This window comes from Brachycentrus maculatus, unplaced genomic scaffold (genome assembly GCF_059751285.1).
Source record: "Brachycentrus maculatus isolate JH-2025_06_01 unplaced genomic scaffold, ASM5975128v1 h1tg000026l, whole genome shotgun sequence".
NCBI lineage: Eukaryota > Metazoa > Arthropoda > Insecta > Trichoptera > Brachycentridae > Brachycentrus > Brachycentrus maculatus.
The window spans coordinates 1,000,567-1,072,655 of NW_028280780.1; the positions used below are offsets into that span (position 1 = coordinate 1,000,567).

At 30.3% G+C, this 72,089-nt stretch overlaps 1 protein-coding gene and 1 non-coding gene across 2 annotated transcripts; both read left to right on the top strand.

Moving 5' to 3' along the window:
* The first annotated feature begins 16,543 nt into the window (after nucleotides 1–16,543).
* Nucleotides 16,544–45,917, top strand: LOC148313004 (uncharacterized). The gene is made up of 7 exons (XM_088270273.1): nucleotides 16,544–16,901; nucleotides 37,591–37,892; nucleotides 39,514–39,680; nucleotides 41,391–41,583; nucleotides 42,323–42,456; nucleotides 44,499–44,733; nucleotides 45,592–45,917. The coding sequence occupies exons 2-7, from the start codon at nucleotides 37,844–37,846 to the stop codon at nucleotides 45,663–45,665; spliced, it is 852 nt and encodes a 283-aa protein (XP_088126399.1). The 5' UTR covers nucleotides 16,544–16,901; nucleotides 37,591–37,843; the 3' UTR covers nucleotides 45,666–45,917.
* A 765-nt stretch (nucleotides 45,918–46,682) lies between these two features.
* Nucleotides 46,683–46,764, top strand: TRNAL-AAG (transfer RNA leucine (anticodon AAG)). Its single transcript has one exon. It is a non-coding gene; the product is annotated as a tRNA-Leu (tRNA).
* The last annotated feature ends 25,325 nt before the right edge of the window (nucleotides 46,765–72,089 follow it).

Genomic DNA, 72,089 nt, shown 5'->3' on the forward strand with positions numbered 1-72,089 from the left:
CTGTAATATTTATTTAATATTACCCTGGACTGGTACCTGAAGCGGAGGGCTGATCACCTTTCCTTCATGTGTATACGATCATGATAACACTGCGTTTATATGAAGCAGTGCCCTATGCACCATTTGGTGCGGATAAGGGTTTTTATTTTATTTATTAAAATAAATTTACTTTATTTTTTTTTTATAAATTTATTGCATATTTTTTAATTGTATTTAAATTGTGTTGTGAAATGCAAAAGAAATAAAAATAAAGAAAAATAGTAAAAATACTTAAAAAAAATAATATGATCATTGTATTTAAATATAAATAAACAATACAAAACTCAAACGAAATTCTGATTGTTGTCTTCGGGTACTCGTTGTGAAGTAACGTTGTTTGATATTGACGCGCTTGCTTTCGGTAAACCTGTTTTTTTTTGCACTTTTGAAGTTTGCTCTTTTTTATTTTATTTAAAAGCCACTCTCTAAATAAAAAATATTTGTTATTTTATTATTTACAAAAATACTTCAACTTCATACTATTTCCGTAAGCTTTAGCAGCTTATTATTAGAAATAGGTATCAAATTGTGGTAGAGTGGGTTCGAACCGAGAAACTCAGGCTGAAGAGTCCGCGACACTACAAACCGCCACCAGAAATGTGTGCTTTCTCATTTATTTCTTCTCCATTTAAATAAGTTTTGCCTCAGTAGCAAGTTTCTGAGTACAGCTAGTATATAATAAAATGTTAATAAGATGGGTCTGGAATGTAGAGAAGAAAGATTAAGAGATATTACGATAAAGTGAAAGATGAAAAGAAAATTAAGCTAATAAAAATATCCCCTCTAAATATTGTTTTACATAGTACCGTATGTGCACGTGAATTCAAAATTGAAATTCGAGATCAAAGGAAAAGAATCCCCTGTAATATTGCATCGAGCGAAAAAATTTCCGCAAAATATTGATGAAGTAATTTGGAAAGGACAATGATAAAGAAAAAAGTGGAAAATTGTACGTTTTCCCATTTAGGTTTTTTTCTGCTCACTTCAATCGTGTATGGTAACATCGTGTAAAGTAACAAGGACTTATAGATAGTTTTAACCAGGATATGACCAACAATAATAAAACTTATTACCAAAATAAAAGTTTCATTCATAAAGACGTATAACTTAAATAGGGTGTAAAGTAAGGTACTACGAGTATGTGCCCTATGTGCTATATCATGAGTGTGTCATCATCAAATAACAAATCTAATTAAACAAACTATTACTTATTAAACGATAATAAGCACCTTGTAAAATAATGCGGAATTCATCAAAACACGTATCACAATAAATAAAAAAAAGCGTATTTACCAAATAAAATTAATATAGGTTTTTATTTTATTTTACTTAATTAAATGAGTTATAAATTTATTCGAAATCCTTAATGGTAAATGCATTTTGTACACACATTTCTGAAAATAAATAAAGCCAACATAATACATGAAAGTGAAGTATAAGGTTGGTAAAATATGGATAAAAGTAGACTGAATGCAGTCGAAATGCGTACTCTAAGACGAATGTGCAGCAAAATGTCGTATGATATGTTCAAATACTCACATAATTAAAAAAAAATGCAATGCTGAGATGAGCATTATCCATAAAATTAAGACAGCTGTGTTGAGATAGTTTGGTAATTTAAGTAAAGAAAGAATAGTAAAACAAATTTATGAGGGGAATGGTGATAAAATCAGAAAAAGACCGAGAAAAACTTGGCATCATGGAGTATTTTACATACTTGGGTATGGTTAGGACATTAGTCGGAATAATTGGAATAATCGGAATGAATGCGGAAGATGCAAACAATGGTTGCAAAGACAGATTTGTGTAGCGTTGTATTTTCTCTGCCTACCCGCACTGGAAGCGGCGTGACGTTTAGTTAGTTAGTTGAATATAACAAAATAAAAAAGTTGTAATTATTCAACTAAAAGCTCGTTAATGGTATGATAAACGCAATATTTAGCAAATTATAGCTGGGGGGTAATTAAGTCCCCAGGAATCCCGCAATGAATCAAGGATTTATGAATCCTCTTTAAGGTTAGCCGCAGTTCGCTTGGCCTGTTGTTTCGTGTAGGTGCGGCCCATATTGCCGATTATGGCCGTTAGTTCGGCTTTTTGTGCGGAAGCTCTCAAACAAGCCGGACAGGAATGGGCGTCGGTCGTTGTAGCTACATGAATATTTACACCCCCTTTTAGTAATTAATGGCTTGACTTTGTTGGCTGCGATGATTTTATACAAATTGAGATGCGGGTGAAATACGTTAAAGGATTTCCGTATAAATTATTTTTCCCGCTTTTAAAGGCTTTCCATTCGTATGTATTTTAATTTCTCTTTTACAAAATATTATTAAATTTGATTACCGTACAGTTACTTTTACGAGGGAATAACTTTTATGATGGAATAACTCGTGAAGCTTCTATTAGTGGCTTGTCCGCAGGTAGCATAGTAAGGATAGAGAAGGTTAATATAAAACACCCAGACCAATTGTAAATAAACCTGTAATACGGTATAAATAGTACTAATAATAATAATAAAATAACAAATTCCTTACCGCACCTAATGGTGCATAGGGCACTGCTTCATATAAACGCAGTGTTATCTCGATCGATTACACATGAAGGAAAGGTGATCAGCCCTCCACTTCAGGTACCAGTCCAGTGTAATATTGAATAAATATTAGAGTGAAAAAAATTACTTATATTTATTAAACCCCCTGGGAATCGAACCCGGGACCTCCAGAACGGTAGCCGAGCATGCTGACCATTGCACTACGGAGGCGGACACTAGTACTAATATTTTATATATTTTTAATGAAGAATGCTAGTTATGTTAAGCGTTATAATAACAATATAAACATTAATTACTTTTATATCACCACATTGGAGTTCATTAATATGAACACCAGATTCAAGGATACGTAAAGGATTGAGCGATATGTAGTTTTTTGAACTACATATTTTACATCTACATCTACATTTGAAGTCTGATATATAATAATAAAATATAAAATGTGTCCATTTATAATTTCAATTACCATTGCCAATTACCACTTTCTCATAAAATCTATAATAACACTTGTTTAAAGCTCAGACAACTTTAAAATCTAGATTGGTTTCGCAAATGGTTTTTGAAAAAATCATGCAAAAAGCATCGAAATAAAACTGAATTTATTTTGAACCCCCTGATTATTGAACTCAAGATCTATTATAGCATGGTATCCACTACACTATATAGTCGTACAAAAAACATTGATTACTTCTTATAAACATGTCTTTAAAATTTTGTATTCTAAAATGTTAAATAATGTGTAATATATTTTTTTAAAAGTCAAAGGGTTTACTGTCAATCTAAAATATTTTGTCTAAAAAGGTCTTTTTTGTGCTGAAAATATTATGAATTTCGAAAAAAAGAGGGCTCATTTTCAATTAAATTGTAAAAAATAACATATTAAAAATCGTATTAAACATTTAGCCTTAAGCCATTAAAAAGGATCAAAAAGCAAGAGGCAAAATTTATGAGTAAAAGGACTATTATCTAATTTAAAATTAAATTTCAACATCCTTGCGCGGTAATGAAAAAAAATCGCGGTAGTAAATTTGCTAGGATCAGGAGTACAATCCGATTTCTGATTGATTAGGCATTTTAATTGAAATTCTTTTTAGTTTCATCCTTAGAATTTAGAATTTCGGCGAAAATGCGGACTTTTGTTTCGGATAAACCAATTTCACTACTAATCCAACTTTCTAGAACTTCGGCCCTCATTTTGAAGGAAATGTTTGTTTAGCTTCTCCACTCTTCAAAAAGAATTCTCGCTCTCTCTCTGAAGAACCCTATGGTAATAAAGTAAAGTTTTGAAATGAAAATTAAAGGGTTAAGAACTTTTTTAAGACAGTGGATTATTATCGAATTAAAGAAAAAAATAAAAACTAACTAACTAATCATCCCGCCGCTTCCCCGCTGGGGTAGGCAGAGAGAATAGAACGCCACACCACTCAATCCTTACAAACATTCCTCGCCTCTTCCACGTTCATGCATCTCCTCATACACACCCGCCGATTGTTTCGACTCCTGACCTGACTGCTTTCAGATATTTGGCATACTTGATCGTGCTTAGTTTTTCTCAGTCTTCCTCTGCTCCTTTTTCCAATTACATTCGCCACATAAATTTGTTTTACCGTTCTTTTCTCACTCATTCGTTCTAAATGTCCGAACCGTCTCAACACACCAAATTATTTATTTTAACTAACAAAAAAACCATCATGCTACTTCCCCGCAGGGGTAGGCAAAGAAAATAGTGCACTACATCAATAATATTCGCCTATTTCACATTCATGCATCTCTTCATACATACCCACCGATTATTTAGACTTTTTACCTGCCACTTTCAAGAATATAAAGCGTTTGATATCCCAACATGATCATTCTAAGTTTTCTTCGGTCTTTATCTGGATCTAACCAACCATATTTGCCTAATAAATTTGTTCCATATTTTTTTCTTCTTTCTCATTCGATTCACATGACCAAACCATCTCAACACACCATCTTCTTATTTTTCATTTTATCGATATCGCTTCTCTCATTTGTTTACTGCTTTCTAAAGAAAGAGCACTAATAATAAAATTACTTTGTATAAAAGTCGTTTGTAGAAAAAATCACCATTCACCATTCTATCCATGATTAACAGCCACTATATTAAATTTTAGAAACTTGTTAATATCTTTACTGGGATCAATTATACCAGGAGATGACAGGTCATAGGTCCTGTATAAACCCAGACTTCTATTTTATTATTCAATTATGTTAAAATGTTAATATAAATAACTCCTATGCGGACAAACCCAGATTTGGACATAGTAGAAATATCGAGAATATATATTTATGTTTTTTTTTTGCATATTGACTAAAAGTAAAATCAAAGTTACCTGCTGTGCATAGTTGCAATGTTGACTTTTGCATGGAATCGATGCTCTGGTCGGTGGGGTTCTTTGAGAATCCGAGAAACGGTGATAATATGAATTAATAAACTTTCCCATTAAAGCTTATCCCAGATTATATTTTCTGACTTGAGCACTTAAAGAAGATATTCGTTCTAAAAGCTCGGCAAAGTTATTGCAAATGAGATGTAATTCGTCTCCCAATGTACTAAGTAACAAGTTGCTCCTCATTTCTGAAAACAGTAAACAGTTCTGATAATACACAAAGTTCGGAATACACTTTCCAGACAATACATTGTAGCTCGGATCTTGAAATGCCCCATCAAAACTTTCGAGCTGGAAAATGGCGGGAAAAGGCAGAAAAGGCTGGAAAATCAGAATATAAAGTACGGGTATTCGAGCAGAATAAATTGACGATTGAACCAGAAATATATAGTTTTGTTTTTGAAACGGTTTTGTGATATTATTATATGGATAGGGTAGAAGATAAAAATTTACCACATTTCAGATGGTTGTTCACGGTAAGGGTGCATTGGAGGCAGGGTAAGAAATTCTCATCATATTCCACGCAGTTTTTACAAGTCAACACAACTTTGTCAGATAATAGCTTTCAAAAAAAAATTCTCGAGTTTTGTGTAAACTTGAAAAGTTTAAGGCCCAATATACGATAAATTGCAACTTAATTTTCTTTAAACCTAGGTAACATTTAACGTAAATTATTTTTTTGCATTAAACACGTTTTTGTATTGAAAAAAAAATGCTGAAAAATGCGTGGACATGACACGTCTGATCACGAATTGGATGTTTACAAGTATTTTTTTAATGTGGCAAACAGCAGTTTTTATGTATATATCAATTTTTTCCTTTTTTTATTTGCAAAAACTAGAGAAATCTTTAAAAAATGTATTGCACCCTAAATTACAAAATTACAAATAAGAATTATTTTATGTTAGTCCCTTCGTAATGTTAATTTACTTGGAGGAACATATCAACTTACTGCTTGAACGTATGCAACCCCTACATATATGTATATATATGTATATATATATATATATATATATATATATATATATATATATATATATATATATATATATATATATATATATATATATATATATATATATATATATATATATATATATATATATATATATATATATATATATATATATATATATATATATATATATATATATATATATATATATATATATATATATATATATATATATATATATATATATATATATATATATATATATATATATATATATATATATATAAATATATATATATATATATATATATATATATATATATATATATATATATATATATATATATATATATATATATACATATATATATATATATAAATATATAAATATAAATATATAACTATATATATATATATATATATATATATATATATATGTATACATACATATATGTGTGGGTGTATTATATGTGTTTGTAATTATATAAACACATTTTCTATATGAAATATGCATTTAACATTAAAAGTGAGCTAAGGATACTGAAAAGGAAATGTTTTTATCGTATTTGGAGCGTAGTATTTCCTTCCATAGAAACAGAATGAAGCTACACATTTCTTTTCACTCTTCATTGCTTTGAATTTTCATAACAACATTTTGGCAACGGTTGGGACCGCAAAAAAGACACTTGTGTATTTTATTTTAAAAAAACTGACCATAAATTCAAGACAATCGGTTCGTGATGCCATAATTTGGCGCTTGGCCATATTTCAGGCGGGAGATTATTCATATAATTTATGATTCTAGAGTTGATATCCTATTCCGAGAATCATGGTCAGTGGAAAACATTCGGATTTCGGTAGGGTTTGTCATAAATTTCTCATTGCAAGGTAAAGGTTTCAGTTGGAGAGGTGGGATTATCCTTCAGTGCGATCTATACTTGATTTAAAACGTTTACGTATTACGTTTCTTCGTATTTTCTCGTTGCAATTTCAATCCGCGCTAATGTTCTTTTTAGGCCTTCTCGGGTCAAAAACCCATCACGCTGTGTGAGAAATTTCTAAGTAACGTTTTACGTTCAGCCGGATAAAATTTTAATTTTTAACGTCAGATTCATCCCGCGAAGTTTATGCGAAAGCTTAATTTTAGCGTGTATACTAAGGTAAGACGAATCGCTCACTCCTTTCAACAACGTCATATTTTAAGAAACCGGATTTTTTTATTTTAATTTTGGCGTGAATACCATTATATAAGGTAGACGTATGATAAAAGGTTGATTTTAAGGCGTCAAGCTGTATATTGTTTTTATTTTATATATTCCCTCTTCTTCAAACCCTTATTCGTACGCCAATGGTGCATAGGGCACTGCATCATATAAACGCAGTGTATTCTTAATCGTTAAAACATAAATGAATGGTGATCAGCCTCTTGCTTCAGGTACCAGTCCAGGGTGATATTGAATACATATTAGAAGGAAAAAATGACTTGATACACCTCTGGGAATCAAATCTGGGACCTCTCGAATGGTAGTATTACACTACGGAGGTGGACAAATAAGAAAATATTTATTCCGTTTCTAAGGGTATGAAATTAAATGTTTCAACCTAAAAAGAAGAACCATTTATTGAGTATAGTATACATTGTCCCTTAAAACATAATTCACTTAAATTATGTTAAAACCATAAAATATTTTTTTGTTCTAACTCTTATCCGTACCTGATGTGCGTTGGGCAATGCATCCTATTAACGTAGTGTTATCTTGATCGTTACTTTTATGAAGGCAAGGTGATCACTCCTGCGCTTCAAGGAATGTTAAATAAATATGAGAGTGTAAAATCGCAAGTATTTATTTTCACCCCCATGGGAATCGAACCTAGGACCTCTAGCGCGATAGCTAAACACACTTACCATTACACCACGGAGGTGGACCATATTACAACGGACTTTTTTAAACCAGTGTTCACATTTTGGACATCTCAGCATAGATAATTAAAAAATATGGAGGTCAGGCTATTTACACAACTTAAGACCAGTCACTGGCTGTTTTAAGTGATCGCTTTATAGAAGTGGAACATACACTTTTCTACCGTTGATTGACAACTAGTAATTTAGTCGACAAAAAAGTATTTTCAGAATAATTTTGCTTTTTTTTTGAGGATTCCTTAAGTACTGTACTATTTTTATAATAAAAAATCTAGGACATTTAGCAAGGATTGTAATAAACACTGAAGGAGAGAATTGTAAATAAAAACATCTCGCCATCTGATAAAAAAAGAGTATCAAAATAAAGGCACAGGAGAAGAGGGATAAAAGCCTGAAATAAAGTGATTTTGTTAAATTGCAAACCTAAACCGCCATTTAGACTGCAAAATATTTTTTTGACTAATATTTGTCTTAAAGCTCAAGGACCCTTCGCAGTGGTATTAAATTATTCATTAAAAATGCCAACTAACCATCATGCCACTTCCCCGACAGGTTAGTCAGAGTCCAAAATTTACACAAATTTGTCTTTGCAAATAATCATCCCCTGTTCATGTATCTCTTCACACATACCACTTTCAAGTATTTCAAATAGTTGATCATGCCAACTTTTTTCGGTATTCTTGTGCTTCTATGTCTAACTGATTCGACCAAAATATTTATTATACTGTTTTTTCTTCACTCATTCGATTCGCACCATCTCAAGACACCTTTCATATTTTTTATCAATAACGTTCTTCCTAATATCACCATTTTAACATCAATTAATTAACGTTTCAATGCTTATTATCCGGAGAAGTTACATATCGAGTGCATTCAATCTACTTTATCCTTCTTTTTTCAACTCCATACTTCACTTCCATACACTTTGTGTTGGAACTAGGACTCTATTTTGCACTGCCAGTTTAGCTTTTGTTGATAGGTTTTTATTTGTTTTAACTTAAATCGGTGCATGACTCAATCGATTCCTTGTATTTACTACTCTCTTTTCCTTCTCTTAATCAATATTTCCATCCCTTAAAAAATAATTACGAAATATACACAATCATAAATTATACGTAAATAATAAATAAAAATATTTATGGACTTTTATCGTTTTTTCCCTGTAGTTTTGATATATTTATCTTACGGTCCCAATACAGCCTTTTGATTTCGCTTAAATTTTCCACCCTCTTTTTTAGGGTATAACAATATCGGTAACACATTTTTTTATTGATCTCGTGCCATATTCTATCTTTTTATTTTTCACCCTATTGTCTCGAGCTAAGATATATTTAATATATTTTTTCTCCCTCAAAGCCATCTTTGTTAAGCAAGAAATAATTCGAAACGATAAATATATTTTTATTGCTATTGGAATAAGAGAAAACGACGCTTTTTCCGAGAGAGATTGAGAGCTGACTATTTAAGCTGACATTACGTTAAACTGTCGATGCTTTTTGGCATTAAAAAGCAGTTTCTTCTCATCGCAAAGGTTACTGTATAAAAAATAATTTTTAAAAAACATTTTGAAGTGCAATATCCGAAAATGTAATAATTAAAAAAAAATCATAAGTATATTTTCCTTTTAAATGAATAAATTTCTAATTTTTATATTGTAGACAAAAACCCATTTTTTATGGGTAGAATTGTAAATGTTACACGTAAAAATTGATCACCTAAACTAGCCTTTGATAGTTCATCCTGTGAATACTTGGACTTCCATACTCTTATTTACCTTGAGTATTGAGTTGAGGTATAAATTCAAAAATAACTCTTATATTGAAAAAACCCAAATTTGTAAACAAAGATTAGGACACCCCCAAAATATTATCAATAAAATTATTTAAAAAAATCTATCCGTTTTTTAAGAAAATTATTTCGGATTTAAAACAGGTCATTAAATTGAATGAAGGAATATTGAAGAAATTAAGTTACTAAATATTCCACGATTAAAATCCAATATTTTTTTAAAAACTATAATTACAATGAAAAAGCAGCTCACAGCTTGGGATTGGAAAGTATGCAGGGAAAATTTAAAACACATTTTTTTAATCACCAGAATCCTCTAAAACATTTTTCAGTGAAACTTGTATAAAGGAATATTGCACTCTGCTCGGAATATCCTGCGGAAAATTTTCGAATCCAATTAAAAGGTTTTTTTGCAGAAATTCCATAAAAATTCTAAAAGTATTTGGCGGAAAGGAAATGGCCGTTTTTATCTCTCACACCGTTTATTCAACGCTAAATAATTGCTAGGTCTATATTCAATACCATGGTATGGGAATTTAGAATATTATTTTTCTCTTTTTAAAATTATTTTGCATTTCGTAATGTATTATAATTACAAGTACAAATATATGCAAAAAGGATCCCACATAGGCATGTCCCATGTATGTATACATTTTATCTGAGGTTATATAAAGGGCACTGGCAAGAATACAACAGATATCAGAAATAAAATTAGATTAAAAGTGCTAATATAAACTACAAATATTTGATTTTAACAAAAAAACAGTAAATCAAAACGATCAAAATGAAAAAGGTTGGCAAATATATACTTTATGAGTTATATGTACGTTTAAAAGAAGTAGGTACTTGGATAATTTTTTAAAAATATAATATATAAATTAGATTAAATTTAAATGTATGATTCCAGACACTGGAGTGCGGATAGTTGCATATTACATGTATGCGTAGAAAAGTCTTCTTCTTCTTCCTTCTAATATATCCTCGAATCTCTCTGTTCCGCTATCCATCTCTTGTAAAATGGACTGCCAACTGTCACGCCATCGCTTTGTAGGTCTTCCAGGTGGTCTTCTTCCATCTAGGTTCTCTTGAAGAGCTATTCGGGCCAGTCTATTTTCTTGCATTCTATTGATCTTCGATTGTCTTACCCATCTCATTATACACGTTTACAAATTTTCGTGTTTATTATTCGGTCTTTTAAGACATCCTTCGTACTACACATTTACAAATTTTCGTGTTTATTATTCGGTCTTTTAAGACATCCTTCGTAGTACACATTTACAAATTTTCGTGTTTATTATTCGGTCTTTTAAGACATCCTTCGTACTACACGTTTACAAATTTTCGTGTTTATAATTCGGTCTTTTAAGACATCTTTCGTACTACACGTTTACAAATTTTCGTGTTTATTATTCGGTCTTTTAAGACATCCTTCGTACTACACGTTTACGAATTTTCGTGTTTATTATTCGGTCTTTTAAGACATTTCCGGTTATGCACCTCGGTTATTCACCTTAATTTGTTTAACCGTTCCTTAATCATCTTAATGCACCAATCATATCTTAATTTTATGGATTCATTCGTTTGTTGCTTATTACAGTTTTCTTCGATTTTATGGAGTCATTCAGTCTTTGCTTATTTCATCATTCGAACATCAATCATACACAGTTTTGCCGCACATTCATCTGAGAGGTCATATTTTGACTAAACGTAGTTGGAAATGGAAGCACAAGAAGACTGAAGACACTTGGCAGTATTAAGTATGTTAAAAACTTGAAAGCGGTCAGGCCAGGAGTCGAAATAATCGGCGGGCAAATATGTGAAGAGATGTATGAATGTTGAAGAGGCAATGAATTTCGCAAAGACAGAGTGGTGTGCCGTTCTATTATATCTGCCTACCCCTGTAGGGAGTGGCGTAATGGTTAGCTAGTTTCTAATTAAAAGAAAAAACATACAAAAAATTCTATACCAACTGTTTTGCTGTTTGATGAAGTAATAAAAAATGAGTTCAAGGAAACGTATTTTTTGTTTATTAATGATATTTTTTATACGTAGGTATGTACTATTAAATGGTTGAGTTTCATTGTATAACAGAGCGCAGAGTTGAGAATTTTTTATTGTAAAAAGCAACACAAAACGGATAAAATGAGTTTCCTCTGTAATTTCAAATTCTGATTAATGATTCCATATTCGCCGAAAAACCTTATGTTTGTTGTTTTTAAGCAATGTTCCCTGTTAAATTATTGTACAGGCACAAATGTTTTATATCAATCGTAAAACACACAAAAAAAGATATTATGACCGCTTTCGTCATTTATTGTCTCAAATAATTAGTACATCGGAAATGTTTTTTTAAATATAACATTTTGAGTGTGTACTTGTTCACAAATCTGGATTTCCTAGGCTAAAAAGTTATTTTAATTTAATGTATTGCTTAGTTAATATCACTTTTTCTTAAAATCTACTGTGACACGTGTTTCGAAAAATTTCGCATCATTTTCAAACACCGTATACGATGTTTGAAAATGATGCGGAACGCATCGAAACACGTGTCACAGTAGATTTTAAGAAAAAGTGGTATTAACTAAGTAATGCATTATTTAAAAATGGATAGATTTTACCACAAAGTGACTGCCAAATCAATTAATGAAGTAAAAAAGTTATTATTATATTTTGACATCTCATCATGGATTAAGAATAATATAGAAGCCTGAGTATTTACAGGGATTATGACCTGTTATATTGTCTGATTGACAACAACACTACTCAAATTTTCGGAAATCCTAGATAGATTTTTTTTATTTGTATACGTTTTCACATAGTTAAAATTTTTACTGTTTCCCCCTTTATAAATCCAGGATAGATTTAAAACACTTTAAAGTGAACAAACGTAACTGAATAAGGAGATATCCTTTATACTATGTATATATCGCTCACTCCTTTCAAGAACGTCATAAATCAAAAATCGTCAATTTTCAGCTGTGCACGTTTTCGGAATGCCCAGAAAATTTACTATATCTCAGCAAAAGCGGCATATTTTTAACTTAATATTTAACCGCTACAGGGCAGAGAGTGTTGTTTTTTCATTTTGAAGAAAAGGTATTGTTTAATTATTTTTTTCAATAAACTAAATATTTTTCAAATGGAGACAAAAACTTCAGATTTTACCTAAAAAGATCTGTTGCACAGTAAAAAGTTCAGTAAGTGGCTTGATATATATTTTTAATACATGGTATTATATTTTTAAACTTTAAAAACGTTCTCTTGAAAAATCAAGTATTTTGATTTATGACGTTCTTGAAAGGAGTGAGCGATATGCAACCATCGCTGTTGTTTTATTATCAAGATATTCATTTCCCGTAATCCGAACGCTTTGCGCTCGCAGAATGAGAGATTGCGTACTTGTATTATGCACTTTGAAAACAAACACTGAGGGAATTGAAGTAAAACTCGTTTCCCTTGCAGCAGCCATTAGGGGTAGTTGCATTCTGCAGATACGTTAACTTAAATTGGGAAATGGTCCGCTTTATGGTCCTGCTAAACCCGATTCGCTTTAATTTGAAACGACAGCGGCGCCATCTTTTGGGCTAACGACAGAGGTATCACATATATATATATATATATATATATATATATATATATATATATATATATATATATATATATATATATATATATATATATATATATATATATATATATATATATATATATATATATATATATATATTTATATTTATATATATATATATATATATATATATATATATATATAAATATATATGTATATATATATATATATATATATATATATATATATATATATATATATATATATATATATATATATATATATATATATATATATATATATATATATATATATATATATATATATATATATATATATATATATATATATATTTAAATTGCATCTTACATATGAATAAAATCCTACAAAATAGTATATACACATCTTTTAAAATCGAATGCAATTAGGATGTTTAACAATAGAAAGAATGTTACACTAGTGAATGAATTGACCTGGTATTTTGACCACTAATTGATAAAAATGATGGATGCTTCATCTTGATTGAGACACCTATGTATAATAAATAATATTGTATTTATTATACCTTTTGACGATTTTCATATTTTCCAAGCTGATATATCAAATATTTGTGAATGGGGAAGGCGAAGCAAACTAATGTTTAATGTTTCTAAGTGTTCAGCCACATGTTTTTCACTAGGGCCCAAAAAACTCTGTTTTATCGCTATAAAATTAACGACCAAAATCTGATGCGAGCGTCGAATGTTCTGGGCGTTAGGTTTGTGAGCACCCTGATATTTCACGATCAGATAGAGGCGGTCAGTGATAATGCATTGAAAATGCTAGGATTTGTTCTGCGTACTGCCAGGGTTAACATACTCGCGTGCTGAGAACTCTTTATAACTCCTTGGTGCGAAGTAGACTTGAGGGTGGCTCAATGATTTGGGAAACACATGAGTTTATGTACTCTCTTATGGTAGAAAAAGTCGAAAGTATCTGAGGTTTTATTTTACTATCAAGTTTTTGAGGTATCTCTACATGAGAGAATACGGCTATTATCGTTGCGACCGAGTTTCTCCAGGGTATGCTTGGATACAATGGTTTAGAGACTTGAAGGAATGTGTATTTGATTACGCATTTTTATCGATTATTACGCGGTATGATCGATAATCCAAAAATTATCCGGAGCATTGCTCTGTATATTCCCGATAGTTACCTAAGACAGCGTCGGCATAGATTGTTTCCCATTCCTATATATAGGACTAACCTGCCAGTGGTTATGCTTGTAGGAAGAGCTACCGTTATGTTGAACAATATCACATTGGATATTGATCTGTTTCATGTGTCTGAAGGAGTTTTCCGAAGCCGGATTCTTCTACATCTTTAAGTCTCCTTACTTACTTTTAATGTATACGCCTTGAAAATATAGTTTTTTATGAATATATATTTTATTTTTTGGAATGAAATTGAAATTGAAATTTAATTGAAATCTTGTAAAAAATTGTATTATTGCCTGAAAAATAATGGTTCAGTGACAAGTATAAAACGTATGTTACAACACAGATCGATTTTTTGGCTGTTTTTCTTTATGCTGAGGTATTGTTTATTCGATTATATATATTGTACAGACAGAATAAAACATGTTTTGGTTTAAGCAATTTACCAATAAAAATTCGTCAAAAGCCAGTTTTACAGATTTTAATTATAAAATATTCGGTTTATCGCCGAAAAATAAAGTGAAAACCCTCGTAAGTTATTTATCGACGAATAATTTAGCGTATCGCGAGGAATTATAACGATCTCGATAATTTTCCTATTCCATCTTTAACGTCGTTTAAACTATACAAGACCGTTTAGAAAGAATTTCGTTTAAGTAGATTTGACATTTAAATAACATTTTCCCTATATGTCTCCGATGGTGATAATTTTTCATGAAAAAAATTTGTGAAGCCTAAATCAATCGAGGCTCCTGCTGCATTAAAAAAATAAACATTCCATTTACAATTATCATAACATAAAAAATTACAAATATATTTTTATATTATACATTAATAAAAATATATAACAAAATAAATACTTGTAATAAAATAAACTCAAGGGTTTTTCTTTACAATTTCATCAAGTGTTACCACAAAGTGAATGCCGAAACGAAAAATAAAATATTCTTGGCCAGTAAATAAGGCAAATAAAAAAAAATAAGCATAAAATAAAAACGTATTTTTTTAGAAAAGTTTCATTTCGCTAATTAACGGCGTACAAACCATTTAAGTCTAAACTATACTTCGCATATAAGCTTTAGAAGCTTGCATATTTTACTCCAAGGTTTAGAAAAAATATGAATAATATTGCATATGTGTTTGTGATGCAAATGTGGTTGGTAATAGAAGGAGAGGAAGACTGAGAAAAACCTGGTGTGATTAAGTATTTCAAATACTTAAATGTGGTCAGATCAGGAGTTGGAATAATCGGTGGGTATTGTATGAGGAGATGCATGAAAATGGAAAAGGCGAAGATTACTTGAAAAGATATATTGGTGTGGCATTCTATTATTTCTGCCTACAACAGCATGATAATTAGTCAGTTTTTATTTTTTAGTATGAATGAACGTATTTATGAAAAAAAAAATATTATTAGATTAAAACCAATATTTTTAGCTTTTCTACTTTATTTTTATTTGACCAGCGACCGGGTTTCGTCGTTACAGACATCATCAGACTGATGTCTGTAACGACGAAACCCGGTCGCTGGTCAAATAAAAATAAAGTGGAAAAGCTAAAAACATTGGTTTTAATCTAATAATATATTAAAAATGCAATTCCATCACGAAGTGTCAGTGGATAATATAAATCTATTAAAAAAAAATCAAAATTTAATATGTTAACTAAACATTCGAGAAGTTATTAAATTAACAACATTTTGGATAAGAATCCCTAACCAACGTAAGCATTAAATATTTAAAAAAATGTTTTTTTGCGAATGTTTATTATTGCATAATTCACATTTCAAATCTTTATTTTAATTGCGTTCATATTAAAACCACGGTTAGATTAATGGAGAGACAACAAAGTCTAAGCCACACTTGAATGGGAATAATTTACACACACGCTGTGCAAGCAATGTATCACACACTCTCAAAATACATATCATTCATTATTTAAAAAAAGGAAAATAAGTTTCTGATATCATACTGAAAAATTACAAATTCACTATATGGTTTAATTCGAAAAATCTCGTCAAAATCCGTACTAAAACGTCGGAAACAATTTTTACACCTCTTTTCCAGGACGAAGGAGTTCTGAAAATATTATGTGCGTCTGCGCAGCCTCTCTTGTTTGTTAGTTCAGATGCAACCCTTCAAGTGAACAGACGTGAGCCTTACTTTCCCGTAAGGCTGCAAAGCTCTCGGAATATCTACGTCGCGGTGCGTTACTCAAAATTTGTACGAAAGATTGAAAAATTGACCGTTACTTTGAAGGGTTGTTTTCTATATAATATTTGAATGAGCGATAAAAAATTGTTCTAGAAAAAATAATTGAAAAGTGTTTTATAATTTACGTTTCTATATCGTATTAAAATAAATGTATTTTAAAAAATTAAATACATTAACTGTTTTATATAATATTGAATATTACCTAAACATTTAACATTTTTTGCTTGAATTTAACATTTTTTGCTTGACGGATTAATTTTTGGTAAGTTTACTATTACATATTAATGATTTATTAATTTTTATGTGTGTCGGATTGTGGTCCCGTGGTTAGTACCGCAGACTCTTGTGTCAGAGTTTCTCGGTTCAAATCCGCTCTACCACAATTTGATACCTATTTCTAATAATAAGCTGCTTAAGTTTTAAATGTAACACTAGTCTTATTTTAATAAATAGTATGAAATTGGAGTATTTTGTAAATAATAAAAACACAAATATTTATCATTTTTTTTAAAGGAAATAATAATATTTTTTTAAAAATAAATCAAGGAATAATATAATAGTAAAAATAAAAATAGGAATATGGTTACTTACTCATAATCTTCGATAAAGTCTATATAATCTAAATACAATACGAAGCACAATTTTTTTATATTTTCGGCATTAATTCTATATGAATTAAAAGGCAAAATATCTCATACTAATTAAGATAATTTATTTTATCAAAGTACGTTGTTCAGAGATCATGTTATCGAAGACTAAAACAGGGAATACCAGGTAAATTATATTGCATTGGTATCATTGATTATGACGATAACATTACATTAATTCAACCTAGTGTCCTACATGCTATTACAATTACATGAAATAAATTCAAATGTTATAAATATTTTTTGGGAATGATAATTTCTGATATAAAATTATTTTGAAGTAACTGGTTATGTTATATTATAATATTATTAATTCACAAAACTTTGATCGTTCTATTCAACTTGTTTTGTTCGCCTTTGTAGTATAATTCAAAAGTTAAAGCTAAATTGTTCGAAATCTTATAAACCTAAAAAAGTAATTCTATTCCCTGTCCTTTCCTTTTCTTCTTTTCCTATCACTGCCATCTCCTTTTCTCTTTATCCCATCCTTGTCTCATGTTTCTTCCTTTATATAGACCTCTCTTATGCATAGTTGTGAAGAACTATAATTGGTACTCATGATTTTATTTTTTGTATTCTGTATGTATCATATATTGTAACTGTTGTTCTTCCTTCAAATAAAATAAAATAGAATAAAATAAAATAAAATAAAATAATGGCTTCAATTTTGGTGATCCTGAGTTCGATTTGTAGTGGGGTAAAAATATGTATTTTTTAAACTTTACAATTTAATTATATTACCTTTCTACGTAAACTGTTATGGGTTTAATGATGTATATTATAGATATATAATAGATCTATGAATGTGGTAGTTACGGAATAAAATTAAAATAAATAAATAATAATGAAATTAACATTCAGTTTTCCAAAAGTATTTGCAATAATTATGCTTTGATATTTTTATACACGTATTTTTCTTATTCATTCGGCGGGATGTGAAATTCGTATAAACTTTGAATAAATACCAAAAAGTTTTTATGTGCCATCAGTTTTATTTTCTTTTTAAAATATGTACATTTTGATCAAACGACGCAACTTTTCTTGAAGTCATCACATATAAATTATTATATTTCTTTCCAATTCTTATGAATTTTAAGATATTGTTTTTTTTGGGAATAAAAAAAAAATTCTTCATTTTATTGACAAACTAGTTAACCATAACTTCGTCATCCCGCAGAGTTAGGCAGAGAGAATAGACCGCCACACCACTCTGTCTTTGCAAACGTTCTTCGCCTCTTATGTATTCATACATCTCCTCATACGTACCCGCCGATTATTCCGACTCCTAACCTGGCACAATTTTAATAGTTGATCATGGTTTATCACCTTTTATAATACAATTTTTAGGATGCTTCGCGGTTTATCACCTTTCATGGCACCGTTTGTATGATTCGTCGGGGTTTATCACTTTTTATGGTATAGTTTTCATAGTTCATTACGGTTAATCAGCTTTCATGATACAGTTTTTATTATTCATCACGGTAAATCATATTTCATGGCATAATTTTTATGGTTCATCACAGTTAATCACATTACATGGACAATTTTCATGATTCATCACGGTTTATCACCTTTTACGGAATAGTTTTCATAGTTCATCGTGGTTTTTTACCTTTCATGGCTTATTTTTAGATTATATTTTAACAAATAACGAGAAATTCATCAAATATTTTCATTGCATAATAAATTTACTAGTATACGAAGAAATAGTAGCAAAGGGGCGGAGTATTTCAGCAGATACTCTACTACATATAGGGGTAGGTTTAAATTAAATTAGGGGGAGCGGTTTGCTTATCGTCTTCAGATAAGTGTAACTTTAATGGTATGTTATAAACGCTTTCACGATTGAAACGAAAGCTCTCTTATTGAATTAGTTGAGTGCTTTTGTTGCCGGAGTGGTTAGTTTAGAGATCGAAATCGTCAGTTTGAAAAGAAGCTAAAGACATGCAACGAAAAACTTAACCAGAAAATTTGTTCGACAAATCCACAAGGGAATTAATTAAGTCTGACTTATCTCTGAATCGATTCAACACTAGTCAAATCAAAAAATGCAATTGAAATAAATGTGTTGTTATAACAAAGCTTAAATGTTTTCTACTGAAATTTCATGGTGGAACTGCATTTTATAGAATAATATAACGATGTATTTTTTTGACATGAATTTCATTTGATCAGCAATCGGGTTTCGGGAGCAATCGGGACATCATCAGACTAGTGTGAGGTTAGACAAAATTCTATTGAAAACCATGATTTAAAAAAAAAAAATCTGTCAAAATGAAATGGAATTGAATCACTTTCAGTATTGTATTATAATAAAAAGCTTTATTTATTTTATGTGTTAATTTTGAAATCAAAAACTGATTTTTTAAGTCTACTGGGTTGTATTTTATTAACAAAAACACATACAAAATTAGTATTGTGACAATTTTTTCTCCTAGTTATGGCATTTTCAAACGAATGTGAAGATCAAATGGAGTGACGGCCCTAATGTAGCTAAAAATTTCAAAGCTACATAAGGACCGTCAGTCCATTTGATCTTCACATTCGTTTGAAAATGCCATAACTAGGCGAAACAATTGTCATAATATTAATGTTTGATGTATTTTTGTTAATAAACATAAAAATACAACTTAGTAGACTCAAAAAATCTGTGTTTGATTTAAAAATTAATACACAAATTAAAATGGAGTTCTACAAATTAAACGCCAAATCAATAAATAGCTTTAATTATTTCCTAAAATTAACTACTATCGCGTAATCTCGATTAAGTTCAGTAATAGAAAGATGATTAAATACTAAATTGTACTGAATTCTCAAATTTAATTAATAAAGGTGAAAATAAAGGTCAAAGGACGGTGTTTGGGATCTAAGGGTCGTTGCCAAGAAATATCGGTAAATTAGTGGAGCAGTCATGAACAATTTCTTGAATGTCTTAATGACGTTTTAAGGTTCATCATTTTTTTTAATTGAAAAATTAAGCATAACCTAATTCATTTCACTAACTAACTAACTAACTTACCATCACACCGGTTCTCCGCAGGGGTAGGCAGAGGGAATAAAACGCCACACCACTCTGTCTTTGCAAACATTCTTCGCCTCTTCCACGTTCATGCATCTCCTCATATGTACCCGCCGATTATTACGACTCCTAACCTGACCACTTTTAAGTATTTGGCATACCTGATCGTGCCAAGCTTTTCTCGGTCTTCTTCTGCTAATTAATTTAATTTTTTACTTTACACATAAAATATCAATTTTGAATCTACAGGCAATGAGAATTTTCTAGGCAACTAATAAATATTTAAAAAAAAAGCATACTTACGTTAGTAGTACCCATATTAATTACTATTTATTTAAATTCAAAACTCGCTTTATCATCTTATCGAATTAATTTATTTTGTGACAGCTGTTTCGCCTTGTGAGGGGCATTATCGATTCGACAGCATTGTGCTTCAGTTGCCAGTCCAGGATCATGTCAAATAAACATTTAAAGTTAAAAAGCCCTTATTTATTTTGATAACCTGTAGGAATCGAACCTAGGACCTTCAACACGGTGCCCAAACGCGCTTATCTTTATACTACGGAAACGGATGACTAATTTATACTCAACTATCCTCTTACTTGTTAAAACCCTTTTTAACATTACGTAAAAAAATACATTTCACATATCGCTCACTCCTTTCAAGAACGTCATAAATCAAAATACTTGATTTTTCAGGAAACGATTTTAAAGTTTAAAAATATAACACAATGTATTAAAAATAAATATCAAGCCACTTATTGAACTTTTTACTGTGCAACAGATCTTTTAAGGTAAAACCTGAAGGTTTTTTCTACATTTGAAAAATATTTAATTTATTTATAAAAATAATGAAACAATACATTTTCTTCAAAATGCAAAAACAACATTTTCTGCCCTGTAGCGGGTAAATATTAAGTTAAAAATATGCCTCTTTTGCTGGGATATAGTACATTTTCTGGGCATTCCGAAAACACGCACAATTGAAAATTGACGATTTTTGATTTATGACGTTCTTGAAAGGAGTGAGCGATATGATGGCTGAAAAATCCCAATACGAGTTGTTTTATAAAATGTTATTGAAAAAAATATTGCATTTTATTTATTTGGTAAAAAATGAAATGTTTTTAAACTTTTGTGAATAAATTTATAGCCTAAACGTGACAAAGACGTAGTTAAAAGTTAAACGAATTTAATTATAGGGGCTGTTGGTAATTATCAAACTCCTGTGAATTTCCTTCCCCGATGCCTTTCTGGATTTTCATTTGTTTTGAGATTTCTGAACGTTCGAGACATCCAAATCTTGTCGAGATCAAAAGGTTATTCCTTAGTCAGTCCAACCAGAATTTATTCGAGTTTGATAAAGAAAATATTTCTACTAAGTCTTTGAATATAAATATGTCATTATTCAGAATTTGTCAAGTACTTAATAGAAAATTATCACCCATTTGATAAAAATAAAGGTCATAATATATTACACACATGCAACAGAGGACTTAAATTAGATTACTTAGAAATATTATACATCAAAAAGGCAATAAGTAATAATTTACTACTAATAAATACACATTTTTCTAAAAGTCCGTTATTAAATATGTTTCCAATCACTGAACATCCCTGATCCCTTTTGACTGTGACTGCTAATCAACACAAAAAAATAAAGCCACTTGAGATCTACCCAAGCTCCTTTGCCTAGCAGTCAAAATATTTAGAATTTTGTGAAGTAGATAGTGTTTTAGTATTAATCAGTCTTGCAGTTAGCTTCGAAACCGGTAGACATTACAATTAAGTTATAATAAAATATATGTAGTGATTTTAAAACTTTTGTTGGTGCTTTAAATAAAAAATATTAAAAATATATATTTTTAAAATTTAATTTCTTGAATGGTTTTCGCAGATACTTTGTGGCATAATTTTATGAACTTTATAAAATAAAACAACTTTGTTTTTACATGTTTAACCCTGATTATGACAGGGTTCCTGTCGAAACCGGTTGGAGAAAAAATGTACCAATAAATAATACGTATATGGTAAAAAATAAAGTTCTTTTATTCAATATTTTTTTAATTTGAAATTAGCTCTTCCCAGACACGCGTTGCTGTGGCCTGATCAAATTGAAAAAAAAAATCTAATTAAAAGCACACATTTTTAAAATGTTTCGTTTCAAAATGTTTGCTAAGCTTCTTCTTCTTCTTGATGTAAAACCTTTGGCCTGTTTTTAAGGGGATTAGCCTCCTGCGATGTCGATTCCCAGCTGTCAATTCATCTCTTTGGTGGTCTGTCCGGGAGTCGGAAGTAAGGGTTGGTCGTGCTCTTGACATTAATTTAACATTCACAAATTCTACCCATGATCGACAACCATAGTACTCAATTTTAAGAACTTGATATGTTGATCTAACTCGTGACCAAGTACAAGTGAGTTCACAACAGCCATCTATGTTGGAATAGTGAAAGCTTTTATTTAGCAAAGACTGACATCATGTTTATTACAAACCTTACCATGCCTATGACGGTCATAAGCCCTGTAAATGCCCAGACTTCCACATTCTTCATCTCTGTTGAGATGTCAAAAGTGTGTATAAAAAAGAACAAGTTTTTGGATACACTATAAATGTTGTAAATTTCATTTTATATTTTGTATTTTAAAACCATTGTTAACTTTGTGGTATGGTAATATAACACTCCCCTTATCATTCATCGTTCACTTTGTGTGATACCACTTAAATTTGATTAAAGTGGTATTAAACAAAGTGAACAATGAATGGTAAGGAGAGTGTTCAATATATATTCTTTTGAAAAAAATCGCTTGAATATACGTCCGACCCCTAGCGCGGCCGTTCGCTACCTGAATTTGATGTTTACGCATTCCCCTTAAGATGTTTACAGTGACATTCTGCAAACTAGCACGACCACTTTTAACCACAATTTATCTTATTTTCGTTTTAAGGGCTAATCTGTAGATGTCGCGGAAATGACAAATCTAACGTAATATGTCGGTGGTCTTATAAATATAAAGTGGAAGTGGGACGGCTAATGCGTGCTTCCGCGACGCGTACTAAGAAAAATCGTATTTTTTCGTTACAATTTTAATCCGCGCTAATGTTCTTTTTAGGCCTTCTCGGATCAAAAACCCATCACGCTCTGCGAGCAAATTTTTAAGTAACATTTAACGTTCAGCCGAATAACATTTTAATTTTACGTCAGATTTATCCCGCGAAGTTTATGTGAAAGCTTAATTTTAGCGTGTATACTAAGGTAAGACATATAAGTTGGACGTTTGATAAAAGGTTGATTTAACGCGTCGAGCTGTATATTGTTTTTATTTTATATTTATTTATTTAGAAATTTAACATAAATACATTTACAATAAAGAATAACAAATAAATCAGGTAATTGTAACATTCCAATTAAAAAAATTCACGAATGTTAAATGAGTTAAAAGTAAACAGCAAGTATTTTATATATTCTTTCTTATTCAAACCCTTATCCGCATCCCAATGGTGCATAGGGCACTGCATCATACAAACGCAGTGTTATCTTGATCATTAAACACATGAAGGAAAGGTGATCAGCCCTCCGCTTCAGGTACCAGTCCAGGGTGATATTGAAAAAATATTAGAGTGAAAAATACCATTTTATTTATTTGACCCCCCCTGGGCATCGAATCCGGGACCTCCAGAACGGTAGCCGAGTGTGCTGACCGTTAATTAGACTACAAAGGCGGACATATTTTATATATACTTATTATTTTTAAAAAAATGTATTTTTTTTATTGTTATTGAAAAAACTGTACATTGAACAAAATTAACACAAATTAATACTCGTGCTCATATGATTTCGTGCAATTAAGGTTTATAATGCAATTCAATTATAATTTTTTTTTTAAACAATTTTTTTTATCAATTCTCATATAAAAAGAGTAAATAAATGAGCTAGTTTACATAATCTCTTTAGAAATCTTTTTTTAAGTACTAAATTTTTAAATAATTTAGTTTATCGGAATCCTGGTGGTATTGTAAATTAATTAAATAAACAAAAGTGCATTCATCAATAAAAAATAATGTTATAATTAAATTAAACCATATTTTTTTTCTTTTTTAATAAAAATAAAACGTTGAACAATAAGCCAAATATTAAAAATAATAGCATGAACAATAAAAAACTTTTATTAATTGATTCAGCAGTCACTTTGTGGTAAAAGCTATCTTTTTTAATTAAAAAAAATATTTAGTAAATACCACTATTTCTTAAAATCTACTATGACTCATGTTTTGATGCATTCCGCATCATTTTCAAACACAATTTTCAATTAAAATAATAAAAAAATCAATTAAATTTTAGAGGTAGGTCGTACCCACATTGGTATGACTTCCCGAAAATACAAATTCAATCAAGGAACATAAGTCAGGGAACATGAATTATGTTTGAGAAATAATAATTTTTCTAAATTCGTTAACCATTCAATAAATAATGATCACAAATTTAACCACAATAACGTAGAAATCCTAAAAATAATTAACACGAAAAGCCATGAACTACAACATTTTGAAACAATAAAATTCATAGAAATATAAATAACAATAAACCCATAATTAACAATATAACAAGGACTAAAGCAACCCACCTATTGTCTATGTTCCCACTGATAAGAAATATAAAAAAAAACAATAATAAAAAAATGTATTAAAAAATAAAACTAAGAAACAGCTCTTACTCCCTCTTTAACCTTCAACATCCCAAAGACCTAGCTCTAAAATTTAGAATTAGCTTTACATACGGTGTTTGAAAATGATGCGGAATGCATCGAAACACGTGTCACAGTAGATTTTAAAAATAGTGGTGTTTAATTAGTAATTTTTTTCATTAAAAATAAATCAATACTGATAAGAAGTCCATGTAAGAGAAACGTCGAAATCCTTCTTAAAACTTGGACATTTAATTAAAACCTAAGTTAGTAACTAAAGACGGCAGAAACTGTGTGACTTTTTACAAACAAACATCCTCCTGTAAACTAACTTTGTTTGACTTTCTAGTCGACAAGGCTGCAATAATGCCATAAGGAGTATTCAAGTAATTTTGACAGGATTAAAAAAATGTTCAAAAAATTATTCGATGCTATCAGATACCGGTCTTTATTTAATTCCTTCATAAAAAATTATAATGTTATTAGAACCAACTTTAAAAATTTCATATATGAAAGGTTCAACCACCATCTAAGGGCACAATGCTGTTCCTTGATATTTTTTACATTATAAAGATAGATCACATTAATTTTAAGTGTAGATATTGTATACATATATATATATATATATATACATATATATATATATATATATATATATATATATATATATATATATATATATATATATATATATATATATATATATATATATATATATATATATATATATATATATATATATATATATATATATATATATATAAATATATATATATATATATTTATATATATATATATATATATATATATATATATATATATATATATATATATATATATATGTATATATATATATATATATATATAAATATATATATATATATATATATATATATATATATATATATATATATATATATATATATATATATATATATATATATATATATATATATATATATATATATAGATATATATATATGTGTAATATATCTATTCGAAATATTTAGGATTTTACAGAATTTAAAATAAATCCCCCCTAAATTAATCTCATTTGAGATAAAGATTAAAAATTATTTTGAAATAAATAAAAAATAAAAATATAAACTATAAAAAGTTATCAAGCATAAGTCAAATAATTACCAAATTAAATTACGGCATGAAGGCTTCACATTTTTAGCTTAAATCCAACAGAGAAATTTGCACAGCTTTGCTAACAGAAACTCAAGATAAATCTATTGTTACCGTTTCTACGATATTTAATAATACCGTAATTGAAATAACGGGAAGTCGGGTAAAAGCAATAGTGTGTTTATAACAACCAAAGAAAAAAAATCTTTTAAGCATGCTATTGCAGCCGACAGTTCAATTATTTCTACTTGGTTAATCCGAAATACGAATCTTAACTAACTCTAACGTTATACTCGTACATATTTACTTTTTACTTTTAATATTTAGTTATTTATCTCTTAGTTATTTATCTCTTAACACATGTGCTTCAAAATTAGTGCCAACACAGATCCGACAGTTAGTCAGGAGAGGGATGATGTTAGTAGGTACAGAGAACTTATGTAACAAGCGTGGCATGTTTTACTTCGAAATTCCTTTATTTAAATGGCCAAGTAACAAAAGTTACTCAAACATCGTAAAAATTACAAAAATAGTCTGCTAACGATTGCATATTTTATAAAATTTATATGAAATTAACGGTAGTAACCGCTTCAGTAGAATCGCTCTCCTCCAAGATCCGACAGCCAGTCAGGAGAGGGATGATGTAAGTACAAAGAACTTGAGTAACAAGCGTGGCGTGTTTCGCCTCGAAATTCCTTTATTTCAATGGCCAACTAACAAAAGTTACCGTCTGCAATTTTTCCAGCTGTCGACGGAACAAAAACTTCGCAATGAATCATTCCGTTAATTAGCAAATTACAGGTGTAACTTTTTCCATTTGCTCCATTTATCTAGCTTAACCCTCACCCCCCGTTTTGTGGCTACTCACTGGAAGTCTGAGGTAGGGAACGGAATTACTACAAGTATTACTTACGTTACATGGTGTCCGGAAAAATAAATCCTTTATTCGATTTTTTTAAAACGTGTTAGAAAAAATATTGTTAAATTTTATTTGAAAAAAAAATAGTATTCACTTGCCCAAACTATCTCAAAACATCTTTCATAATTTTATCGATAATGGTTATCTCAGCCTTGCATTCATTCCTTATATAACTGTCAGAACATCTATCATACAGCGTTTAGCCGCACATTTTTCAGAGAGCTCGCATTTCGACAGCATTCAGTCTGCTTTTATCCTTCTTTTTGCCAATTTTCTGCTTCAATTACATACATTAGGATCGATAATGGTTATCTTAGCCTGGCATTCATTCCATATTAAATAATTTGAAAATTTATCACTCTGAGTTTTGCCTTGCATTTGTCCGAGAGATCGTATTTCGACTGCACCCAGTGCACTTTCATCCTTCTTTTGCCAACTCTATGCTTCACTTCCACACAAGGTTTTAAGCTTAAGGTTTGTACTAGGATTCACATCCCCAAACCATCTCAACACATCAATCTTAATTTTATTGATAATGATGCAGAGCTTCTGGGTTCGAGCTCAATCTTCCACAATTTGACACATATTTATAATAATGAGCCATTAAAGCTCACATAAATAGTATGAAATTGAAGTATTTTATAAATATAATAATATAAAACCCTTATACGCACCCAAATGGTGCATAGGGCACTGTCATATAAACGCAGTGTTATCTTGATCGTTTATACATGAAGGAAAGGTGATTAGCCTTCCGCTTCAGGTACCAGTCCATGGTAATTTTGAATAAATATTACAGTGAAAAAATCACGAATATTTTTTTACCCCCCTTGGGAATCGAACCCGAAACTTCCAGAACGGTAGCCGAGCGTACTGACCATTACACTACGGAGGCGGACAATTACACTACGGAGGCGGACAAAAAAAATAATATAAATAATAAAAATAAACAAATATTTCACTATATAGTATCAAAAACGCAAAGGAAATTAATACTAAGGAATATGCCATCTATAAATGGGAAGACATGTTACGAACTTTATTTAAAAAGGTGGCATTCTTGCAACGGATGACTGCATAATTTATATTTATCGAACACCCTGTAGATTTATTTGTTTGTCTGACACCCTCAGGATATACTGTCGAAGCGCCTACATACATCACCTACTCGCACATGTGTGTAGTATGTACACAGGGAAAGTTGAAGGGATCCTGGCGGTTCTCAAGCGCGGTAGAACTTTTTGTGTAATTACGTTAGAGAGCACCTCCATTAGGCAAATCAAATTTATACCAAATTTATTTGCCTCTTCCGTCAATTCAAAGAGTGGCAGATGTGAGGGAAATTCATTTATTGTAACTAGTTGATAATAAAAGTTATGTGTAAATGGTAATGTGACTGTAAAAAAGTATGCGTAAAATAAATGTGATACTAAATAAAAAAATTACCAGGTATATACCACTTTGTCCTAAAATCTATTGTTAGAAATAATGGTTGAATCCTAGAGCCTTTCCATTTTTCAAGGACTTAGTGGCATTCTTAATTTCTTCCATACTTATCTCTCTTGAAACATCATTCACACATATTCGGGGAAATGTACTTACGTCACTAACGTTATTAATCGTATGTGTTTCATACACCTCCTCGAAATACTCTTTCCATCTCTCTTTCCATCTCTCTTTTATATTTTTTTCATTCGTCACCATTTTGGCACGATCAGGTATGCCAAATACTTGAAAGTGGTCAGGTTAGGAGTCGTAACAATCGGCGGGTATGTAAGAGGAGATGCATGAACGTGGAGGAGGCGAAGAATGTTTGCAAGGACAGAGTGGTGTGGCGCTCTATTCTCTCTGCCTACCCCTGCGGGGAAGCGGCGTGATGGTTAGTTAGTTAGTTAGTTAGAAGTAATGGTATTAACCAATTAAATTTTAAATGAATAAAATAAAACACGTTAATTTTACACATACAATACATAAAATGATGTATTTACATTTTTAAAAAGATTAATATTTGTGTTATTTCCATTATTTACACAAATATTTCAATTTTATACTGTTTTTTGAGCCATTTTAAGAAATATGTATTAAATTGTGGTTGAGTGGGTTCGAACCGAGAAACTCTGACTTAAGAGTCCGCGGCACTAACCTCGGGACCACAACCCGACACAATTAAAACAACTTGACTTATATGTGGGTGCAGCACTTAGACATATTTTTCTAGTTTTATTTATATGTTTAATGTTTTGAAATATACTGAAATCCATTTTGACTAGAGACATGTATCTTATTTGGGATTTTTTTACAGAGATATAAAATTTTTGGGTTCATTTCTTTAAGTTAATTCTTCCTGGCTCTATTCCAACTTATCGTCTTTGTAGACTATTGGGGTCAGCTCTTCTCGTCCTCAGGTCGTAGATTATTCTAACATGGACAGCGTCATCTTCTTCCTGAAAGGTTCTCCCCTATCACGGACAAGGCCATGCCTTCGAATCATGTTATCTTTCTATAGTATCCATATTTTTTTTAAGTCTTTCTCTAGATGTCTTTCAAGGAAGATCCATGGCAACTGCCTAGTTCAGAACAAGTTTTTTTTTTAAATAAAAAAAAAAACTAAAATTTCAAATAATTTTTTAGGCTTTGAATCAACGTAAGTACATAGTCTTTTTCTCATTTACGAACATTGATGTTACAGTTTTGAAGATAATTCAAGAGGATTTTAGTTATATCATGATAATTTTTTCATATTGAATAATTTTTACTGGGAAATATAAGGTTTTAGATGAATTCAATTTTGAATTTCACACACATCTAAAATTGTAACATATGTACTCGTATACACAAACGTTTTTCACACTCAATGGTGCGCATATAACTATGGTATCGAGACAATGTCGTTTTGAAGAATATGGAAGTCTGGGCATTTACGGGGCTGACGACCGTCATAGGTTGGTTTAAGTGATCACTTTTAAGTGATTCACCAATTCTACCCATTCTTGACAACTACACTACTGAAATTCCTGGAAGTTTATATATGAACCAATTTTGAAACATTGTTCTTGAATCACTAAAACTTCACTAGAGACATCTATTGGTGAGATAAAAAGAACTGTTTTATTGTTCAGACTATTCTTCCATATTCTTTTTCATCTTTGATGAGATGTAAAAAAAATAATACGAAAATAACTCCTGTAATTGGGATAATCCATATTTTGTGAACAAGTATTTGGACACACTCGAAATGTTGTAGATAGCAATTTGAATTTCGAAGCATTTTTTTCTATCTAATTATCTTTTACATTCTTAAAATTTTGCACATTTTTAAAAAATATCTTATAGATAAAACACATTTTTCTTCTAAATAATAACATTTTTTCAAATCATAACAATGCAAAAAGGTCTCTAACGTCAAAAAAATAATGCCTAATTTATAGAGGGGCTGGATAAGAAAAATGTACAAATAATATATAAGCACTTCTTTAAAATCATCTCATAACCCATTTTATAGAGGTCATATTTTTTACAGCTTTTATGAAATTTCACCCTAAATTCTTAAAATATAAAACGAGTAAAAATTCATCCAAAACATTTTCCATCTTAGAGTGTTACGTTCCGGAAGCTGGAATGTAATCCTACTTCATTATATTTAAAATATGCTTTTGAACATGAATTTTTCTTTATAAATACAATATAACTGGTGTTGATTTTTTCTTTGAATTAAATGATTTATTTACAATATTTATTCATTTATGTAGAGATATCAATAAAAAAAACAATTTACAACATTTTGAATATATATATACATATATATAAATATGTATATGTTTATATATAAATATATATATACACACACACATATATATATATATATATATATATATATATATATATATATATATATATATATATATATATATATATATATATATATATATATATATATATATATGTGTGGATATATATATATTTTTTTTTAAAAACTTATTGTCTTTGTAGACTCTCCTCGTCCTCAGGTTTCAAGTACTTCTATCATAGACAACGTCATCTAGGCCATGCTTTCGAGTCATGTTATGTTACGTTCCTCTTGATATCTTTCGAAGAAGATCCATGGCGATTGCCTGGTTCACAATATGTTCAAGTTCTCTACCATGACACGATATCAATTGCCTTTACTTATATTTTAAATATACTCGTATCTATATATATATATATATATATATATATATATATATATATATATATATATATATATATATATATATAAATATATTTATATATATATAAATATATATATATATAAATATATATATATATATATATATATATATATATATATATATATATATATATATATATATATATATATATATATATATATATATATATATATATACATATACATATACATATAATTACTACAAATCCGACGTAAATGTTTGTCCGTGTAGCAATATGATGTATTGGCGCATTTATCCCAATTAGCTAAAGTTCCTTCGTTAGCCAACACCTTTCTCTCTCCGTTAACAGTATCTTGTGTCTTCAATGATAAATGAGACTGGAAAAAAGGTAGGGAGATTGATACTGCCCAGACGTTATAACACAACAAAGCAACCCTAACGCGAACTTGGGGATGTTCGAAGGGTGGTGATCAACTATGTGTGTTCTATGAGGGTTGCCTATATAATTATCGAGCTTTTATATTGATTAGGTATTTTTTGATAGAAAAACACTTTTTTTACACTTGAGTTTATTTTATTATAACTACTAATTTCGGAATCTATGCTTCCATCTTCAGGTCTTAATATAATAGTTAGTATTTAGATCTAAGGATGGAAGCATAGCTCCGGTACTAGTCGTTATAATAAAATAAAGTGAATTGGTAGAAACAAGAGTTTTTCTTTTACAATTTCATCATGTCTTAGCACAATGCTAATGTTGAAACAATAAATAAAATATAGATTTAATATAAATTTGGTGGAATAACTTAATAGTTTTAAAATGAATAAAATTCAATTAAATACTTTATAATGTCTATTTTTTCTAACAAAATGAATTCAAATGGAATGAATGGAAGTAGTATTTTATAAAAACATTTACGTATTAAATGTGTTTAGGGTTTTGAATAGAATTTTATAGAAATTTAAAAAAATAAATTATTAAAAATATTTTTAACCCTTGCTTTGTTGTGTATACTGCACAGAAAGTTGTCGAGTTTTCCACCAATCTGACGATGTCGGTAACGATGAAACCCGGTCACTGGTCAAATAAATAAAAGTGGAAACACGCCGCTTCCCATGGTAGGCAGGGATAATAAAACGCCACACCAAGCTGTCTTTGCAAATAATATACGCCTCTTCCACATTCATGTATTTCCTCATACACATACTTTTTCCAACTCCTGACCTGACCACTTTCAAGTTTTTGACATACTTAATCATTCCAAGTTTCCTTGATTCATTTTGCTGTTCTTTTTTTCACTCATTCATTACACATGTCCAAGCCATCTCAACACGCTTTTCTTAATTTTATCGATAAAATTTATCTTGGCCATTCATTATTTTCTGCGATCACCATTCGAATTTCTATCATATATCATTTTTTATAATAAAATAACAACTCTGTATTTTTTTCTACATTAATTTTTTTTGACCATCAGACTGGTGTCAGACATGATCAGATGATATCGGTTACGACGAAACCCGGTTGCTGGTCAAATAAACCTAATTTGGAAAAATATTTAGTTGTTATTTTATTCTATAAAATGCAGTTCCACCGAGAAATGTCAAAACTTAAATACATCGTTTGGTCGAATATCTGTCTGAGATCGAATTTTGACTTTTTTTTACCAACTCCATGCTTCACTTCCAAACATTAACATATAACATTGTATTAATTTGAGGAAAATTATATATAAACTCGTATATACGTGTTTCTTTCATCTTACTAAAATACAAAATTTTAATTGGATATAAATAAGAAACATCTTACATCGGAGCCTTCAATTTATATTATCTTTCATCAGTGCCGTACTAGGAAGTAAATTATTAATCCTGAATAATTTTGGGCTCAAAAAATACAACTCCATGTCTTGACCCTTGAATTGGGGAAGTTTACTCATTCGGAAACGTTAACGCCAAGACTCATGAACAAGTAGTTACTGCTAGATTTCTCTTTTGGTAATATTTTTCTCTAACGACCCTTCGCCTATTCCCCCTCTGCGGGCTAGATTTTCACTTACAGCTTCCCGACCTTGCTTATCTTAATTTAACTAACCAAATTCAAACTTTAAGTTGGCTTATTCCAAAAGTGAAACAAAAGAAGTGAGGATTACCTTGAAGGCTGAAGCCTTTACCTCTCAGGCTAGCGAAAACATACAAACGGAGGAGGGTAGATTTGAAATATTCGCAAAATGTAACCTTCAAAATTGATAAAAAATAACCTTAAGTTTTAGACAGTAAAATGAAAAATTTAAATACGTCAAGGTATGTTTGTAAGTTTTTCAAGGTTTTCAAAGATAAACAAGCTTTTAGAGGGATGAAAAGAATGTAATAAAACTTTCGTTATCATTCATTGTTTATTTTGTGTAATACCATTTAAAAACACTGCATTTTCCTGACAACCGGTTTCAGAATAACTATTCCATCTTTTAGTCAACTGTAGTCTACAGTTCCATCGTATGCATTGTATACAAAGTGAACACAAAAATAATATGGAGAGTGTTTTATTACCATACCACAAAATTAAAAACGCTTTTAAGATGCAAAAAATTGAACGATTGATAAAAATATTTAAAATGAAAAACAATAGTAAATACTGGGAACAGAATGAATGGTGCACTGAAATGAGATAAAACAAATATAGGTCATCAGCGAAAGCTTAATGACAGTACACAATGGAGCCCTGGTACCAACCGTAATGCACGGAAGTAAAACGTGGAGTTGGCAAGAGAAGGATCGTGAAGCTGAATGCAGTCAAAATGTGAATGCGATGTGGCAAGATTGCTAGGGTGAGAAAAGCATTATTGATAAAATTAAGTAAGGTGTGTTTATGTGGTTTGGATATGTCGAACGAATGAGTGAGGAAAGAACGGTTAAAAAAGTTTATGAAGCGAATGTGGTTGATAATAAAATCAGAGGAAGACCGAAAAAAATATGGCATGAACAATTATAACACACGCTTGAAGGTCAGGTCAGGAGTCGTAATAATCGGTGGGTACTTCAGAGAAGATGCTTGTATGTGGAAGGGACGAAGATTGTTTTCAAAGACAGATAGGTGTGGCATTCTACTCTCTCTGCCTTTCAATGTACCCGCATTGAAAGGCAGAGAGAATAGAATGCCACGTACCCATACCCGTGCCATGTACCCACATAGCTTGGTCTAAAGTTAAATAATAATTTTAAAAATATCAGTAAGGACATTTCTAAGCGAATTTGTTATTATTATGTATTTTTTAAATGAAACATAATTTTTTAAGTAACAAGATACAAAAATATATTTAATGATCTATAAACGTTGTATATGATGAGCAAAGTAAATGATAAATGCAACTCCCATCTAAAAAAGGATATTTACTGAGTTAATTTCGCCTTTTGGGAAAATCATTCTGGATTGCGAAGCTTAACTATGAGCAGGACTATTCAATTAATAAAACTAATACTTATATAAAATTAAAAATGAATCTTAATGGAATTTTAAAAATTTAATGGCGTTGATTGCAAGAGTATTTTAAGATTTTATGTTAAGCCAATGTTTGAGTATGAAAAACTAGCCGTGCGTGTAATCCCCCTTGGTGGAGTATTCCCTTGGAAAATGAGAGCTTTCATCGTTGTGTCAGTAGAAATGCGGATAATTTCATTTACACACTTCAACCCTAAACCACAGGACTTGTTTCATTGTACATTAATACGGTGAAGTGCTAAATATTCTATGTGTACTGTGATCTATGAATATCTAGCTCTCTTAGAGCAATCAGACGATTGCTTTTAAATGAAAAACGTACATTCTTGATCACGTATCATAATATCATATATGAAACGTATCATATATGAAACACTAAGATTTTTCCATTTTATAATTAAAATAAAACTCTGTTTAAAAATCACTATACATATTTTATTATAACTTAATTAAAATGTCTACCGGTTTCGAAGCTAACCGCTTCTTCATAAAGACTGATTAATCAGTATTGATTAAGAATAAATATTTAATTACACAATTTATTCATTTAAAATTATTTTTCAATTAATTTGTATTCAATGGATTAAATAATTAACAAAAACATGACAACCTTACATTAAAGGCGTATATATTAATAACAAAAATTACTAACTAACCAACTAAACTTACTTACTAACAATCAAGCAGCTTCCGCAGGGGTAGACAGAGAGAATAGAACGTCATACCACTCTGTCTTTGCAAAAATTCTTCCACGTTCATGCATCTCCTCATACATACCCGCCGATTATTTCGACTTCTAACCTGACAGCTTTCAAATATTTGACATCGTGCCAATACAAAGTAAAAAAAAAGAAAATAGTAACGATAAAGACGACAAATTAAAAGTAAATAAATTGTCAAGGTTGAAGAAGAATCCCGCTTTGGAATACCCCATCAAAGACATGGAAAAAATCAATATCGATATCGTACAAAGATCAAAAGAACTTTCTAATTTTATTTAAAAGTCTTACTTAAAACATTTTTTAAATGATTGTTTGAATTAACATATTTTTGTAATACTTTATATAAAATACAAACATAAAATATCGATAAAAAATAAAGATACATGCTTGTTGTCACATGTGTTGCCAAATGTTTAGCAAAAAAGTAAAAACATAAGTGTTTGTGTTTAAGTATGCTTGTATGTTTAAATATATCCTTTTTTCACACTTTAAAAAAAAAAGTTTAGATTTATGTGTGTGTGTATGTATGTGTATATATATATATATATATTTATATATATATATATATATATATATATATATATATATATATATATATATATATATATATATATATATATATATATATATATATATATATATATATATATATATATATATATATATATATATATATATATATATATATATATATATATATATATATATATATATATATATATATATATATATATATATATATATATATATATATATATATATATATATATATATATATATATATATATATATATATATATATATATATATATATATATATATATATATATATATATATATATATATATAATTCAGAACACAAATTTTTATTCATTTTTCATTAAAATTATAAGGAGATTAAGTTTTTTGTGAAAGCGCTTCTAAATTTTTATATTATTTCAAAACAATTTTACTAGCAAAAAAGCTAAGTTGTAAAAAATATTTATACTAATTTAAAAAGAAAAAAATCCTTTAAGCTTCTTCGTCAAAGGAAAATAAAAATAGAAAAATCCAGAAACGTGATGTAACCAATAATATTTATATTTTATAAACGTTTTATATTTACAGCGTATTTCAGTAATTGGAAAAGAGATATTTTTTTCATTCGTAATTTATATTTTCCGAGAATTTCTCTACGATTTCTTTTTCTGGAATTTTCCATTACATGTATTTTCATTAAATATCAAATCTGTTAAATTAAACTTTCTTACATACTTGGATGAAAGTGAAGCATGGAGTTTCTAATAGTAATATGAAAATATACTGAATGCAGTTGAAATGCGATCTGTCAGACAAATGATGATACAAAGAAAGAATTCAAGGCTGAGATAAGCATTATCGTTAAAATCAAGAGAGGTGTTTTGAGATAGATCTGGACATGTGAGTGAAAAAGGAACAGTTAAATAATTTTTTGAGACGAATGTAGTTGAAAGTAGGAGCAGAGGATGATCGAGGAAAATTTATCATGATCAACTATGTGAAATTATCAAAATTATCTACGTCATGACTTTTCTTCTTTATCCACCTTTTCCCACCCAATGGTACATAAGGTACTTTTTTGTTCGGAAGCAATGTTATCAAGATTGTTTAAAGCTTTAAGGAATAGTGATCATCCTTGCGCTGTAGGTACCAGTCCAGACTAGAGTAAAAATCACTTACATTATTTTGACCCCCCTGGGAATTGAGTCCAGAACCTTCAGCACAGCAGTGAAACGCGCTGACCACTACACTATGGAGATGGACAAAAATCATGAAAACTGAGTTACATTAAATTTTTATTCAAAATAGTTTAGGTGTGTCTTAATCCTTGTCCACAAATTTAGGTTTTATCACTAAGGAGTTATTTATATATCGATGATGAAGACAAAATAACAAGGTTTATGTTAAAGAAAAAGCTTACTCAAATCAACTATAGATACTGCAGTTCTTAACTTAGAAATTTGGTTATCAATCGTAGGTACAATGGTGAATGCTACACATTTATACAGTGTTCATTTAAACCAGCGTATTACAGGTCGTAAGCCCTGTAAATACAAATATTTCCACATTATTCTTCATTTATGTTATTTTATTTATACGTGTATAAATATGTAATATATGTATATATTGATTTTTACAGTGACATGAAACTATAAAAAACTATTAAATATAGAAACATTAAAATGTGTCGAAAACGATACTGGAAACTTTAGCAAGTGAATTAATTAATTGATTTTATTTTAAAGTCAAGTTGAAAAAATCCTGAAGTGAAAATGTTTTTAAAAAATAAAATTAATTTATTGTGAAGGACTTGACAGTTGTGTTTAAAAATAAAGTGAAAATACAATGTGACAAACTTCTTCGGCATGGACTACAAAAGGAACTAATCCACAATGTCGCCGGTAAAGTTGCTGTCCATTCTATCGACCATCGCAGTCTACAGTAAGTACTTGCCCGTTTATTACGTTTTTATTAGAGGTATGCCCAGAAAGAAACTGTCACTTTTTCGGCTACCTGATAGAAATGGAATTTGTTACCTTTCCTTAGTTTAAATTTCTTTCCAGCTTAAGTTTTTGGTGTCAAGTGGTCAAAAATATCAGGTTATTTTTTAACATCTCATCAAAGATGAAGAAGAATATGGAAGTCTGGGCATTTACGGGGCCATATTCTTCTTCATCTTTGATGAGATGTCAAAAAATAATATGAAAATAACTTCTGTAATTGGAGATTATCCAGATTTTGTGAACAAGTATTTGGACGCACTTAAAATGTTGTAAATATATCAGGAACTAGAAATATAAAATATGCAGTTAAATTTCTGCACTGTTTGGCCTTATTAGTAACATTTTGCCTGATGTGCTTGTACCACATACGGGAAAAAATGGTATTTACGAATTTTCCCTATCTAGTGCAGGCACAGAAAATAAGCCTTTGCAGATATGTTCTTACTTGGCAAAAGATACTGTGCCAAAAGAAGTGCCTTTGCAGATTTGCCCATACTTGATACCCTGGGAAACAAACGCGCTAATCAAACACGCTATCCAAGCGTGCTTACCACCACACTACCGAGGCTACTATATACTACTACAACTACTACCATCACGCCGTTTCCCCGAAGGGGTAGGCAGAAAGGATAGAACGCCACACTCTTCTATCCTGACAAATACTCCTCGCCTCCTTCACATCCATACATCTAATCATACATGCCCTCCGATTACGCAGACTTTTGACACCGCCAGATTGATCTGATCGTGCCAAGTCTAGTAATTATAGTAAAAAGTATTTAATATTATTTATAAACATAGTAATAATTATTTTACCTAGTTTTTTACTGTAGTTCTCGAAACTAGTCGTGTTTATGATAATAAACTCAAAAGTTGTATTTTATGTTTATATTTAAATCGTCATGTTATTTCATTAAGTTAATGCCAAATTAATGCCTAGTTTAATTACGTAAAATAAAACTACTCCCATTTAATTGAAATAAATATCATTATATCCAAATATTAAGTTCATTTCGTAACTACCACTAATTATTCTATTAATTATACTAACCAAAAATTTACAACTTTTATTTTGTAACTTGCATGAAAATATCTGATGCACTTTGCATAGCTGAATTAAAATCGAAAGCAAAATGTAGCACGTCAGTTTTTTTAGTTATGGATATTTTTAATTCTGATATTGACTAAAGCTTATCTTATTATTTATGTATAAATATATATAAACATATAATGCTATCGTATTCAATATTAATAAGTTCATATATAGTATTTTGTTATTATTTAATATAGTATATTGTTAATGGTTAAAAGAGATAAAAACAAAATAAATGTATGTAAAAAGAACTCCACCGAAAAGACACACAAGGTAAGGTGGCTTGGTGGGTCTAAGTATTTTAATTTTTTTTTATATGTACTTTTTAAATAAATGTTTACAGTTTATGTAAAAAAAAAATAAAAAAAACAGTTTTCACGCACTTGGACCACTAACTCAGCTACTATATTTTTTATTTTTTGATTATTTTTTGAGCTTAAGTAATAATAAAATATTTATCTATTAGGTGGGGTGTCAGCTCTGCAGATATTCGTGATAAACGTGCCGGCTGTAGCGGACACGAGACACCCTACCCGTCTCTTTTGCTCCTACGACACTGCGCCTCTTGCCTTCTTCTCTGTCAAGTGGTATTTGGATGATCACGAATTCTTCAGATATATGCCCAACCATGAAGTAAGCGCATGTTTTCTTCCATTTATCAAAAAAAAATATTTTAAATAAATTGCCTTTACAGCTCACTTTAACCTTATTTTTAACATAAAATTAACCATATCTAACCTAACCTAACCTAGTAGTATTTTTTATTGATATTTTTTTAATAGTTTGAATATAACGGTTTTCTCTACGTTTTCATGCATTGTACATATCGCTCACTCCTTTCAAGAACGTCATAAATCAAAAATCGTCAATTTTCAGTTATGCATGTTTTCGGAAAGCCCAAAAAATGTAATATATCCCAGCAACAGAGGCATATTTTTAACTTAATACTTACCCGCTACAGGGCAGAAAGTGTTGTTTTTGCATTTTGAAGAAAAGGTATTGTTTAATTATTTTTTTTAAATATACTAAATATTTTTCAAATGGAGAAAAAACATTCGGGTCTTACCTAAAAAGATCTGTTGCATAGTGAAAAGTTCAATAAGAGGCTTGATTTTATTGTTAATACATTGTATTATATTTTTAAAATTTAAAAACGTTCTCCTGAAAAATCAGGTTTTTTGATTTATGACGTTCTTGAAAGGAGTGAGCTATATGTATGAATACTTTGGATGTAAATTATGTAAATACTTACGTACTTTTTATTTAAGAGTTAACATTTTTTAATTAAGATAAAAACTAACTAATTTAAACCTTATATATAATTTAACTTTGATCTAATCTAACGTAACCCTACAATGAAGTAGTTTTCTTTCATTTTTTAAAAAAATGTTTGAATAAAACCCTATTCTATTTGTTTGCATGTTTGGATGTGTGTATAAGTATGTAAGTTCATTATTTTTGAAAGAAAGTACTCGTATATAAAAAATAAGATTTTTTACAACTTACTATAAACTTACCTACAGCTTAACTAATTTTAACTTAACCTAACCATGAAGTAATTATCTTCTATTTAGCAAAAAAATATCTGTGAATATAAAAGTCAAAGTTTAATATACAATATGTTTAATAGACAAAACCTACGGATGGGTACCTTGTGAAAGGAAATTAAAAAAAAAACAACAACAAGGGACATGATTTCCTGAAAAGTAAAACGCTTATATCTCTTATTATAGTTTCATTCTCTGCTATATTAAAAGTTATTTATTCCAGAGAGGTAAAATATTATTTTTCTACCAACTCTCTCAAACATTTTTCCCTTTGATCCTTGAAAAAACTGTATGTTCTACAAAAAGCGAATGATTTTTTTTGTTATGTAAGCATTTATTTGCCTGAATTGTTTTTCAATTTCTCCGATTTATTTGAAGATATTTTAGATTCGATTGATACAACACAGTTTGAAGTGAGGTCTTTTCCACATATTGTTTTCACCCGATTTAACTAGCTGTGTGTAAAAAAATATACTAAACAAATAGCTTAAAAAAGGATTTATAATTATTTTTCATAATGTTTTTGTTATATTTTCGTATGTATATACTTTTTACTCGCATGTCTTACCGCGTTTCTCTTTTTATTATTTCCGTATACTTTTTTATGGGTGAAATTTACGTTTTCACCGTGTTGAGTTTCAAGTTATACAATATTATTTTTACATACATATATATATATATATATATATATATATATATATATATATATATATATATATATATATATATATATATATATATATATATATATATGTATATACATATTTTCCAAAAATAATTATTGCATTTATTTTAGCCAAATTTCCTGGTTTTCCCCATGCCGGATTTCGACATACAAGAGCCGGATCGGGATCAGTGCGACACTAAGAGGTGCGGCATCAGCCTCACCGTGAAGTCGTTCAACGCGTCAGGGACCTACTCGTGCGAGGTCTCGTCGGAAGCGCCCGCCTTCAGGACGGTCATCGAGGCCAGGAATATGACAGTGATGAGTGAGTGGCCGCTTATTTGATTACCACTTATGAATCAAGTATGATTCGTATCACCTAAATCGTCAAGTGACATGACATGACATTTAAGTACCTATTGTGTGTGTCAATGGGTATTTCTTTTCTTTTATCCTCTATCCGCACCCGATGGTGCAAAGGGCACTGCATAGTAGCGACGCAGTGTTATCTTGACCGTTAATTGCATGAAGTCCTGATTACCTTATCAGACCTGCGCTTCTTGTACCAGTTCAGGGTATGGCTGAACTAAATACATATGAGAGTGAAAATTAATTGTTTATTTCGACCCCTCTGGGAATCGAACCCGGGACCTCCAGTATGGTAACCAAACGTTGACCACTATACTACGGAGGTGGATTTTCGTTTGAAAATGAAAATGAAGACATTCGTTTGAAAATGCTATAACTAGGTGAAACAATTGTCACAATACAAATTTGTATGTGTTTTTGTCTGTAAAATACAACTTAGTAGACTCAAAAAATCTGTTTGATTTAAAAATTAATACATAAATTATGAAGATATTTTAACTTTCAGTTATATTTATAAATGATATATATTTTGAGATATATTTACATTAAGGTTTTGTTACCCTTTTTGCTGTATAATTTTTGCTACATTTTTAACACTGTGGATCAAAGACTTTCAGTGAATTTTAAATATTGTATATAATAGCGTAACTTTAAATACAAAACAGGTATGAAAATAACCTTTTTTTCGTCTACAGCGCTTCCGAAGGATAAACCAAGAATAGAAGGAGTTAAGTCCACATATGATATAGGCGAAGACCTTATTGCAAAGTGTACATCTTCTCCTTCAGTACCACATGCCACCCTCACACTTCTCGTAAACGAATTAGAAGTAAGTGAATTTGATAAGATTACTATTGTTATTGTAAATTGTAATTATGTACATGAAGAAAAATATTATTTGAAAAAATACAGTGGACAGTTTTGGCTAAATATTGTACATTAAACAATTGCCTTACTAATCAAATATTTGCTTAACTTACTATAATGAAATGTGATCTAAGAAATGAACATCTAACAATATGATTGATGATAATGATAGACAGAAAGAATTAAAGGTTGAGAATTTCCGAAAAAAACTAATGGCAGGTGTGTTAAGAATGTGTAGGTATGAGGAGAACCAATTAATTAATTAAGGAAAGAGATATGATAGGAAATACGGTAAGACTCAGAAGCTAAAAAAGGTCAAAGAAGCCAGGCATGATAAAATACTTGAACGTGGATAAATTAGGGATTATAATAATCAATTTTTACATATGCGTATGTAGAAGTAACAATAATATAGTGGCACGTGTTCCTATGCTTTCCGTGCCATTTTCAAACACCGTATGATATTATTTTTAAACTATTATTATAGTTATGAAATAAATTTTTAAAATAAGTATTAATAAGTTAATACCACTATTTATTAAAATCTATTGTGACACGTATTTTGATGCATTCCGCATTATTTTCCACACCATGTATTTGAAAATGATGCGGAATGCATCAAAACACGTGTCATAATACATTTAAAAAAATAGTGATATATGCTAAGTAAATACAAAATTACAATGATTAGATTCTACCACAAAATGTCTGCTGAGTAAATTAATGAAATTGTAAAATATATTTAAGTAAAAATAAAATAAATTGTTGTATTCGAGTACTCGTATATGTACACACATCATTTTACCTACGAATGAATTACTGCTTCTTTGACCTTTTTTATTCCAATCATTTTACAGAGCATTAAAAAAACTATATTGTATTTTTTTTATTCATTCGGTAATCAACTGTTTTTTCGTTGATTCTTACGTAAAAGCACTATCTCCCCTAGACATCAAAACAGCTTTATTTTCATGAACTTTTGCCCTTGAAGACTCGCGAAACTCAATGTCAACACTGAACATTCTAATTAGAAATAAGTTCACGTATAAAATAGCACTATGATTAGGGATGCTGTAGATACCTACTTTGGTGGTTAGCAAAGCTAGAAGGGGTGGGTAACCACGTCTCACAAACACTGGTCGGACTCGGCAACCAAGTTGAGAGGGTTGGTTTCTTGCCTAGACGCGCAATATTGTAAAGTCTACTGAATATTTTATAATAGATTTTCTTTTGGAAACCTTCAAAGCGATTTAATTTAAGTTTTTTTCATGTTACTTATTCGAAATATTGGATTATTAATTTTTTTTCTTCAAAACTTTTGATCTCCAGAAAGAGAAATTAATTCTTGTGTGAACTGATTTATTTTTTGTCAGGTTTAATTTAAAATAATAAATATTGAAACAGGAAAAGGTTTTCAAATATTTTCAACTTCAAATTGGATTTTTTAGTCCATATTTTTTGTATTTTATTTTTTATTAATACCAAATATAAAATGTATCTTAATTAATTTAATTCATTTATCTTTATTTAAAACCTTCAATCTAAGTATGCAAGTGTCTAGGATTCATATGCCATATAATATAATTATAATAAAACTATTATTTAATTTGAAAATATATTTTTTAATAAAATTAGAACTACGTCAATATAGACATCAAAAGACTGGTAGGAGGCTAGACACAAAATTCTAGATTATAAACACAACAAGGCAGGGGTTGTAAACTATGATTAAAAATAATTTAATTTTATATAATAATATTTTACAACATAAAATATTTCATTTAAATTTTATTATATAAATGGAGTTTTTCAGCTATTTGCAAAAATAATATACGGATGAATCTGAAAGTGCCCACATATATACTACTCATCCACCAAGTAGATGGAATTGGAGAACGTATCTATGCTGCTGTGTATCTGATTTTATCATTTGTTAAGTTAAGGATGCGCTACCAGAGGCTACAGTTTTCATTCTTTCTTTATCGTAATAATTTTTGTGAACAGGTGCCTGAATCTGATATCAAAACGTGGATGGAACACACGGATAACGGATACATAACCACAGCCGACCTGACCATGAAGATATTAAGAAAACACTTCTTGGGAGCACTGCTCAGGGTTAAGTGCATAGCTATCATATCACAAATCCCCGCTACGGCCCTGGTGGCAGAGGTCACAGCCACCCTTGCGGTCCCGCAGACGCTTCACATCCAGAAACTGGAATGGCCCAGTCCCTCAGGTAAATTTAATCCCTATATTTACGCAAATGTAAAGTATTCGTGAGAAAGAAAGGTATTTAAAAAAGACAGTGAATGCTGGGAACAAAATGAATGGTGCACTAAACCAGTTAAATAAAATAAAACCCTCAGATAAATCAGGGGAAGCTAAAACAGCAGTACACAATGAAGTTCTGGTAACTACTTTTATGTGTGGAAATGAAGCATGGAGTTACGGATGGAAGTTGACTGAATAAATTCGAAATGCAATCTCTCAGACATATTTGCGCCAAATCAATGTATGATAGATGTTCGAATTGGGAAATAAGAGGAAATAATCCAAAGCAGAGGTAAGCATTATCGATAAAATTAAGAAAGCTGTGTGGAGATGGTTTAAGCATGTACTAGGAAGTAGCAGTAGAGGAAGACCAAAAAAATACTTGGCATGATCAAGTTATTAAATTACTAAAAGGGGTCAGATTAGGAGTTTTAATAATTGTTAGAATAATCAGTGGAATAATGAGCAGTCGTAGAAATGTGGAAGTGAAAAATGTTTGCAATGAGAAAAATATTTACATAGTTATGTGGCGTTCTTTTCTCTCTGCCTACCTATACGATGAGGCGGCATGATAGTTTGTTTTGAATTATTTTGTTAAATAATTTAACAAATAAATAATTCTTATTTAAATATATATTATTTACCAAATAAATTTTATTACATATTGTAATTTTTTTTTGAGGCATAAAAAAAATTCAATAAATGTAATTGACTTAATTCATGATATATTTTTTTAGCAACTGCGTTATTCAACAAAAAAATCGAATACGTTTTAATGGCTCACTCTGTATACAATTAAACGTAATCCTTTTATTTTTTCCAGGAAAATCAACATTATCTCTTTGCCTGTTGTTATCAACGATCGTATTTTGGATAAGTTACATGAAATATCGGTAAATTAAGGTAAAATAGTATGTTTAAACAGTAAAATTATTTATACTCAATAAAGATGAAATTTAAATATTTATAAGAAAGAGTGTATGTGAAAAATAGAGTTTTTTTAAGAAAAAAATGTTTATTGTGAATTTCGAAGAAAATGCTCATTATTTTGTAAGTAGATAATATATCATTTTAATTTTTATTGATTTTAATTTAATGGAATAATTGTAAAATTGAATGTGATAACATTAATAAAATATTTTAACAAAATACATTTTTTTTCTCCCACCCTTTGAAAGCTGAATGTTTTCGTCTTTACCCCTATTCCTACCAAATGATTCATAGGGTATGAAGGCATGCTATGCAGTGATTACTTTAAAGTAGACTACATGAAAGCAACGCGATCAACATGTTTAATGTCACTATGTTTGATGAGTTAAGGATGACGTTAGTGAAGATGCTCAATCTTAACCGTATTATTACTATATGAGAAAGGAAATGGATGTAAAGGTAAGTAATTTTATAGATACCGAATATATAAAAAGAAAAAACCATATTTATGACCTAACCGTTCGATTTTTAAAGAACTCACAGCTATATTTTACATTTTAAAAAGTGGTTTTATACAACTGTTTTATTTTAATCATTAAGTTTTTCTACAAAGTTAATGCCAATTCACTTTGAATGAATAATGGTAGGATAGACATAGTAAGATGTATTAAGATGGACATAGTAAGGACATAGTCCATAAATTTATAGACATAATGAGATAGACAAGTGTGTAAGACGTAGATATCTGATCGAAATTTCGATGCATAATTTATACATACATATTTCCAAGTAAACTTAATTTAAAAAACAAATATTGTACGCCAAATACTCAATATATTTTTTTACTCTAATTTATTTGTGAATCAAGATTTACATGTTTATTTTTAACCTTTGTTCCAGATATAAATATAATTAGCTTATCTCAACCTTGTCAATGTTGAGATACTCTTAAAGTTGGCGTCGATTTTCCCCGCTCTTCTCAACGGTAGCGTGGCCGAGCGGTCTAAGGCGCTGGTTTAAGGCACCAGTCTCTTCGGAGGCGTGGGTTCGAATCCCACCGCTGCCAAGGATTTTTTTTACCATAGTTTTATTTATGAGTATTTTTATTATTAAATTTATTTATAAAAGAAAAATAAATTAATGAGGCGAATGTTGTATTTTAAATGCTTGTGTGAAACGTTTTAGAATGTGTGTGTGTGTGTGTGCGTATGTGAATATATAAATATATATTAATGTGAAATATAAAGCTCTAAAATACAAATATTTGAGCATACTCAAAAATACTGTTTATTTCCTCAAAATCAACAAAACTGCATACTACATATATCATTTTCTCTTACAAGTTTTATTCTACAATGATTAAAGAAAACACTTGTTTTTTACCACTTGAGTTTTATTAGAGACTACATGTTTCAGAAGTTAAACTTCCATCATTCAGGTCTGTATAATAACTGTATAATGATGGAAGTTTAACTTCTGAAACATGTAGTCTTTAATAGAACTCAAGTGGTAAAAAACAAGTGTTTTCTTTAATCATTGTAACATGTCTTACCACAAAGTTAATGCCGAAACAATAAATAAAGTTTTATTCTTAAAATCTTGTTTTTTTTTTCCATGTTTTATTTCGTTTTTATGACGTTTGTAACATTTTAGGATTCCAGTATTCAATTATACCTCGTGTAAATAATACTGGCACAATTGAATGATTTAATTCAAAATCACTTAAAATGAACAAATGTGCACACTCTTATAATTTAATTTAATTTACTGTGTATGTTTTATTTTAAGAGTTTTTTAAAAGAATATTTTCGTTTTTATGACTTGTTAAATATTAGATTTTCAGTATTAAAATAGACCAGTTGTAAATGATAGTGGCAAAATTGAATGATTCTATTTAAATTCGCTATGATATTTAAACAGAATGTCAACGTTATTTTTGGAGATACAAACCACCCAAAGCAAACAGCATATTATATTTTAGCCTTGTTGAAATGATAATCACTATTGTTTCGGCAGATCACAAAGCCCATTGTGGTTCTTTGTGATATTTTCTATGCAAAATTAACGACAAAAGCGATTTCTAGGCTAAATAATTTATGAACCGAATTTATAAAATAATAATAGAATATGCTCAAATTAATAATACTATAATAATAAAACCCTTATCCACACCCCAATGGTGCATAGGGCACTGCGTCATATAAACGCAGTGTTATCTTGATCGTTTACACATGAATGAAAGGTGATCAGCCCTCCGCTTCAGGTACCAGTCCAGGTAATATTGAATAAATATGACAGTGAAAAAATCACTTATGTAATATTGAATATATATGACATGATATGATAAATATAAGTATATGATAAATATAAGTGAAAAAATCACTTATATTTATTTTACCCCCCTTGGGAATCAAACCCGGGACCTCCAGAACGGTAGCCGAGCGTGCTGACCATTACACTACGGAGGCGGACAAATTACTTGCATAAAACCCATTTAAAAAACAGTTTCAATTATTAATTTTCATAAATAATAATGGTGATGCATACTTGCATAAAATTTTAAATCTCCTAAAAAAAACGTCATTTATATCGTGGTGTGTCCCTAGTTCATACAATTTTTCTGTGATTTGAGCTTTGATATATCCCTTTTCGCCTTTTCCCCTTCTTCCAGGTATTTTCACAAATTTACAAATGTGGAATTTTGTAACTGGAATAGTACAAGAACTTATTTCGTGTTACTCATTTATGTGAATGACTTAATTTATAAAATTATTCATTAAAATTCCCAATTTTTTTTTTATACTCACCAATATCTTTAAATGCAACGTTGCAATCAAATACGCGCGTATTTTTTAGATGTAACCTGTGACAGGTAAAAAAATCCTTTAAAGAAGAGAAACAGTTTTATTTTATCGCAATGGCAGCGTCATACGTAACAGCAACACATTAAATACTAAACATTGCTTATGGAGGACAGATTGCTTCTTGACAGCTGCCAAAATGTATAGTTTCAAGGATTGTAAAATTCAACATTTTAAAGATGTATGCTTTATTTATTTCACTCTAACTACTGCGTGCCACAACTGTAAGGAAGCGAGACAATGATTATTCACTAAATTCTTCCGATCATTCACACAACGATTCGCGCAGTCGATCTACGAACATGACACTCACTACAGGTCGTTTCTGCAAGCTCCGTATTTTGATTACAAACAATATTTCTTTTCATAGGACTGGAGCCTAATTACTAAGACACTCCTTTGGAGCATGCATGTTTACAAGTGACTTCCGTTAAAGAGGGTTAAGTATCCTAATTTGCTCACATTTCATAAGAAGCTTAGTAAAAATAAAACTCATATCAAATGTGGAGGTCCTCACCAAAACGTTACATTTCCAATATTGCTCAAAAAAATTATTTTAATTCAAATCTGTTCTGTTTACTGTATTCTATCGAAATCTTAATTAAAGTTGCCACAAAACTTGACTAATCCTGTGTAAAACCAATATGAGATCATTAAATCGCACCAAAACGTAACAATTTTACAAACTTGAATTCCTGATACCTTAAAATCACTTACAATGGAAATTTAACGTTTCAGTGAGGATCTCCAAAAATGTTAAAAACGAAGCAATCCACGTGTTTGATTTTAACGATACTTTTTAAGTAGAACACGAATATTCGCTGTGGATTTTTTCATCCCCTTTCCCGAAACAGTTCTAGGGGTAAAGGCTCTCTGGGGGTCTCTCTTTGTTCGGCCACTTTATGAGCTTTGGGACTGTGAACGCTCTGACGCCGAAGGACCGAGTTTCAGCCCATATTTCACCCACTTTTGGAACGCATCCAGCTTTCATCGACTCGCCTGATATATCCTGAAATATCCTATTCATTGCTTCGCTAAATAATGTTTTCGAGATTACATGCCCATTATTACTTATTATCAACTAACTATGTCTAATTACATTGTATATATATGTATATACATTTGTATATATACACCATGTATACCGTATTTTACGCACTATAGAAGTACGTTTTTATTTCAAACGTTTTACGTTAATTCAGTTGTATCTTATACCAGATATTAATTTTAAAATGTCCAGTATTTGATTTAAAATTTCCGTCAATTTAAAAAATGACCAGGTACTCGGTACCGCGGGAAACCTATATCTCTGTCTGGCAACACTGTAGTGATGGAAATAGTACAATAAATATGTAGTCCACTACATAACACGGCTGTCAAAACTTAAAACACAGTCAGGGACATTTTTTTAAAAACGTTTTTTTGCATTTTTGGATTAAGTACATTCTACTTAGTCCAAAAATGCAAAACAACGTATTTCAAAAAAATGCCCCTTACTGTGTTTTATGTTTGGACAGCTGAACACTACACGTGCAAAAACACTACAATTGTGTAATGAGATGTTTTCTGAGTCAAATACCCCCTCACTCGGACAAAGATTGCACGGAACCCAGATTATATTATTATTATTTTTTTAGTCTGGCTTCGCAATCTAATAACAATACAAATGATAGTTTTTTTTTTTAAACAAATATTTGAAAATTATTTTTTGTTACTTAAAAACATGAATTTGTATTTATTAACACATGGGTCTAGGGTGCTTATAATTTACAAGAAAATAATTTTGAATTTATGTGGATAGAGATTGATACAGAGGGTGAAAATCGATAAGTTTATTTTTAAAGTGCCTTGACTAACGGTTTAACTAAGAATACACCAAATAGTATTTTGAAATAAAATTAATATAACTTTCAGCTCCTCATAGATTTTTTTTATTTTGTTTGAAAACTATTATCTAATGTGTGTATTAAAATAAGAATTAATTAAACTTTTTTTATATGATACAGATATGTACGTATTATTATTACCCGAATGTTTTTTTTACGAGAGCAAATGGAGGAAAACATAAAAATAATAGCTCAAACTTTTTGGGTAAAAGACATTTGACATCAAGGGGCAAAGTTGAGGAAACGAGTAGACAGTTCCTGTACAAATGATACTGGTGGGACATGTTATGAGCAATGGGAAGGTGAAGCTTCTTTTATGGCCGCTACTGTACAAAGTCATAAACGTTTTCCTTTGTGTACTAAAAGGAACTGAAATGTGAAGTTGACTATGCAAACGGTTAAATTGGGTGCAATCTGCTATCTCTTATATTTTCCATCAAAATATTAAAAAAAATATATATATATTTAATGTGATTTTACCATTTTATTGAAAAATATTATTGAAATTCAAATACAGACTAAAAATCAGTAGTGTTATATGAAATATTTTTTAATTAAATTTGAATTTAAAATATTCAAGTGTTGAATACTTATATTGAAAAAAATCAGTGTTACGTTACATAACGTATGTTTTTATTTTATTTATTATTTTTATAAAATAAAATTATTAAATTCTAATATAATTGAATAATTTGGCATTAACTTTATGGAATAACATGATTATTTAAATATAAAATTAAAACACCCTTAAAAGATCACCAGAATGGTGATGTTGGTTACATAAAATGGTCAAATAAAATTCATGTGGAAAAAAACTACATAGTTGTTATTTTATTCTATAAAATACAGTTAAGATAAGAAAGGTAATTTATTAAAAAAAGAAATGTCAGTACAAAACTAAAAATTCATAAGTGATAAAGAGTTTTCGATCGAGTTTATAATTTTGAGAACTAGAGATGTTCTCATAAATAGATGAAAACACAAAATGATAAAAGTTTACATAAATTAACCCAAAAATTGGTCTTATATCGCTCACTCCTTTCAAAAACGTCATATACAAAAAATCGACAATTTTCAGTTGTGCATGTTTTCGGAATGCCCAGAAAATGTACTATATACCAGCAAAAGCGGCATATTTTAAACTTAATATTTACCCGATACAGGACAGAAAGTGTTGTTTTAGCATTTTGAAGAAAAAGTATTGTTCAATTATTTTTTCTTCAAAATGCTCTTAATATTTTTCAAATGGAGAAAAAACCTTCAGGTTTAACCGAAAAAGATCTGTTGCGCAGTAAAAAGTTCATGAGTGGCTTGATATGTATTTTCAATACATTTTATTTTATTCTTAAACTTTCAAAACATCTCCTGAGAAATCAAGTTTTTTTTATAAATGACGTTGTTGAAAGGAGTGAGCGATATGTGAATTTAATTTTTAATACTTTTTTTTTATTTATTTATACAAATAAAATACTGTTATTAGTTTTATAAAAAATCTTTCAACAAAACACAATTTTCACACCTTGTCATTCAAACCTATAGGATAATTTTTATTCAATTTTAATTTAATGGTTACATTCACCTAAAAGCATTAAACGTCTGCATTCATAAATACATTGAATAATACTTCACTGTATATAATTAATAAACTAAATAATATTTTCCAGTAATTTTTCACTCTGCTGGATATATCAAGTTCAAATTGATATTCATTAAAACAATGCCATAACAATTTGATTAAATTAACTACAACAGAGATTACGTAAAATGAAGGTAATTTTGATTCACATTTATCGAATTTTGTGTAATAATTTACATATTAGGGAAATGCTTAAAAAATTACATCGAACATCGTGTTATAATTAAATTTAAACCTCCCATATACTTATAAATATACGTATACACACATATAAATATTTTTAAATAAATGGACACATGTATTAATATCTACATATAAAAACATATGTATCTATATCTACATACATTTTTTTATTTTTAAAAAGGAACATCCATCAAAATCACTACTTTAAGGGGTTTTTCCGCAGGTGAGATAGTAAGGTCGATGACGTGAAAAATACATCAAAAACACTCGAAATAATTAAAAAAATAAAATAAAATTTTATTCTTCAATTGAACTCGAGACGCCAGTTTCGCTTTCGAGCGTCTGCCCAACCACTCCGCGGCGCCTGTCATATGTATATTAAGAGATTTTCCCCAACTTGGTCCAATTAGTATAATAAATTGTTGAGTATATGTTTACTAAGCGACGTCACTCTCCAGTATTTTAATAGATAATTGCTTTATACGACGTAATATTCAACACACTGAAGGATTCTCATCTCCTGTCAGCTTAATTGCAATTAAACTTTTATGCCTACAGCGAAACTCTAGTGAAGGTTGAAAAGGATCTCATGAAAGAGAAGAGATGAATTTATCGTGAGAATATCTTTATTTATTATATGCATATCTCCACTGCCATCTTCCCTGTCTGTGCTCATTTAAAATCCTCACTAACTTTGTTATGTTGTTGCTAACATATCTGCAAGTTGTGATTTATTCAAAATAAAATAAAATATATTTATACATACACACACACACTCCCACAGGGAAATATTCAATGAATTACAACTTAAACATACATCAAAAAACCTGATTTTTCAAGTTTTTACAGAACGTTTTAAAAGTTTCAAAATACAATTTTAAAAATAAATATCAAGTCACTTATTTATCTTTTTACTGTGCAACAGATCTTTTAAGGTAAAACCTCTGTTTTTCTCGATTACAAAAATATTAAATATATTTGAAAAAAAAAATAACAATACTTTTTCTTCAAAATGCATAAACAACACTTTTTGACATGTAGCGGGTAAATATTAAGTTAAAAATATTCCGCTTTTGCTGGGATATAGTACATTTTCTGGGCATTCCGAAAACATGCACAACTGAAAATTGACGATTTTTGATTTATGACGTACCTGAAAGGAGTGAGCGATATAACAGCCAAGCAACTATATATTAAAATAATCTTTACATATGCATTTTAGAATAACTCTCACTCCCCAAGCAATAAAGCACTCCCCAGCAATGCGCACGAATTACAATAAACGTATTTAAGGGAAACGTGCATAGACCACAAGATACAAAATTCAGATACACATCATACGAAACTCAACGTATACTCTACTATTTGTTTTTGGTCAAGAGAACTTTGATTACAGGGCAATAAAGTTGTACAACCTAACTCTATCATCTATAAGATCATTTAATAACGAAACTAAATATAATAAGCTATTCGTAAATGTATAATGAAGGTAAGTAGATATGAAATATATTTCCTTATTTGATTAATGTCATAAACAATTGATTTTCCATGTAATTTTATGATTAAGTATCGAAAACCTGGCAAAGGCACATTAATGTGAATCGTACATAAATTTATAATTCTGGGAATGAAGAAAATAAATAAACTAGTAAATTTATGTTTATATATTACAAATGTTATTATATGCTGGGTGGGGCCACCCAGCATATAGGTATATTGCATAGGTGCATAGGTATAATAAAAGATATCCGTACAATAAATCGGAGGGAAAGAAGAATCAAAGAAGATTGAAACTTTTAAAGTAACCTGGATTTTTCCGAGAATGAAGAAATAATCTCATAGAATGAAGAAGATATTGGCAGAGACATTTGTTAGACAAGTCAATTTCTAATACTGAACACAGTTCTATTCTGAGTGATCTCAAACAAAAACAAATAAATAAATCCATGTTGATGACCTAAAATAAATAAAAGATTACAATTAATTTAATTTGTTATTTATTCAGACTGGATTATTCTCCCTACGGAAGATATATCAACACAAACGCATTAAAGGTTACTTCTATTTCCTTTAGTATAAAAACGCGAGATGCTTCCTATCAAATTGAGACATATATAAAGTTACATAAGGTTTTCTTCAAATCTTCATTTATCTCTTTCATATGACTCTGGATTGGTTAACATTCATCAGCACATCACTTTATTTGCACACATAATACACCTTTGACACCAGCGCCTGAAGGTCTCCTCAACTATCGGTAAAAATCATACCATTGTAAGCATACAAAAAGCAACAGACAGTCAAATGGACAATTTAAACCTTTCAGTACTTTTATGCAATTATCCATGTATAGATGTAACGGCCACGGTGACATTGCACAGCCCTTAGAGACGCCAAACAAAGATGAAAAGACACTTTAATTTTTTTTTACAGAAACTTGTTTCTAAAATTACATATGTAGACTCAAAAAAAATGTTTTGATTTTTTCAAACTTAAAAATTCAAAGTGTTTTTTAAATTATAGTCCCTTGAATTTGTAATTAACGAGCTTTTACTGTGTATGTATAAAAAAAACAATATTATTACTTGTTACCACACAAAAGTTTAATCCTGTATAAATAATAAGTTTCAAAACTTATTCTAAATAAAGGATTAAACTTTGTGGAGTAAAATAACTACTGAGTAGTTTGACAACTATGTAGTCAGACTGGTGATGTCAGTTCCGACGGTCTTATGATGTCGGTTGTCTTATGAAGACAAAATCCGGTTGCTGGTCAAATAAAATTCATATGGAAAAAAATTACATGGTTGTTACTACAAAATGCAGTTTCAATAGGAAATGTCAGAACAAAAATTAAATCTAATTCAACTTTTAATTTATAAAGGTTTAATATGTAATACGGATGGTGTTAGCTTGATTTATGTGGTGTAATATAAACGTAATAGAACTAGCTTCAACAAAAGAAGACTGATAAGTAGGCCCTAGAGCAAACTGTCCGAATTTCGATGATAAATTCTGTACACCCAGTTGACAGTGTTAATTGGGGCTATTTCTTCAGGAAGGGTGGTGAAGGCTGCTTCCCAGGATAGTTAATTACCTACCCACCTTAAGTAAGGGATGGAGCCAGAAAGGGTTCGAGAGGGAAGGCGTGCGGTCAGTCGTGTGGGAACCCTCACTGTTAAGGGAAAGTCAACGTATTTTTTTGCTATCCTAAATGTCATAAGGGTTGAAGGAGTCAACACTGGAGATGGATTACGGGATGTGCACTTAATTTAATTGAATTTTTGTTGTGAGTTTTAATATTGGGATTACAATTCTAAAACAAACTTACTATCTTACTATCACGCCGCTTCTTCATTGAAGTAGGCAATTGAAAGCTGTCCCACCGCATGCCCAGATCTGATACAGAAGCATCTAGGCTTCCTGACAGATCTGCTCTTGCTAAGCAATTTGTTTTTAAACTAAGTTGCGAAATTTATTGAAAATGTGAAACAATATAAAATTGTATCCCGATTTTACTGTGAATTCACATTTAAAAGCTTTCAATAAACCTGTCACTGCCGATCTAAATAAGTACAAGATTGTAAGTCCATCACCAAATTTTCTAGAAGTACCCCAGTAAAGGCAGTGAAAGGGATTAGTGTTAAGTTCAATTAGTCAGCTAGATCCGATTCCGACTCGACGTTGGCCGGTACACAGACGCCCACAACCCCGACCAGCACAGCAGACAGACACGGAACAGTACAAAGACACATAGAAGTAAGCGAAGAAAGATACATCAATTCGTACTTCCAAACAATCCATCCTCTCATTCCTTCTCATCCACACGTGTGCATCTCCTCATACGTACTCACCGATCATTCCGACATCTGACTAACTACTTTCAAGTATTTGAAATTATTTATCAAACAAAGTATTCTTTCCTTGGCCTTCTTTGGTTCCCCTTTCTAACTAAATTCACCTTATATATTTGTTTAATAATCTTTCCTCGCTCATAAGTTTCCCATGCCTAAGCCACCTCAACACGCCTTACTTAATTCTATCCATAATTTTCATCCCAGCCTAGCATTCATTCCTTACATCGAGTCATACAGAAGAAAGTGACAAAGTGCATTTTTTACAAAAACGTGATTATTGAGTATTTGATATCTTACTAGCTTACTAGCCCTGAAAAAAATCCCTAAGGATTTTAAACTTGAAAGTATAATATATTGATTTGTAAAAAATAACGCACTGCATTGATATTTATTTTCTTGCCAAGCAAAAGTGAGTTAAATGGCCCTCCTGAACATTTTACGTTTTGTAAGTTGATCACTTTCTTCTGTACGACTACGATATCACCATTCGAACATATGTCATATGAATTGTTTTGCCGTTCATTTGTTTGAGAGATCGCGGTTAAGCTGCGTTCAGTCTATTTTCATCCTTATTTGCCAACTCCATGCTTCACTTCCATACAGAAGGGTAAAATAATAATAATATTTCAAAAAAATACTTTATAATATAACATCTTTATAGTTTTTTCACCTGTTATCTTATTTGACCAGTGACCGGATTTTGTCGTTACAGTCATCATCATCACCAGTCATTAGACCGGCGATAATCCCCAGTTTGATGATGTTAGTAACGATAAAACCGTGTCACTGGTCAAATAAATAAAAAAAATACTTGTTGATTTATTATACAAAAAGCACTTACAGCAAAAAATGGCAGTAAAAAACATAAATCTGAGATAAAATATGTACTAGTTGAAAATGGGTATACACAGATTGTATGTAAATTTTGCTGAAAGAAATCCAATTAGTTTAAACACCTCGAGGTCACTCAGTCGCGCTTCAAAAGGCATTAAAAAATTCCGAGACATTCCTCACTTCTCAGAAAACAAGAGAATAGGAAACTTGTAAAAAATTCACGGCGCGCTACTCCGTACCAGCATCAGTACATTTTATGAATATTTAAGACCTTAGTGCTCCGATGTGGTCCGCATAAAAATGTCAGAATATCACCGAGAAGCGGGGGCATATTCTTGAAACTCTGCTCCGTTTCAAGACAATGAATTCTGAGTAATTCGAGTTAATGGGTGTTAGAAGTAACATCGTTTGTTTATGGAAAGCATTGTGTGAAATCTCTTGATTATTCTGGTGGTTTATGAGTACAAAGTGTTTGCATCCATGAATCACCGCAAATGTGACGAAGAAAATTGTATCTGAACTTAACTTTGTACGAGTACATATGTTATAATTTTGAAGAGCAAAAGCCAAATCAATACATTTTAAGCTTAAAGACCAGTCCAAATTTATAAACCAAACACTTTTTAATGCAAAAAAGTTGAGAAAAATAGAAATGAATCATTTATATAAATAAAAACATCACGTAAAAATTCTCTGATAGTATAAAACCAGTATTTAAAACATTTAAATCCTAAAATTAAAATATATATATAACTGAGGAACAGTGACATATGTTTATAAATTAAACTGAGATTGGGAAAGTTTATACATTGGTTTATACAGAAAACAATATAAGAACCAGGAAAAATGAATTTGGTTTCAGAAATCATAATTTCATATAGTTCACCAATCATTTAATAGATATAATAAGCCTACATGTAACAACAATTCTAAAATCCTAGATATCATAAAAAAATTTAATACAAAAAGTCATAAACTGCAACAGTAGAATTTCAAAAAAATTAAAAGAATAATAAAACTATAATTAAAAATGTGACAATGACTAAAACCTCCCCCTGATTATTCATGTTCCTATTGTCATGTTAAAAAAGTAAACCTATAAATAAATAAAAATAAGAAACAGATCCTACCTCCTCTTCATCCTTCAACGTCTTAAATACACAATTCTAAAATTTAGACATAACTTCATAAACGGCGTTTAAAAATGACGCGGAATGCATCAAAACACGTGTCTGAAAAGATTTTAAGAAAAAGTAATATTTACGAAGTAAAATAAATAAAAGAAAATAATTAATTAAGGTACAAATCAATGATATTAATTAAAACAATGTATGATAGATGTTCAAATAGTGAAATAAGGAAGGAATGCAAAGCTGAGATAAAGATTATCGATAAATTAAGAAATGTGTGTTAAGATGGTTTGGACATGTGGAACAAATGAGTGAGGAATGAACGGTAAAACAAAATTATGAGGCGAATGTAATTGGAAAAAGGAGCAGAGGAAGACCGAGAAAAACTTGGCACGATCAGGTATGCCAAATACTTGAAAGTATGTCGTAATAATCGTCGGGTATGTATGAGGAAATGCATGAACGTGGAAGAGGCGAAGAATGTTTGCAAAGACAGAGTGGTGTGGCGTTCTATTCTCTCTGCCTACCCATCGGTGTGATGGTTAGTTAGTTAGTTGAACTTAAAACTACATGCATGTATTTTGTGTATGTATTGTACGGAAACGAAAGATTTGTTTATTGTTGAAGGGTAGGAGGAATGTTATCAGATATTACTAATTACATTGTTTGCCTCATCTTGATGCTAGATTACTGTTTACAGATGTATTTGACCTGAAGCCTTCAGCATTCACCCTATTAATTCACTCTAAGGGGTTACTATAGAGTACTAAACAATGGGTTGGTAATATCGCTTTAAGCCCTCGACGCTTGTAATATTCAATACCAAACAAGCCACTTGATGACTATTTGAATAGTAGACACTGCCAATAATTGTAACAAGGAAAAACGGAAAACGAATAATTTTTATTTACTGATATAAAAAAAACGACGAAGAATTACGAAGTATGTACTTTAATAACCTTCTTACAGATATAAAATAATTAATAACATTAAAATTAATTTAGTGAATTATATACATGTTAAACTAAGAAAGAAAAAAAAACTCATAATTTTTTTTTTATATAAATATATTCTCAATATAATTAACATTTAAAGCATTTACTTTGTGGTTAGTAATTTTTACTTAATATTTTTTTACATTTTAAAAAATAATATAAGTATATAACCACTCACCGACATTTTTTTAATCTGCTGGTTTCGAGACGTACCCGTCTCTTCGTCAGGACATTCACTACCACTGTGGTAGTGAATGTCCTGACGAAGAGACGGGTACGTCTCGAAACCGGTAGACTTAAAAAATCTTGATGAGTGTTTATATACTACTATCATTAACATTTTTTGTAAAAAAAAATTAAAGTAAAATATATTATAGTAACAACAAACATGAACAATAAAAAGTACGTGTAAATACCTCTCCAAGCACAAGAGCTTAGTCTGTTTATAGAAGAGAATTGCAATATTCATTTTAAGATTGTTAAAGTAGAAATGTCTAGAAAATTCATTTAAATTATAAAAAAAAAAAACTTTTGTGACCATATTAAACAAATAAAAAAATCTTTTGAGGATGATTGACAACCACACTACTCAATTTTCGAAAGTTGTAATTATCTTTTGACTGGCACCTTCTTCCATATGCGGGTTCTCAACCCTACCCGTGGTTGAGTTAAGAAAGTATTTTTTTTATACTCAGAAGAGACTTTCATAAAATTTGAGAAATTTAAGTAGTGTGGTTGACAAAAATGGTTGGAATGCTGAACGTGTATACGACCAATATGGGTAGCTGGTTAGAGTGATCACTTGGACCATCCTTTGACAGATCCTTATCCCTGTAAATAGTTAGACTTCCATATTCTTCTTCATCTATTTTAAAATATTAATACTGCAATAACTTCTTAGTGGAAAACTCCATATTCGTCGACAAAGATTTGAGAACGGTCAAAAGATTATGTTTTATATGGTATGTTAAGAGAAAATCTTGTATTTAATTTATATTTGAAACACTAACTTTATGGTTTTAAAACAAAGTTACATTTTAATTATAAAATGTAACTTTGTTTTAAAATCACTTAAATGTTTATATTTATAGTGATTTTAAAACAAATTATATTTTTATGTAGAAAATCTGTTAATTAAAAATAAATAAAAAAAATTCGGGTTTAAAAGAGATTTTTAAACTAAACGAAGTAACATTAAAAAATTGTAATTAAAAATCTTAGATTAATAAATTATATTAAAACTTTAAACCAATTTAAAAAATATAATTGCTTAGTGGACAAAATCCTGATCTGTGAACAAAGATTTGGACACATTAAAAATATTGTAAAAATGTATATACTTTTTTTGATGAAAATTTTAAATGTACATAAAAATAGTTCATATATTTTTCTCTCTTTTTTGTGTGTATATTAAGTTAAAATAGATTTAAAAAAAAAATTGATGTAAAAATAACTCCTCCGACAAGACACAAGTGGCTTGGTGGGTCTTTACAAACAATATTTTGAATGTGTTTAAAATTTTCCTTTAAATAAATGTATACATTTTATGTAAATTAAAAAAAAAAAAAATCATTCAGTGTGTAATATTCAATATTTAAAAAAATAACGATGTATTAATAGACAAGAAAAATAAAATACTGCATTAAATCGCCTAAAAGCTAGTATCTTAGTAGAAAACCCGAGTGCTTAAGTCTTATAAAAAGTGTTTTATATCAATTTTAATCGTAGTAAGTGCAAAAATAAATTATTGTTATTTTTCTTTGCGATTACAGCCTAAGATAAAAGACGCGTTATCTCGTATTAACTAGAGCCTTGACAAAAGAATGACGATCATCTGTCGTAAGCGTGCGAGTATATACGCTCCATACTTTACGCAACTGAAACAAATGTAATGGGCGATATTTCAGGAGGGATATTACCGAGGAGTAACTCTGTTACCGGAATACTCATTTCAGGAACAAAATGAGAAATATCCTGAAACAGAATTAAGCTCCTTTTTTAAGATACGAAATAATGAAAAGAACGACCGGGCTAATCTTATAAGACTTATACTCAACCATATGGAAGAAAAGAATTGTGCTAGGTGTTATTTGGGGTGATTTTCTTTTGAGGGTTGCCTTATTAAGTCAATATAATAACATCGTACGTGTGTTCAAATCCTTGTTTACAAAAATCTTTAATTAACTTATTAATCCTTGTTTACAAAAATCTTTAAAAATTAAATCATGTTTTCAAGCGCTTCACATTATATAAAATAAATCGGTAAGGATCTTGGTACATTAAAAAATAAATAGAACAAATTGTCAAAAGGGTTAATTATTTTAAAAGATAACCTAAAATTAACTTCAAATTATTTTTTGACATCTCATCAAAGATGAAGAAAAAAATGGAAGTCTGGACACTTACATTTTTTCCCCGTAAATGCCCAGACTTCCATATTCTTCTTCATCTTTGATGAGATGTCAAAAATATTATGAAAATAACTCACGTAATTGGAGATAATCCAGATTTTGTGAACACACTCAAAATGTTGTAAAATTAACTTATTAAATGAATTGATTCAGCAGTCACATCGTGAAAAAATTTATAATTAATTATTTTATTTTATTTAAAGTAGACTGAAACCTGGGAATAGGGTGCACTGTTAGTTATAGCAAATAAGACCATTTCAGCTAAAGCAGAACCAAGTAAACCATTAACCTTGATGTATGAAGATGAAGCATGGAGTTAGTGAAAGAATGATGAAAGTACTCTGAATGCAATGTGTGTCAAATAAGGAAATTATGCAAAGGTGAGGAAAGCATTATCGATACAAAAAGATGTGTTGAGATGATTTAGACATATGAAAAAATTGATGAGAAAAGAATGGTGAATCAAATTTATGAGTCCAATGTTGTTGATGAAAGGAGTAGAAGAAGACTTGCTACTATGGTGTATTTCAAATAATTGAAAGTGCTACAGTCGAGAGTCGGAAAAATGTAGTGTATGGGAGATCCATGATTGTGAAGAGTTTTTTAGAAAATATAATGGCGTGGCGTTACATTCTTTCTCTGCCAACCTCTGAGGTGTTACGATTGGTAAATTAGTTAATATGTTCGAATCTCGTAAATTGTGCGTAGTTTTTTTGTTGATGCCCTGTGAAACAGCTGTCAAGAGTTTATAAAGAAAATGAATAATGTAGGAGGCACAAGGTGGCGCAAAATTGATCACCCTATCGGAATTTGTTATAATATTTGCAAATGGGGTAGTACGTCAAACATATATGACGTCTGTAAACTAAATAGCTGCAGTTTACAAACTAAGATAACAAATTAATTGTGCTGGAAAATAAATAAATAAAAAACATGATTATGAGTGACAGAAATCTTTATTTGAACCTTTACTTTTTTTGTAAAGTGAAAAGGATGATATCAGTCAAGTGGCCGCCGCCAGTATTGATAGACATTTGTGCCCGTTTTATCAATCTGTTTGTATGCAGCACCTAGGCAGTGGTGCATAGGGCACTGCATCATATAAACGCAGTGTTATGTTGTTTATTAACACATGAAGGAAAGGTGATCAGCTCTCCGATCCAGGTACCAGTCCAAGGTAATATTGAATAAAAATTAGGTTGAAAAAATCCTTTATATTTATTTAACCCCCCCCCTGGGAATTGAACCCGGGACGTCTAGAGCGGTAGCCGACGTAGTAAGCATGAATGCGGAAGGCTTTTTTTTTTTACTCTAGTATACAAATGTCAAATATGATTGTCGTACAACGGCATTTGCAAAAATGTTAACATCTTCCTATAGGGTGATTAATTTTGCGCCACCCTGTATAATAAAGCCAAACATCCAAAGTGTGTTGCCAATGTAAATTATATACCACACACATGGCGAATTTATCCATAGCACCGCCGTGTTACAGGCTACATCTTCATATCACCACCATAAATTTACTTAAATACCGTTCTACGCTGTACTGTACCACTGGAGCGTAATATTCTAAGTAAACAGTATCTTGGTAGCATTAATTATTTTGCTTCTTACACTGGCGCCTATAATAGAAGTGCGTATTTACTTGAAAATCACGGAATAGTGCTTTACTGACTACGTCAAACTATAATTTCTGCTAAATGAGCGCCATAGCAATAGATTTAAGTAATACATTCGTTTGATAATGCCCTAACAAGGTGAAACAATTGTCACAATGTAATTTTTTATGTGTTTTTGTTAACAAAATACAACTTAGTAGACTTAAAAAATCTGTGTTTGATTTAAAATTAATACATAAATTAAAATGGAGTTCTACAAATTAAACGCCAAATCAATAAATAATACAATACATGTTATTTATTGATTTGGCATTAACTTTGTAGAATGACATGTTGATTATTTTTCGGTGACTGCGATAATAAATATACTGGTCAAACTACGAGAAGTCTAAAAATTAGAACAAGAGAACATCGTCGTGGACCAACAAGTAATTATGTTTCGGAATTTGCAAATCATATCATGTAAACTAATTTGACTCTCATACACTTAAATTATTACACTCTGTTACAAATAAAGGTCAAGTCATGAATAATTGAGAAAATTTTAGAAATACTTAAAAATTTAAATTAAGATAAAACGTTTGTTAATAATAAACTGTTTCAAAATAAGTCACCATTATTATCAATGTTTCCTTTTACAAAAAATCTTGTTCCTTAACCCCCCCCTCCCTATATTTATTAACCTATATATACCCCTAAATATATATTTTTTGTTCGTTAGTTTTAATTTTTATCAGAAGATGAAAATATCTGTAAGTTTTCGAAACTAGTCGTATATATATATAAATAAAACTCGTTAAAGTGGTATGTTCAAGTGTTAAATTTAAAAAAATAAACAATGCATGTTTACAAAATAATATTTTTCTATTATTTTTTGACATCTCATCAAAGATAAAGAAGATTATGGATGTCTGAGCATTTACAGGGCTGACGACCGTCATCGTTTGAATGTCAAACGTCAATGGTTTGAATGCTGAACGTGTATACAACCAATATGGGTGGCTGGTTTAAGTGATCACTTTACACTCGTGTAACATTCACCAATTCTACCCATTATTGACAACCACACTACTCAAATTCTTGGAGACAATGTTTTTGAATTGGTTCAGCCCCGTAAATGCCCAGACTTCCATATTTTTCTTCATCTTTGATGAGATATCAAAAAATAGTATTTTTGTATATATGAAAAAATATATGTACATAAAATAGTAAAAACAATACATACAAAATATATTTTTCACAATTTCGACAACTTAAACTTCTTCATTTAGGTGAATTTTCAGTTACTGTAATTGCTCGCTTAATTAGTTAATTGCTTCGGGGAGTTTCAGGCGACTTTAGTTCGATTAGTTTTCAGCGTGGAGCTGTCTGAAATACATCACCTACCGGTACAGACATAATCTCATAGCGGATGCTGCATAATAATTATTATTAGTGACCCAAAGCCGCAAAACAGCTGTCAGACGTCAAGTCACAACGGAAAACTTTCAGCGAGAGTGGTTCGTAATTTGACAGCTGAAAACCGGACGATAACGAGATTTTCAGACTTTGAATCGAACGAGATGGGATTAGGAAATCAAATTATTTTATGTGAACTTCACTACTATGCCGATCAAGGATTAAAAACAATTATACTATCCAAAAACAAGTTCTCTGTATATCTATATAATTTTTTTTTTTTTTTTAGTTTTTTTTTTTAAATCTTATAGATGTTGAAATTTTTAGGTTTGGTGTCGGGTTGTGGTCCCATGGTTAGTGTCGCGGACTCTCATCAGAGTAAACCCACTCTACCACAATTTGATACCTATTTCTAATAATGAGCCGTTTAGGCTTACAGGAATAGCATGAAATTGAAATATTTGTGTAAATAATAAAAACCCAAATATTTCTCTTTTGAAAAATATTTGAAGTTTGGGTATTGAAAGATTTAACTACCTCTCATAGGGTGATTTAAGTGATCAGTTCATACACGATTTATATTCACCATTCAACCCATGATTGACAACCATAAAACTCAAAATTTAGAAACTCATATAATTATCGTATAATATAAATCACACGTTGCTTTATACGTGAGTTCGCGGCAGTATCTACAGTTGATTTGAGTTAGATTTTCATTTATATTATTATTTATTAAACCATATCCGCTCCCTAGGTGGAACATATGGAGTCAATTTTTTTCAAATTACCTAACGTCTAAGTGACTCTAAAATCTAGCTACGGCTTATGCAACACCGTTTGTAATGTCCCTACTCAGGCTTCAATTTCATAGCCTATGCCTACTTGTGAGTGGATTTACTCTTTATGTTTAAAGTTACTATTATTTCATGTAATTCATGAGTGAAAATTCTAGGCAAAAACACTCGCTATGGAGTCCACAAACCGTCTCTAGGCTTTTCTGTCGGCTGCCAGCTCCTTTGCATCCTCCCAAGCCAGATTCGCGTCCCGAAATTCTGACGAGAACTACCAAGGAATTGCCGTTATTTTTATGTAGTAGAGATTATGATTTTATTTCAATAAATGCAAAATCCTTTCTAAATTAATCAGATTGAGGTGTCAAAATGTAAAAATAATCATAGTAAGAGTGGAGAAAGAAACCCACAAGGATTTGTACACACTCAAAGTATTATGCTTTATTTTCTTGTTTGCTTAGCATTCGGAATCCTACCGCGTTGTGGCAGAAGAGTAAACTCTGGAAAAATACATAATTCCGGTGATGGTTGTATGTCCTTTTTGCTTATATTGCCGCCATGTTTATTCCGTCTTTACAGTTAGTGTTCGTAGTTAGTACCCGTTCCCGCCGCGTGTTGCAGGGCGCGCTGCGAACAGCCATAACTCGTTTTGACAGGGCGGGAAAATAAAACCACAATGCACTGCCATCTGAATCCACAGAGAAAATTGCTAGGGAGGAACACACGTCTGCATGGCCGTAATTTTTATTTTTAATATTTGCAATAACCGCGCATATTTTGCAGCGTAGTTTCATTTTGCGAACTCACTAGTATGAAAGTAATGTGTGCTGGCATTATTCGTGACCGGATTTATACAATATTGTGTAATGTGTAAAAATAGTTAAAAATATCAATATTTTTTCAGAATTTTACGTTTTAATACGTTAAATTCTGAAAAAATCAGATTAAGGGAAATTTTATATGAGACAAAAAGAGAGAAAGTATAAAAAAATACAATACAATATTTGCATATTTTTTTCTTCTACTTTTTACATTTTTACAATTGATTGCTAAAAATACACAAAATGAATAATATAAAGAAAAAAAATTTTATGTCATTCATAAGTATAAACAATAAATAATGTGTGTAAGTACCTCTCCAAGCACAAGAGCTAAGTCTTTTTTTGGAGAGGAACAGCGTAACTAGTATCAAGATATGTATGTAAATAGTAGAAAAGTCGAGCAAATTAATTCAATTTTTCGTTACTATTTTAAATAAATTAATAAAAATGGTGCTTTAACTAGTAAAACCGATATTAAAAGTTTGTGATACCTTAAATAAATATAATAAATATGTCCGTGATTTGATATTTTCGAGATAACGAGAAAAAAATGCAGATCTGGAATTAGTTGCTGAGTTTTGCACTGCGTAAAAATGAGGTAGGCATTAAGCGAGTAGCATTTACTTATGAGTCGATTTTTATAACTTTGCATACATTGAATTATATAAATTTCGAGAAACATTTTTACCGCGTAGAAGAAAAAATCAACAAACAGATTTGTTTAAACTATGACACACAGTGTACATAAATTATTGAACTCATTTTACTTTTAAATTATTTAAGTTTAAGTCTCGGTATTTCTGGCAAAGTTCTTCCAATAATTCTGGTAGCCAAAGGGTTAGCTAAAATAACCTTTAAACTGAAGTTCATGACACTACCACCGGCCAACAACCTTTGAAGTCTTTGATTTTTCCCTCTGAAAATACATTTATTCTCCGATGGGTGGAATACCCACTCAAATAAGAACTGAAGCCATATGTATAAAAACCTACAGAGAAAACTTTTTTTTTTCTTTTTTATGTACATATATATTTTTTTGATTTGATATGAAGACGGCTGAAAAATAATAATATCAGTTTTAAAAAAATAATTGATTGACTTCATTTTTACTATCATTTGTTATCTCGACATTTTTACCCACTTATAGCCTAGTCCGCCTCCGTAGTGTAATATTCAGCACGCTCGGCTACCGTTCTGGAGGTCCCGGGTTCGATTCCTGGGGGGGTCAAATAAATTAAAGTGATTTTTTCACTCTAATATTTATTCAATATTACACTGGACTGGTACCTGGAATGGAGGGCTGATTACCTTTCCTCATGTGTTTAAGATCAAGATAACACTGCGTGTATATGATGCAGTGCCCTATGCACCATTAGGGTGCGGATAACGGTTTGAATTTTAATGAAAAATAGAATATTTCATTCTAGTTACGCTGTGCCTCTCCAAAGTAGAGTTTAAGCTCTTGTGCTTAGAGAGGAACTTACACAGACTATTTGTATTTTATTATTAATTAAAGATGTAATATAATGTTTCGCCGTTTTTTATTTTTAGTTTTTCATCTAAAAAAGGTTTTTGCAACAGTTTTATATCTTTCTTATTTGATAAAACATAAGATTTATAACGTAAATAACTTGAAAGGCAGACCTCCATAATGTAGCGGTTAGCATAATTGAATTCCATGCTGAAGGTCTCGGGTTCAGTTTCAGGGAGGGTCAAAATAAATCAAAATGTTTAAACTCTTATGTTCATTAAATCTCACACGAGACCTGAAGCGCAGGACTGATTATCCTCTCTTCAAGTAATTTACGATCAATGCAACACTGCATCTATGAGATGCAGTGCTCTAAGCACCACATTGCTAGAAAAACAAAAAAAAAAAAAAAAAGATAAATTATTATAAAAACAGAGATTATTTGATAGAAACCTATCAAAATGATTGGCATTAAATTCGAAAGTAAGGTCATTATTAGATTTTTTTTGCCCTGTATAATTAATATTTTAAATACATATTTGGATATATATTTACGTTGACATAGGTGCATAGTAAAGGAATTCAGCTTTCCAAAATATTCAGTGTAGAATTTTATCACGAGGAAAAAACCCGCAAAAAAATTCTGAAATCATTTTAAAAACAAATAAGTTTTGATTATTGTTTGCGGTGACCGTAATTTCAGGACGAAATTCAATTGTTCTCAAAACCAGGTTTGTAACAAATATCATACCGGGTCCCGTAAAAAACAATCGTAGGTACGCTTTACGTATACCTAGAACTGTTTATTTTTTACCCCAACGCGGGTGAAGCTCTCCCCGACCGACAATAGTGAACAGACGCCCTTGGGATTCCCATTTCTAAGGGCAATCCGGCTCCGCGGCGGTCAATACCCACTGATTGTTATTACCAGTATTGTTACAGGGAAACATATATGAAATCCCAACACACGATTGCGAAAACACACCCCGTACACATTTATTTTAACCTTTGAACTGATATTTCTGGGTGGAACTGCATGTGAACTCTATGTAATATACAGGTTTGTATGAAACTTCATATTGGACATTTTACGAATCAAAATTTAATTTGTACATTTGTAGCGAATGGATTACCCATTATCCTGGACTGGTCCCTGAAGCGCAGGAGTGATTACCTTCCCTTCATGTAAGTAACGATCAAGATAATACTGCGTCAATACGATGCAGTTTCCTATGCACCATTGAACGGATAGCGAGAGAATGAAATGAATAAAAAAATATAATTGGCAAATGTGAACGGGAGAATAGAATAGAACGAGGGTGGTGAAAAAAGACTTGACACGACTAGATCAATCAGAACCTAAAATCTGGGAGTGTCAAAAGTCTACGTAATCGGAAGGCTTATATGACTAGATGTATGAAAGTAAAGATATATGGCAGAAAAAAACAAGTGTGGTATTGTATCTTCGACATTTTATTTATTTTACTTGGAGATAATCTAGATTTGTGAACAAGTATTTGGACACACTCAAAATGTTGTAAGTTACATCTTCGACAATTTTAGCCGTCCTCGCTCTGTTCTCCCGTTCACATTTGCTATTTATACTTTTAACCAATTCTCTCGTTATATATTCGTTATGTCCAAACCGCCTTAAAGAACTATTCTTAATATTTTTCACTATCAGCCTTACATTCCTTTATAATAAACAAATATGTTATCTGGATTTATAAATAAAAAGACAATTAATATTTTTTTATTCATATAATTCTCCGTCGTTTATTTAAATTTGCAATATTAAATATTTTACAATCTAAAATTTTAAAGTTTAAAATATTAATCTTAAGTAATTTTTAAAAGGAATTACCCGCAAAGCCTCTATTTTGGAGCCTTGTCTGCAGGGAGGAAGACTAGTTGTGTAATATACATCACTTACACCCAGATCATTTTTTTATTTAATTGATTTTTCAACTGGCAAGAATCGAACCCGCAACGCCACTTTTGCAGTCGAGCGTCAACCCACTACGCTACAGTGCATGTCATAGTTATTTTATTGTTATTCATAAAAATATTTGAACAGGATTTAAATATATTTTTTTAAATACAGTTTTCTGAAATCGGTTTATTTTTATCCTGACATTCTTTGATCTTATAAAGCAAAGTTATATTTAATAGTGTCGTCCTTAATAAAAAATAAAAATGATAATATCGAAGCCTTCCAGGAAACTGCTTTCTAATATCGAAAAAGCAAACAAAAAGCCCTTAGAAATATTTCTATGAGTTTCTTGACCAAACGATCAGACACAATGCACTGCCTGAAATGGAGAAATCTCTCTTCATTTACTTGGTAATATTATTTGCAAAGAAAACGTGAGAAGAATTATTACCGGCAAAAGGAATAAGGATTCCGCGCCGCAATAATTCTGTTGAAGTGGGTTGTGGGGAATTCTAACGAAAAATCGGTGAATAGGGCCAACTTTTTTTAAGATGTACCAAAATATCTGTAGACTTTATTAAACAAGTCACAGAATCTTCACAGTTCTTTAGACTGAAAGTACGCTAACATTCCTCAATTTAGCACACTATGTTTACAACTGTTTTTAAAAAATGCTATAGGACTCTCAACTTCAGATGAAACATCTATCGTTTTTATATAAAAGAAGATGGAAGTCTGGGCAGGACTTATGACCTGGCATTTGGCTGACTCAAACTATCATGTATTTCATTTTTGGAACTAATGAAAACAAACCCTAGGACTTTCTGCATAGTAGTCAAACGCTCTTATCACTGCACTATGGAGGCAAACAATATACGTTTATAAAAAAATTACATAAAAATGTTTAAAATAAGATATTGGCCACAAAATTATGAATGCGTTTATTCATACATCGTACTTTAAACATAATAAAACAAGAACTTTATATGTTTTGAATATTGAAAGCATTAACTTTGTGGATCATATTGATATATTATTTCGAGAAATAAAAATACTTTGTGTTCTGATCCACTCACATTTTTATTTAACCAACTAGTTTCGGCAACAGCCTGTTGCCCTCTTCAGGGTTACAGGTTGTTGCCGAAACTAGTTGGTTAAATAAAAATGTGAGTGGATCAGAACACAAAGTATTTTTATTTCTCGAAATAATATAAGAACTTTATAGTTTTTTTACAGTTTTATTTTATTTAACCATTGACCAGATTTCGTAGTTACCGACACAATTTTGATCCCATATCAGTCCGATGATGTCAGTAACGACAAAACTTGGCCAGTGGTCAAATAAAATAAAGGTGAAAAAATCATAAATGTATTTTTTTTTAAATAAAGGAGAAATATTTGTGTTTTTCTTATTAACAAAAATACCTCGATTTCATATTATTTCTGTGAGTCTAAGAGGCTCATTTTTAGAAATAGGTATCAAATTGTAGTAGAGTGAGTTCGAACCGAGAAATTCTGACTCAAGGGTCCGCGACACTAACCACGGGACCACAACCCGATATAAATATTAGTTTTTTTTTTATTATGTCAGATGTATGATGTACGAAAGAACTAATGAATTGTATCATAGCCAATATATATTATTTTGAACATTTTTTATGTATTTTATTTATGCTGATATTGTTTAAAAAAAAATTAAAGAATTTTAATAACTAGAAAGGTGTCAAGTCAAGAGTCAGAATAAAATGAGGCCTGTTTGTTTGCCTCCATGGTGTAGTGATTAGTGCATTTGACTACGATGCAAAAATGGAAGAAAAATAAAGTTGTTGTTTTCTTGTTTTATTTTATAAGAAGTACAGTTTGCTCCCCCAAGGAATATCAGTACAAAACTAAAATACTTCTGACATATTGTATGCAGTTCCTGAAATTGATCCTTAGTCTATGCAAACCTGAGATCAAATGCAAAATAGATTTGAATTCAGGATTTGGAGAATATCCTCTTGAATTTTTTCCCCGTTTTCAGAACAGCTGATATCCGTTCGTATAGAATTCAAACCGTTTCGTTTCCGTTTCGGTAAACCCCAGCCCCCAGTTTCCGTTAGACGTGCCGAGTCGTACAGTCAAGCCTCGATTAGTTTTCCGTCAGTTGATCGGCAAACCTCTTTGGTTAAAATTTCGTCAAAATGGAAATTACTAATCGGGAATATTATACAAATTTGATCATTTATATGTGAATGTTTAAACAAATAAATGAATAAAAACGTAAGCAACGTTCATTGAATTATGATTGATAACATCTGTGTCTTGACATTTAAAGGGCCTGAGAACTGTCGTCGGCTGTTTGGCGACGTATATTTTCTGGCGTTTTTCATGTATGTTATTATAATCCAGGATTTGCACCTCACACATAAATAAAAGAGTTTCTGTTCAATAAAAAAACTTCTTCATCTCACCCAAATTATTGTTTCTAGTGAAAATTCTAGTGATTAAAGTACAATGTTTCGAAATTGGATCAAACATATAGAACCCCAATAATTTGAGAAGTGTGGTTGTCAATTT

Bases quoted from the DNA above. Each gene is read 5' to 3' on its own strand.
- LOC148313004 (XM_088270273.1), top strand. From the start codon at position 37,844: ATGTCGCCGGTAAAGTTGCTGTCCATTCTATCGACCATCGCAGTCTAC. The intron at 39,681-41,390 runs GTAAGCGCATGT...CATTTATTTTAG, and splicing joins GATATATGCCCAACCATGAA to CCAAATTTCCTGGTTTTCCC. The intron at 42,457-44,498 runs GTAAGTGAATTT...TTTTGTGAACAG, and splicing joins TTCTCGTAAACGAATTAGAA to GTGCCTGAATCTGATATCAA.